Below are 71,840 nucleotides of genomic sequence, written 5' to 3'. Positions count from 1 at the left end.
GAGGGATGAAGATTTGAGTATAATAGATTGTTCTTGGCTGGAATATGAGTATTTCTTGGATGAATTTCGAGATTGAGAGTGAGAGAAAGAATAGAGAAGGTTTAAGTGGTGAAGAGAATAATGTGTTGGGAGAAAAAGGAAATGAAAGTGGATGGGAGGTGTGAGTGGGAGACCATGGGAATAATCTTTTTGCTTTTGGTGGTCTTCATAATTTCCCACTAACACAAGCATCTTTTACATAATTAATATAAGAGTTTTATAAAATTTAATGTAAAGTTTATAAAAATAGAGTTTTATAAAATTTAATGTAAAGTTTATAAAAATGGAGTTTTATAAAAGATGAGTTATTATTTGATTATAACAATCTACTTTGATTTGAAGTTTAATTATAGCATTCAAGTTTGATTCTTTTAAATTTAATTAGAGCATTATACTTTGATTTGATTTTAATATCGTATCATAATTTAATTTGATTATAGTTATAACGTTGTACTATACTATGTTGCTATTAACGTCAATTTATATCGTAGTGTATGAGTTTTGATCCTATTAGCGTCAAGTAATCTTGAGTAGGGTTTGAATGAGATTGAGAGAGGTTTCGTTTGTGATCTTTTTGAGTGTCCGGCTTCGCAACGCAAGGTCCATAGACCCCGTTAAGCCATGATTTAGTGTCCTACACAATCCCGATGATTGTGCAATAGTGTTTTATCGCTTTGGTCCGTTGTTTAGCACTGTTAAGGCTAAGGAATATCAAACACATGAACTTTCCAAATGATGTTTTCTCATTAAAATAGCGAATTGTACAGTGATTACATAACGTAAACCCTAACATACAAGGGTTAATGGAGTTGACCGGTTTAACTTGTTGACTTTGTTTGACTTTGACTTGACCGAAATTTGATGGTTGTCACATCATCCCCCCGTTAGAGGGAATTTCGTCCCGAAATTTACATTTTGACTGGGACTTCAAGAGTTTGGAAAAAGATGTGGAAAACGTTTCGTAGTACAAGAAATTAATTTTGGTGATGAACAACCCGCCTGATGTCACATAACGACCTTGGAAATTTCTTATTGTAACTTGAACTGAGTCGATTTAAAAGGAGTTTATTGTTTTGGGATGATAGAGTATTCTATGTGTGCTTTTATACTCCCTGTTTTATCCTTGGTATTACCACTATGAATATTTTATAACGTAGTTAGCGAGTTCCATCATTACTTATGTTTCAACAAATTTTGACGAAATTTGCATTATAAGTCCTACCAGTTCTTTTATAGTAGCTTGGCGTAAACTAGTCGTATATCATTAAGATTGCAAGGGCATTCAGATGGGTGACCCCGCCTTAAGCCCACAACCAAACAAGGAACAGGGAATGAGGCGGAATCACACATTCTAAGTCCATAGAATCTTAATGATATATGACCATAATGTTTACACTAGCCATCATAGATTCCAGGGGCGTAGTATTATTGGGGCCAGGAGGGGCAGTGGCCCCCTCCTGATTTTTGGGCTAGAAGTAGGAATTGTAGTTCAAAATAAAATAGTTATAAGCCTGCTATCTTCAAACTTGGGCTTTGGCCCCTCCCGATTCCTAATCAGAATTGTCAAATACTCCAAATTCTCCAAGCGACCAAGCGGTATCAAGAAATCAAAATCGATTCATCCCCATTTGCCCAATTCGCTGCCTATCTCGCCTGCTGTTCGTTTGTCGTTGTCTCGCCAAGTCAGTCGCCTGGTCTCACTCTCGCCAATCGCCATCGCCAAGTGCCCAAGTCCCCATTCTCACTTCACAAAAATCAGGTATGTAATCCCGAGACCCAAATCCTGTTCAACTGTTCTTTCTTTTCTGATTGTAAGATTGTTGATTGTTGGTGTTGGCGTATTGCAGTGCTGCTGCTGTTTTCTGTCAATCTGTTGCCTATTTATGCGTTACTACTGTCTTACTGAGTTTCTTTTTAATTTGGTTGTCATTTGCGATTTGGCGATTTGCCAATTTGATTTATAAGTTATGAACTTATAGATTTGGTTATTGTTGGTGTTGGGTCTTGTACTGTTGCTGTTGTTTTTAGTTTGATTTTTTTTATTTTTAGATTTCGTTATTGATTTGGTTATGCTTAACAGCTAGGCAGCTTCAAACAAAACTGAAAAGTGAAAACAAAGATTGATTTGGTTATTGTTAAATGAGTTATTGGTTATTGTTCAAATTTTGATTTTTGATTTTTTTGATTGAATCAATTGTTCCTTCATTTTGATTTTTCTAGATATAATCATGGGAAAGATGAAAACATTGAAAGAGAAATTGTTGTCTGCTTACTAATATATCATTCATAATCTGTTTTTAAAGACATTAAAGGTCGTCGGGCTGAGTTGTAATTCTTTTTCTAAGTGTTTTTGGTGTTTATTTGTTGAAAACAATATGTTATTATTATTATTATTTTTTTGTTAATTTCAGTTTATAATATTTTTGCCCCCCCCCCCCCCCCCCCAAGTTAATTGTTCAAGCTCCGCCACTGATAGATTTACTAGTAAAAACCCTGAGTTTTTTTTTTTACATAGATGATAAGACTTATTTGGGTTTTGCCGTGTTCTCAAGATTCATGGTTTATATACTTGAATCGATGCTAGTTTTAGTAATAAAAAGAAATTTAGAATTTAAACGTCGAGGTTAGAAGCTTGTACTGATATTTAAGGGGTTAAAAAATAAAGTTTTATTAGTTACCTGTAGCGACACACAAGTCATAATTTGCATGTGTGAAGACTTGGAGTACTTTCTAATTGGTTCGTGTGTGAAGACTTGGAGTACTTTCTAACTGGTTCATGTGTGAAGACTTGGAGTACTTTCTAATGAAAAGTGTGCTATTGGGGAAATTTGAAACTGGTACGTAGCTTCAAAGTCAAGAATATGCAGTAGGCATGTGATGTATTAAATGCATGACGCACATAAGTCATAATTTGCGGCAACATATACGTATATGTGTGTGAATTGAAGAAGAAGGTTACAGTTCAAAGACCATATATATTCATTTCCTCTTTATTTGTTATTAATTACTTCTCCCACTTCACTTATATAAATCATCATATTCTTACCGCAACTTTTAACTTCTCCCTCACAAATGGATCCACCTGCAGATCATCAAAACCCCATAGATGACCTCGATTGGTTTCAGTACTTTGATCATCAAGATCTTTTCAGGTATATATAAACGTCACTCATTACCCCATCTTTCGCACAGAAAAGTGATTTTGTCTATATTGATCAAAACATGGTTTGGATTTGTAGTGATCAAAAAGAGTCTTTCATCGTGTTGGATTTGATTATCTTGAGTTTTTTTTTTTTTTTTTTGGATTTTTGCAGTGGTGACATGCTCGACCATCATGATTACGAGTTGTCGGAAAAATTGCATGAAGTGCTCGATCAGAACATTTCCACAGTACTTAACAAAGATCAAAACATCATTTCTAGAAATGAGTTTCACGATTTGGATCCCCTTAAAGACATAAGCTTATGGGATTGTTGGGAGGATGGTAATTTACCATTGGTTAGTTTCAGTGAAGACTGTAAATCCGGTGGTGAGGCTACAGGTAGTTCTAGTGCTGCCACCACTGATCACGGTGGCCGAAAGGTGGCAAAGAGATTGAGACCATTGGAGTTTGAAGAGATAGCGAAGTACTTTGAGATGCCGATAATCATGGCGGCAAAGGAACTAGGGATAGGGTTAACATTGTTGAAGAAAAGATGCAGAGAGCTAAACATAAACAGATGGCCTCATAGAAAACTTACGAGCCTACAATCCCTCATTCAAAATGCCAAGGTAAATTACGATAATAACCTTCTATACATTACTCATGCATGCATGTCTGCACTTGGTAACCAAAGTAGTTTTGGTATTTTCTAAAATTTTAATTATTAATTTCTTTATAACATAAACAATGGCCCTAGGCATATTCCACATCAATTCAATTGATTTACTACGATTTCCTGATTTATATTTATATAAACTTAACTCATTGTAAATTTTGTGAACTCACACGAAAAATATATTGCATCTAACTTTTTTTTTTAAAAAAAAACTAGGAGTTGGGATTAAAGGAGGAGATAGAGACGTTAGAAGGGCACAAGAAGATGATGGAGAAATTGCCAGGTATGGAATTGACAGAAAGAACAAAGAAGCTTAGGCAAGCTTGCTTCAAAGCTATTTATAAGAAGAGAGGACTTAACAATCCTTAGTCCTTACCTTTTCTTTTAGCCATTTTGTTATAATTAGTGGATTTTAATCTACATTGTATGTGTTTTTCTCTTGATAGTTTGATACCCTTTTTAGTTTCATTGTGTTTGTTTGTCTATTGACTTTTTTATGCAGAAAATTTTGTATAATTTAGGTATTATAGTTTGTATTATGTATTTAGCCATATTCTAGATTGTCGACACGACTACGTCAACGACTCTATACTAGAGGTCTATATAAATAGACTTATGAATTTAGTAGGAATAACTTGATTATAATCTTGTGATTTGTTCCATGTCTGATCCACTCCTAAGATTCACTCGACATGCCCCCAGTTACGTGTAATTAAAATTTTATTAGACTGTTGATCCTAATGAGTCTACCCTAAGTCCACAACCAAACAAGGAACAAGTCAACTACGAGAAACACGCATATGGACTTGTGAGTTATTTGTAAATTGATTATGGAAATAAAGTTTTTAGACATTGTTGGGTAAAATAATTGTAAAACACTTGTTGGGCCATGGTTAGGAGTGTTGGGCACCTTTTGGGCTTTCCATGGTTACTAAATGTGAAACATGTAGCACTTGCGTGGGCCCCCACAAAACTAAGTTTTCACATTTCTTTCCCACTTCTAGGCCCATTAGGGAACTTAATAGTCCAATGAGTTGGCCATTTTGGAGTGTATCCTTTCGGATACGTTTGATAAGGTCGGGTATTTTGATGGCTCAAAAGTAATGTGAATGACGCGCTTTGGCCTATAGGTTTGGGAACTCTCGCCTTTGGTCCCCAGATAAGCAAACTGGTCCCTCGGTTGATTGGGATGTATACGAATGCTTACCTAGTCAGGACTTTCGGGCTACCGGCACCTCCCCCTTCCAGTTACTACGCGTTCATTACTATGATCCTACCCAACTAGAGTGGATGACTTTGAATTTCCTATGAGCTCTAAGGAATACATATATGTATATACATTTTGTTAAACAACTTGAGTATGTGTGTGATTTTCAGAGAAAGTGGAGAATATTCACAAGTGTATGCACACATATAAGTGTCAGGAGTAATACGTATGCACATAAGGGAGCAATTAACACACAAAGGTATTCCTAGGATTTTCTAAGTGTGAATTGCATGCAGTTGTGTGTGCATTTTATAAACTAGCATACGAGAGGACCCTAGAGGCTATAGACTAGGTCAAGGCAATTAACCTAATTCCCTATAGTCAAGGGCTCTGATACCAATCTGTCACACCCCGATCCTTGTCGGAATCGATCGAGGCGTGATATATTGTTCAAAGTCTCATGACAACTATGTTATAATATGATTAGATTCAATTAAGTACTAAGTATGCAAACAAGATCCACAACATACAAATACAAATCCAAATACGAACAACATTTATTACATCAAATTTAAATAGTCTTGTGGATTTCTAAGGCACAACCTATTTTTCATCAACTTCATTCTTCAAATCTGCATCATGGGTAAAAACAGGTCAACTACGAGAGTTGGTGAGTAATCTAATTTTAGTAGAGAAAATTGTGAAGTTGAAACCTTTATAATTGGAAATTTGTTTTCTTTTGAAGTCGGCAAACAATTGTATTTGAGATAACGGTTTATAAATCAAAAATTGATTAACAAATGATAACAACAACAATAAGTCCTCACCCTATATATACATATGTATATATATATATATATATAAATATATATAGGATGGAGCATCTAATCATCATACACACTCAACCACGTGCGATCAATCACCTTAGCGTCCCAAGGCGGGGTGGTCAACCCAATAGCGCTATTATTGTCCATAACGTACCTCAAGAATACGGGCATAGTCATGGAGATTAGACTAAAAATGGTAATGCACTACAAGTACATGTAGCGTAAACAAACAATAGTTATACAATTAATGACTCACGTATAAATGTCCCAACAATGTCTCAATTGTGATAAAACAATAAAATGAAGTTGGAATATATTAGAACCACATGATACACCCCAAAAGTATTGAAAATTATAAAGTATGGGGTAGATTACTCACATTAGTCCCAAAACGAAATGTGTGTGTCGTACGATAGACGGTTCGGGTCAAAATGGCGTAGAACCTTGATGAATGCTTCAAGAGGGATGAAGATTTGAGTATAATAGATTGTTCTTGGCTGGAATATGAGTATTTCTTGGATGAATTTCGAGATTGAGAGTGAGAGAAAGAATAGAGAAGGTTTAAGTGGTGAAGAGAATAATGTGTTGGGAGAAAAAGGAAAGGAAAGTGGATGGGAGGTGTGAGTGGGAGACCATGGGAATAATCTTTTTGCTTTTGGTGGTCTTCATAATTTCCCACTAACACAAGCATCTTTTACATAATTAATATAAGAGTTTTATAAAATTTAATGTAAAGTTTATAAAAATAGAGTTTTATAAAATTTAATGTAAAGTTTATAAAAATGGAGTTTTATAAAAGATGAGTTATTATTTGATTATAACAATCTACTTTGATTTGAAGTTTAATTATAGCATTCAAGTTTGATTCTTTTAAATTTAATTAGAGCATTATACTTTGATTTGATTTTAATATCGTATCATAATTTAATTTGATTATAGTTATAACGTTGTACTATACTATGTTGCTATTAACGTCAATTTATATCGTAGTGTATGAGTTTTGATCCTATTAGCGTCAAGTAATCTTGAGTAGGGTTTGAATGAGATTGAGAGAGGTTTCGTTTGTGATCTTTTTGAGTGTCCGGCTTCGCAACGCAAGGTCCATAGACCCCGTTAAGCCATGATTTAGTGTCCTACACAATCCCGATGATTGTGCAATAGTGTTTTATCGCTTTGGTCCGTTGTTTAGCACTGTTAAGGCTAAGGAATATCAAACACATGAACTTTCCAAATGATGTTTTCTCATTAAAATAGCGAATTGTACAGTGATTACATAACGTAAACCCTAACATACAAGGGTTAATGGAGTTGACCGGTTTAACTTGTTGACTTTGTTTGACTTTGACTTGACCGAAATTTGATGGTTGTCACACGCCTCACGACAGTTAAAGCCACGTGAGGCGAATTACCCCAGTCATGATCTGGAACTGGGGGCAGTGGTATTTGCCCTCAAGATTTGGAGGCATTATTTGTACGGAGTACGGTGTACCATTTACACCGACCACAAGAGTCTGAAGTATTTGATGGACCAACAGAGCCTCAATATGCGATAAAGAAGGTGGTTGGACGTGCTAAAAGACTATGATTGTGAGATTCTATATCACCCAGGGAAGGCCAATGTAGTGGTCGATGCTGTGAGCCGTAAGAGGGCAGGTTCCCCGATCGGGAGTGTGTCTTTGAGGATGACGGTGATCTCTCCATTGTTGGAGATGATCAAAGAGGCTCAGGTTGAGGGAGTGAAGAAAGAGAATTGGAAGGTAGAGAGGATCCGAGGACAATATCCTCTGTTTGTTAAGGATAGTCATGGTCTCTTGACGCAGTCTGGCCGGGTGTGGGTACCGGTGACCGGGGGAGTGAGACAGAAGATATTAGAGGATGCACATAAGTCCAAGTTCTCTATACATCCAGGAGCAACGAAAATGTATAGGGACTTGAGGCTGAGTTACTGGTGGCCATGCATGAAGCGGGAAATTGCTTGGTTTGTAGAGCGGTGCTTGACTTGCAGGAAGGTCAAGGCCGAGCATCAGCGGCCTCATGGTAAGGTCCATCCGCTACCCATTCCCATGTGGAAGTGGGAGGAGATCACAATGGACTTCATTACGAAGTTGCCAAGGATGGCGAGGGGTGTGGATGTCATATGGGTGATTGTGGATAGACTGACGAAGAGTGCCCATTTCATTCCGATATCCGAAAGTATATCCGCAGAGAAGTTGGCAGATATTTACGTGCGTGAGGTGGTGGCTAGACACGGGGTGCCTGTGTCGGTAGTTTCTGACCGCGATGTTCGGTTTACATCTAGGTTATGGAAGAAATTCCACGAGGAGCTGGGCACTCAGCTACATTTTAGCACGTCGTACCACCCCCAGACCGACGGTCAGAGTGAGAGAATGATCTAGACACTGGAGGATATGCTACGGGCATGCGTGTTGGATTTTGGAGGGAGCTGGGATACGTATCTTCCACTGGTAGAGTTTTCGTACAATAACAGTTATCACGCCAGTATCGATCGAGCTCCGTTTGAGCTGTTATATGGTCGAAGGTGTAGGACCCCAGTTTGTTGGGATGAGGTTGGACACCGGGTCATGGGAAGCACTGAAGTGGTGCTCAAGACCACCGGATTAATTCAGCAGGTGCGTGACCGGTTGCGGGTCGCGCAAAGCCGTCAGAAAAGCTATGCTGATCGGCGGCGAACAGATCTTGAGTTTCAGGTGGGTGATTTCGTGTTGCTGAAAGTGTCGCCCTGGAAGGGGATCATTAGGTTTCGGAAGAGGGGCAAGCTAGGTCCCCGATATATAGGACCGTTCCGGATTATTGACCGGTTAGGTAAGGTAGCCTACCGCTTGGAGTTGCCGGCAGAGCTTAGCCAGATTTACAACACATTCCATGTGTCACAACTTACGAAGTGTGTCACAGACAAGACTGCGGTTGTCTCGTTGGGTGATATCCAGGTGGATGAGAGCTTGAACTACATCGAGAAGCCCTTTGCCATTTTGGATAGGAAGACGAAGGCTCTTCGGAATAAGGAAGTAAGACTGGTGAAAGTGCAATGGCAACATCGGAAGGGCTCCGAATGGACTTGGGAACCGGAAGAGGAGATGCAAAATCATTACCCCAATTTGTTTGAGTCAGCAGACTTCGAGGATGAAGTCGAGTTCAAGTGGGGGATACTTGTAACACCTGGTTTGAATTGGAAAGCATTTATGCATGGACTCGGCGAGTTGGGAGGTCAACTCGTCGAGTAGGGTCGTGAGATCATGAAACGTGGAACGAGACCGACTCGGCGAGTCGAAGGTCGACTCGGCGAGTCCGAGCTGTTTAAAGAAAACCCTAAATTTTGGGTTTGCCCCTATATAAACGTCATTATCCGCCCCAGTAGCCTCCCTTAGCACCATAGAAGAACGTTTACGGCCGCAAACCCTCTTGTGTGTGAAGTAAGATCAATTGGGAGCTTATCCTTGAGATTTTGGGGAGGATTCCAAGTTTGAAGAGGAAGTATCAAGGGATAAGTGTTAGAGCAAGCATCTATTTCGTCTTATGCATTGAATTGAGGTATGCATCTGTTACCTTGTGCCTAGATTCTATTTGAGAGTTGTGACCAACTTTGAGGAAATAGAAGCAATCTTAGATCTGGACCTATCACAAGGATATGTTTCCAGATCTGGACTTTCTTAGGTCCCAAATATCATAAAGTTGCACCTTTTATTAACCCCATTCCCTCTCCATGCATGAAAACCTTGTTTGAAGGTTAGTTTTGGTGCTATGGCCATGTGAGGCTATGCATGCATGTAAAGTTTGCAACGTTACGTGACATCTTCACTAGGAGAGTATCGATCTGAAGTTTGAAACCTTAAATTCCCCTGGAAATAACCGAATACATGAGAACTCGTCGAGTCCCTCTGGTGACTCAACGAGTCGATAGGGTTTTCTCGTTTACGGCCAAGGGTTCACGGCCAAGGGTTCACGACCAAGGGTTTACGGCCAAGGGTTTACGGTCAAGGGTGTACGGTTGGTGGTTTACGGCCGTAAACATCAAGGAACTCGACGAGTCCCTCGGGCGACTTGGCGAGTCGATGAGTTAAGCAGGGAACCCGACGAGTGAATGATTGTACTCGACGAGGCAAGGTCAATATGGATTGTTGACCTTGACTATAGACTTTGACTTTGACTAGGGTTGACCCTGGGGGTATTTATGGGATTATGTTGAGTTATTTACTCACTGATTATAAACAGTTTGGGAAGCGCACCACAGGACATACCTGAATTCAGTTTGCCAGTTCAACCTTTGAGAGGTGAGTTTTCTCACCATACCAATGGGTCTAAGGCACCAAGGCCGGCCCATCTTGTGATATTTGGTTTACATGTTACGTAGAGGTGTGATATGTATGTGTGCATGACATATGGTAGAGATAGCCTTCGTGGCTAACGGTAGAGATAGCCTTATGGCTAATGGTAGAGATGGCCTTAGGGCTAATGGTAGAGACAACCTTTATGGCTGATGGTAGAGATAGCCTTTGTGGCTAACGGTAGAGATAGCTTCATGGCTAATTGACATGTGATATGTGGTAGAGGTAGTTTTATAGCTAATGTGATATGTGGTAGAGGTAGCTTTATAGCTAATGTGATATGTGGTTTGTGTGGGGTATGCTCTGGGGGACTCACTAAGCTTTCAGCTTACCATCTGTGGATTTGTTTCAGGTACTTCGGAGCCCAAGGGCAAAGGCAAGGTGTGATGATGCGGTGTGCACTTTATCTCTCTTTTCCGATCTGGTTTAGGGGACACTCTAATGTTTTGAAAATAATAATGTTGTAATGTTGATGGTTTTGAAAACAATTATTGGAATCTTTATGTTTTATGAAAAATGGTTGACAAATAAAAAAAATGAAAATTTTCTTTGTAAAATTTGGGTCGTTACAACATGGTTCCATTAAAATCTCATTGTTTTATCCTAGTTTACGAATAAGTCTTAAACTAAAATTTAATGATGATTTGACATTTTTCTCCATTTAATACATATTTTATCAGTTTCATTGCTGACCTAGACGTCTAATCATTAAAGGAGCTGATAAGATGGACACAATGTGTTATATAATGCTACATTTACCGTAAAATTTGAGATCAATCTTATCGGCTAATTTATGACTATGTATCCAAGTCAGCAATGAAAATGGTAAAATATGTGTTTCTAGGAAAAAAAAGGGTGAGAAATTAGTTGATGTCTAATGCGGTTGTCACACCCCCAAACAGGAACGGCGGAAACGTTCGGGGGTGGAGGACGTCATGTGTAGTATCACAACAATTGTATCATAGCAATCAAAGTAAACACAACCATTACATTGAATACGTAAATGAAAAAGGTTTACATCTGTTTAATTTGTTTCCATACATCAAAAGTGATAGCAAAGTAAAAGACATGACTCTATACTCTTCGTCTTCTCAAAACTCCAGAAAATACCTGTCTACTGATTTCCTGAGAATACAAGCAGTTTTGAAAGAGTATCAGCATAAAGCTGGTGAGTTCATAAGCTATGTTTTGTAGTGAAAACTTGTTGATGTATCTTGTAAAATGTTCATATGTTTCCAAGAAAATCCAATATTTTCTTTAGTAAAAGCATGATGTTACCAGTTCCTTCTATGAAAGTTAGTTACGGTCGCCTTTGTAGTATAAAACATATCAATTTGTATGCTTGGTTACTACCAATATGTATAGTATGATGAATTCTGTAAGAAAACCTCTGTGTATGGAATGTTCAGTTTGAAAACCCTGGCTACCACCAGTATGTATTGTATGTTCTGTTTGAAAACCCTGGCTACCACCAGTATGTATAGTAGTTTTATTATTTAAAATAAAACCACTTGTTGTATCCCTGGAATCCTCCAGTGTAATGTATAATAGTTCTATTAATTAAAATAAAACTAATGAAGAATGAAATCTCGTAAACAAATGTTAGTTTATACTTATTGTGAGTCGTATAACCATGCTTGATATGACCTAGTAATCTCTACGACGTTCTTCAGGCGTCGGATGTTATGACATTTGTCACCCCAGGCATGCCTGCCTAACTGTAGCTAGCAGTTCAGGTGTGGGATTATCAGTCTCAAATAGATCTATTCACAAATCTCACGCTCTCCCTCCAGGAGACTATGGTTATACTATGTTTGGTGATCAGTGAGATAGATATGTTTGATGATTGTATATGCCAGTATATGTTAGTTATGCGTACATGATTAGTAGCTTGTTGCTTGGGTTGAGGCGGTCCTGCTCTGTGCTGAAGGCCAACACACCCTATGAGCGGTCCGGGGAGACTGTAGGCCCACGTGGCGGTCCAGTCATGCCGAAGGCTCGGTATAGATTTAGTTGGACTGTAGGCCCTGGAGGGCGGTCCAGTCAGGCCGATGGCCCAGTATACATGTTGATTGATTGATTATTACGGATATGGTATTATCAGTGTGGTATTTGTATTTTGGGGGTAGCTCACTAAGCCCTCGGGCTTACAGTTTTCAGTTTATTGTTTCAGGTACTTCAGGAGTTCATGGCAAGGCGAAGGCGTGACCGTACCACTCCTCATCCTTATGATCTGGCTTTTGGGACACTCTGATTGAATAATGAATTGAAAACACTTTCGTAAACAATTGCTATTTGGTTTTATTTATGCTTGAAAAGTTTAAATTTGGCGTAAAATTTATGGATGTTACAAGTTGGTATCAGAGCCTTGGTTTGAGTGAATTGGAGGAACACTCGTGTGAATCCAGTCTCAAATCAAGGAGGTTTTCGGAAAGTAAAATTTTTAAATTGGTTTTCAAAATAAAGGATGGAGGATGCAGAGGGTACGATCAGCCGGAGCCTGTAAGTAAACCCCAAAATACCATACAGTTATTTGATATTCTGATATGTTAGAACAGCATGCTAGTGCTAGGCTAGGGATCTTCAGGAATCGCATGATAGACTTGCCTGAATATATGATGCCCATTAGCCTAGGGTTCCTTGTATGTGGAATTGACATCATAACTGTTGATGATTAGTGTATGCATCACGGCTGTGCATAATAAAGACCTCATAGCCTGAGAATGTTGATTCGGCCTTCGGGTAGGATGGGACATTCGAAAGTCTATTGGGTCCAGCGTTATGTGCAGTTAGCATACACTAGCGCTGCAGTGGATGATGAAAGTTTCATGGAGGTGTGAGTTGTGAGAGGCGGTAAGACCAGTTGCGAGATAGTTGATATTCCTCTAGGGATGAGGGTTGAGCGCATTTTATGTCGATGCTAGTGTTAGGGTGTTGTGGTGATACTTGAGACAAATATGGGTAGGTGTGGAAGGTAGTATGGGCCCGTACTACTAAAAGCACAGGACCCATACGCGTAGCAAGGAAGTCACAACCCCTAGGGTTTGTGGGTTTTGGCCTCCCGATATTATGTTATTTATCTGATGTTTAAGTATATCTTTCAGTATGGTGGTGACGAGACATTTTGCTGCTAGGCCCGGATCAGGATCAGGGTCCGGATCGGGGTCAGGGTCGGGAGACGGAGGTTCGAAGGTGCCGGTAGCACCTGAACCCGTGGTACAGATAGGGACCGAGGAGTTGGATGCCAGGATCCGGGAGATTATGCACGACAAGATTGCTGCAGCGTTCCGAGCGCAGCTGCCAGAGATGTTTGGGTCGATTAAGACCGCGATGGTCGAGTACTTTGATGAGCGATATGCAGCTCTAGCAGAGACAGCTGCCGCTGCAGCCACTTCGGCTGTAACCGCGGCAGGGGTTGGAGGAGGGGCCAGCAGGGCTTTCCAGTACCGGGACTTCGATAATACGAAGCCCCCGACGTTTGATGGTACACAGGATGCGATCAGAGCTATGAGGTGGTTATCTGACGTGGAGGGATGTTTCTTCACGTATTCATGTCCAGCTGACCAGAAGGTCAGGTGTGCCCTGAACCTGCTAAGGCTCGGGTCAAAGGACTGGTGGAGATTGACGACAGGGTCGTACACGGATGATCAGCGAGCTGATGTTACTTGGGAGCAGTTCCGGGATATGTTCCGCACCCGCTACGTTCCACGTGTTGATCGGGAGCGGCTTACTCAGGAGTTTTTGACATTGAGACAGGATGGGGAGTCAGTGATGGAGATTACCCGTATGTTCACAGAGATGGCTATGTTTTGCCCGGAGTTTGCTTCAGAGCAGTCTCAAATGACTTGTTATCTGAGTATGCTCAAGACTGATATTCGACAGTTTGTGTCTACACAACGATGTGATACCCTCCTGGATCTTCAGGAAGCTGCGAGGCGGCGTGAGTTGGAGATAGAGCTGTAGTTGAAGGAGCAGCGTCAGGCATCGACACAGTCTCAGCCGGCGCCTAAGCGATCTAAGACCGCTGATACTCGGACTGGTAGTCAGCAGAGCCGCACTTGTGGAAAGTGTGGCAGGGGTCATTCGGGGGTGTGTCGAGCAGGAGGTGGATGCCACAAATGTGGCAAGGAGGGGCACTATGCCAGGGACTGCCGTCAGTCCGCCCCTCCAGTAGATATGAGGATTTGTTACCATTGTCATCAGGTTGGTCATGTGAAGACCAAGTGTCCGCAGCTCGCCGCCAAGCCGACGCAGGGTCCCGCATTAGCTACTGTGAGGATTGGGGATGGGAGGCCAGTCAAGGTGGAGCCTCCGAAGGCTCAGGGTCGCGCCTTCCAGCTCACGGCCGAGGAGGCCAAGGCAGCACCGGAAGTGGTTGCTGGTACGTTTCTTTTCTCTATCTCAGTTATTGTATTTGTGTTATGCTCATTGGTTGTACCTGTGAATAGGTACGTTTTTAGTGAATTCTTTGTCTGCTTTGGTTTTATTTGACTCGGGGGCGAGTCGGTCGTTCGTATCTCATACTTTCAGTAGAGGGTTTAGTGTGCCGGTAGATGAGCTTGAGTGTCCGTTGCGAGTTTCGATTGCCAACGAGCACGGGGTTTCTGCTTCTTCGGTCTACCGGGGATGCGAGTTGGAGATTTTTGGGGTGCTCTTCCCGATAGATTTGATTCCTATTCCCATGGGGGAAGTGTGCGTGATCGTAGGGATGGATTGGCTCAGTCGATTTGGCGCCATGATCGACTGTGAGGGACATCGAGTGGTAGTTCGAACCCCAAGTGGGGGAGAACTGGTGGTATATGGCGAGGGCACCAGGATGGGATCAGGGTTTTCTTCGGCGGCCAGGGATCGACAGTATATTCAGCGCGGGTGTGCCGGTTATTTAGTGTATGTGGTAGATACGCGGGTTAGGGATCAGCCCTCGGTTTCGGAGGTCCCAGTAGTTAGAGAGTTTGCTGACGTGTTTCCGGAGGAGTTACCCGGAGTGCCTCCGGAGAGGCAGGTTGAGTTTAGGATTGATCTAGTGCCGGGGGCGGCACCTATCGCTAAGGCTCTGTACCGACTGGCACCGCCAGAGATGCATGTTGTCATCTCAGTTGCAGGAGCTGCTGGGTAAGCAGTTTATTCGTCCGAGTAGTTCCCCATGGGGAGCACCGATCCTTTTCTTCAGGAAGAAGGACGGTTCGCACAGGATGTGCATTGATTATAGGGAGTTGAATAAGTTAACGGTGAAGAACCGTTATCCACTCCCGAGGATAGATGATCTTTTCGATCAACTGCGGGGTACATCTTGATTTTCCAAGATCGATTTGAGGTCCGGATATCACCAGGTCAGGGTGATGGAGGAAGACGTGGAGAAGACCGCGTTTCGGACTCGTTATGGTCATTACGAGTTCGTGGTGATGCCATTTGGGCTCACCAACGCGCCGACAGTGTTCATGGATTTAATGAACCGGGTCTGCAGACCGATGATCGATCGCTCGGTCATTGTGTTCATAGACGATATATTGGTGTATTCCAAGACGCGAGAGCAGCACGAGGAGCACCTCAAGGAGCTGCTGGAGGTTCTGCGACGAGAACGACTGTATGCCAAGTTCTCAAAGTGTGAGTTTTGGTTACGAGAGGTCCAGTTCCTCGGGCATCTCGTTAACCAGGAGGGGATTTTGGTCGACCCAGCCAAAGTTGAGGCCGTTATGCAGTGGGAGATTCCAAAATCTCCCTCCGACATCAGGAGTTTCTTGGGATTATCAGGGTACTACCGGAGATTTATTCGAGATTTTTCCAAGGTTGCAGTACCCCTCACTCGTCTAACGAGGAAGGGGGTGGATTTCCGGTGGGGCCCTGAGCAGCAGAGGGCGTTTGAGACCCTCCGGCGATGTTTGTGTGAGGCGCCAGTGTTGACGCTCCCCGAGGGAGTCGAGGATTTTGTGGTATTTTGTGATGCATCCATCACAGGTCTGGGGGCGGTCCTCATGCAGAGGGGACGGGTGATAGCCTATGCAACGCGGCAGCTGAAGCCGCATGAGACGAGATACCCTACACACGATCTTGAGTTGGGAGAGGTGGTTTTCGCTCTCAAGATTTGGAGGCATTATCTGTACGGGGTCCGATGTACTATATACACGGATCACAAGAGTTTGAGGCACATTATGGATCAGCCGAACCTGAATATGAGGCAGCGCAGGTGGCTGGATGTAGTCATGGACTATGATTGTGAGATCCTTTACCATCCTGGTAAAGCGAATGTGGTTGCGGACGCTTTGAGCCGCAAGTCAGCTGGGTCTTCTACCCCGGCAAGGTGTATGAGGATAGCGGTGGATTCCCCGCTTGTGAGCTTGATTAGGGATGCTCAGGTCGAGGGCATGAGACCAGAGAACTGGAAGATGGAGCGGATTAAGGGCGAGAACGCCCGGTTTGTTCAGGATAGCCGCGGATTATTGACCCGACACGGTTGGGTTTGGGTTCCGATGACCGGAGGGATCCGGCAGACAGTGATGGAGGAGGCTCATAAGTCTCACTTTTCTATACACCCGGGGGCCACCAAGATGTATCGGGATTTGAGTTTGAGCTACTGGTGGCCGTGCATGAAGCGAGAAATCGCTGGGTATGTTGAGAGGTGCTTGACCTGTAGGATGGTCAAGGCCGAGCATCAGAGGCCGCATGGCAAGCTGCAGCCTCTGGAGATTCCCATGTGGAAATGGGAGCAGATCACGATGGATTTCATTAAAAAGTTGCCGAGGACGGCGAAGGGGTTTGATGCTATATGGGTCATCGTGGATCGGTTGACCAAAAGTGCCCATTTCTTGGCCATACGGGAGAGTTCGTCGGCTGAGAAATTGGCCGACATGTATGTCAGCGAGATTGTCTCTCGCCATGGGGTTCCAGTTTCTATCGTTTCTGATAGGGATGTCAGGTTTACTTCCCGTTTTTTGGCAGAAGTTCCATGAGGAACTGGGTACGCGACTTCATTTTAGTACAGCTTTCCATCCGCAAACAGATGGGCAGAGTGAGCGGACCATCCAGACCCTCGAGGATATGTTGAGGGCGTGCGTTATTGATTTTGGTGGGAGTTGGGATTCCCACCTACCGCTTGCAGAGTTCGCCTACAACAACAGCTATCATTCCAGTATTGGCGCCCCGCCTTTCGAGTTGTTGTATGGTCGGAAGTGTAGAACCCCAGTCTGCTGGGGTGAGATTGGGCACAGGGTTATGAGGCGGACAGAGGTAGTTCTGCAGACTACCGAAAAGATACAGCAGGTTAGACAGCGTTTGCAGACTGCTCAGAGTCGGCAGAAGAGCTATGCCGACAGACGCCGATCTGAGTTGGAATTGCAGGTGGGTGACATGGTACTCCTGAAAGTCTCACCCTGGAAGTGTGTGATCCGTTTCAGGAAGAGGGGAAAACTGGGTCCCCGTTTTATTGGGCCGTTCAGGATCGTTGCCAGGGTTGGCAAGGTGGCGTATAGGCTGGAGCTTCCGGAAGAGCTTAGCCGGATTCATAGCACGTTCCATGTTTCGCAATTGCGGAGGTGTATCATGGACCAGGAGGCAGTAGTATCACTGGACGACATTCAGGTCGATGAGCGCCTGAATTATGTGGAGAGGCCGGTGGCCATTTTGGAAAGGAAGAAGAAGATCCTTCGGAACAAGGAAATACCTTTGGTGAAGGTGCAGTGGGAACATCGGAGGGGATCCGAGTGGACATGGGAGCCGGAGGCGGAGATGCGTGAGCATTACCCGACATTGTTTATCCCAAGGGACTTCGAGGACGAAGTCTAGTTCAAGTGGGGGAGAATTGTAACGCCCTGATTCTCAGGTATGGATTAAATAAAAGGTTATTTGGTTTTATGTCCTACTCGACGAGTTGGTTGCCCTACTCGTCGAGTAGCAGCGGGGTGGGATCGCGTGTTTAGTGACCTACTCGTCGAGTCCATGAAGGGACTCGACGAGTAGGAGCTGGCAGATGAAACCCTAAATCTCGGGGTTTTGCACCCTATTTAAAAGAACCACAGCCTCCTTTGGCCTCTTTACGGTCTTTGAGAGCTCAGTGAAACCCTAATTCGTGTGGTACTCTTCTTGGTGTGATTTAAGCCTTGGAAAGAAGGTTGGCTAGGAGGGAAAAACTTGAAGAGCAAAGAAGTTGAAGCAAGGAAGGTGTGGGAAGCATAACTTACCCCAGCTAGCATCTTCTGGAGGTATCAAGTTGCAATCTTTACTTCCCTTTCCTTATACATCTCTTTTCTTTTGGTTGAATTTTAGGGTTTTATGGATTTTGAGTTGATATGGCAAGCTATGGGCTAGATCTAAAGTTGTAACTTCAGATCTGAACCCTCCCTATATACTAGAATCATAAAGTTTCGGGTTTGGGGGTGATGGAGGTCCTCCTTGTGCATAAAACCCCATTAAGAGCTTAGAATTTCCATTAAGAGCCTTTTTAGTCATGCATACACGTAAAGTTTGCAACTTTACATGAAAAGCATGCTCTAGAAGCTTGGATTTGTAGTTTGGAGCCATTGCATGGCTTAAATAAGTCTGTATGGCTTAAGGACTGAAGGAACTCGGCGAGTCACAAGGTTGATTCGGCGATTCGTATGAAGATGACCTTGAACTCGACGAGTTGGATGAGCAACTCGGCGAGTCCGATGAAGATTGCCATAGACTCGGCGAGTCGGATGAGTTTTCTCCAGGACATGTATGTGTGTGTATCCGTCGTGTTGTAAGAGGGAAATTCGACGGGTGGCCTTAGAATTGGATCAAGAATCGGAGGAACTCGACGAGTCACCTCGATGACTCGGCGAGTTGGAAAGTGCTTCAAGGAACTCGGCGAGTAGCCGAGGGTACTCGGCGAGTTAAGGTCAACATGGACTGTTGACCTTGACTGAGGACTTTGACTTTGACCAGGGGTTGACTAGTGGGTTATGGAGTACCTTATAAGGTTAAGGACTTATGGGTATATTGTGCTATGGTAATAGGTGGTGGAGCTTGTGTCAAGTGATTCGAGAGTTGGGATCTATCTACCGAGTCGACATCTGTGAGGTGAGTTATCCTCACTATATCGATAGGGTCTAAGGCACCAAGGTCGGCCCTTTTAAGTGTTAACGTTATGGTATGCTATATGTGGATATGATCTGTTAGATCGGAATCATGATAGACAGTATGTTATGCTCTTATGATCCGTAGGGACTAATATGTTAGTGACCTGTTAGGTTAGTGCTCTAGTTATGAGTGATTGCCATGTTTGGTGATCAGTGAGATAGATATGTTTGATGATTGTATATGCCAGTATATGTTAGTTATGCGTACATGATTAGTAGCTTGTTGCTTGGGTTGAGGCGGTCCTGCTCTGTGCTGAAGGCCAACACACCCTATGAGCGGTCCGGGGAGACTGTAGGCCCACGTGGCGGTCCAGTCATGCCGAAGGCTCGGTATAGATTCAGTTGGACTATAGGCCCTGGAGGGCGGTCCAGTCAGGCCGATGGCCCAGTATACATGTTGATTGATTGATTATTACGGCGATGGTATTATCAGTGTGGTATTGGTATTTTGGGGGTAGCTCACTAAGCCCTCGGGCTTACAGTTTTCAGTTTATTGTTTCAGGTACTTCAGGAGTTCATGGCAAGGCGAATGCGTGACTGTACCGCTCCTCATCCTTATGATCTGGCTTTTGGGACACTCTGATTGAATAATGAATTGAAAACACTTTTGTAAACAATTGCTATTTAGTTTTATTTATGCTTGAAAAGTTTAAATTTGGCGTAAAATTTATGGATGTTACATTTTTTATTTGCATCTCATTGGAAATACACAGTCAAATATATGTTTTATAGAATGGTTTTTTAATCAAATCACAAAGTTGTGTTTGATGGGTATTAATGTTTAGATTGTATATTCTGTAATCATACTCTTGGTTGCAGTTTGATGGGTATTATGTTTCTGAATTGAAGATAAAAAAATATTGAATGACCTGCTGCAAAAATAAGAATAAAGGACATAATGGTCTTTTCCTTGTTATTATCAAGTGGGACTAGGTTATTCTAGATTGCATGAAGCATCGAGACTTTGGATGGCCGGAAGAAAGGAGTTGGTTGATGGTTTAAAGGCTGTGCAAGAAAATTTTTAAGGGGTATTTTGGTCTTCTTTTTGGAATTTTACATAAAAAGGCTTTTTTTAATGTGATCCATGTAAACATACATTTCAGTTTGTTTTCATAGCCTATTGTAAGCTTGTTTTTGTAAAGGTGAAGACATGAAATAGCAATGTACTTTTATATATTTCTTTATTATAGTATCATACTTTCACCTCTTCCTATTAGAGCATAATATTTTGTATGGTGTTTATATATTTTTTTATAATTATTTAAGGAGTTTGGTTCGGTTATTTTACAAATAGAAACATTGAATTCAACGAAAAATAAGATGGAAGGGTAAAATGGTCATTTTTATAATTCAGCACAACAATTCAGAGGTTCCAACCAGACAACATGTTAAAAATTCAGATCTTAAAAATTCAGACCCTCTTAGAAATTCAGAGGTTCCAACCAAACAACATGTTAAAAATTCAGATCTTAAAAATTCAGACCCTCTTAGAAATTCAGACCTCTTAAAAATTCAGATCTTAAAAATTCAGATCCTGCCAAACAGCCCCTAAGTCCTTTTGAGCTTTAAGAGCTTCATTTAGCCATGCATGTACATCTGTCACACCCCCAAACCAAGGATGGCGGAAACGTCCGGGGGTGGAGGACTTCATGTATAGTATCATAACAGCAATTGTAATAGTAATTCAAGCAAACACAACCAACATATATATAATAAAAAAAAAATTACATCATTGTATGAATTACATGTTTACGAATCAATTACAATATGTTGATAAAATATGAAATAGTAGACGCCTTAGCGTCCCATCCTCAAAAGCACTTGATTACCTGTTTAATGATTTCCTGAGAATACAAGTTGTTTGAAAAAGTGTCAACACAAAGGTTGGTGAGTTCATAAGCTTTTCGTTTGTAAAAGTAGTATTTGTGTTAGAAAAATCCAATATTTTCCTTAATGTGTAAATGTAGTCTTAAAACCCAAAGACCGAAATGTACAAGTAATTTATCATATTTATAGTAAAATAATGCAAGTTTAAATCGACATAAACTCGTTAAATTTTAATGAAGTCCCCGTAAATTCCAATGTTTGTTAATACTTTATGTGAGTTTATTATAACCATACTATGACCAAGGTTGCCTAAAACGACGTTCTTCAGGCGTCGGAAATGTTATGACATTTGTCACCCCAGACCTATCGGTCTAACTGTTGCATGCAGTTTAGGTGTGGGTTTGTCAAACCCAATATAGATCTATACACAAGTATCACGCTCTCCCTCAAGGAGACTCTGGTTACAATACAGGACTTAATGGTAATTTGAAGTAAATGTCTCACAAAGTCATTAACGGAATTACGTGTTATGAAAACTTGGTACCGTATGACCGTACCTTGCTTAATGAAAATATCATTTGTATAAATGTACCCTTTTTAAATGTATGTGTTATGTAATGTATCATAAACTATACCTATTATAGTTTATCAACCAAGGGTAGTACGTGGTAATGTATGCAAACTATATTCATAATAGTTTATTTAATGTTTGAATGTATCGATTGTACTTTGATTATAATCACTTGTTATTCTTTATATTTTATATGACCAAATCCATTTGTAAACTGATGTGTGTCTAAATATTAAGATAAAATGTCATATATTGCAATAACATATAATCACATAAAGATATACACCTTGCTCAACATGTTACAAGGTGAAATGAAATTAACAGCAACTTTCCTTTGAAAACAGTTTCTGTTACTGTTCTTAGGAAATTTATAGAAAAATCATCAAAGCCCTAAATCCAAATCCGCAAATTTTGAGAGTTTGGAATATGAGTCTAGTTTGTTCGTAAATTTTATCATGATTTTTAGTGATCTCTAACAGACGTGAAAATGTTCATAATCACAGACTGGTCCGGGTTTGCCTCTGAAATGACAGGCAGTTTTGTAAAAATCACTATAAATTGTAGAAAAATCATATGGAGATGTGCAAGTAGCCATTTTAAAGCTAAGAGTTTTAACTACTTGCACCTGGAACAGTTTTGAAAACTAAAATATTTAAGTTGACCAAAACAGTCCGTGATTAACGTCCATCTTTTCTGATGTAATCTGTTAGAAAAAGTTTAATTGTGTTTTTGATGATTTTACTTGTATTCCCCCCTTAAAACTTAAGAAAAACATGTAAATGTAGGGGTATGAACTCACCCTTGAAGCGTGAGTTCGATTGGTACGGCATTTGCATTCCTTTGAGAAACGAAAAACATTCCGAGTGAACCGCAAATTCAAAATCCTTGAACCTTGAAGTATTACCGGGACCGTTTTGTAACAGGTTTACAGTATATGGATTGTTTGTAAATTATTTTAACCAAAGTGGGACTGATTGGGTAAAAATAATTTCAAAGGAGGGGTTATTATCAACAATTGGAATCAAAGATTGGGGTTTGGACTGAAATTGCAAGGTATTTGTCAAAGGAGGTTAAGTTTTGATAATTTAAAAGGAGGTTTGATTTATGTTTGACCTTTGACTGGGTCAAACCCGGAACCCGTTTTCTTTTCTGGTTGAAGCTCCATACCCGACTACTGGATCCATCTAAAGGAGATTAGGGTCTTTAAACCCGTTCCATTTATTTTGATCGGGTAAGAAGATAAAGGGGATACCATCGTTCAAACTTCAAAGAAGTCTCGAGGAACACAGATGAACGGGAGGAAGACGAAGGCGACGTCTCAGCGGTGGTTGATTGGTGATGCAAGGGGGGAGGTCGCAACTATCTTCGGTCGACCCTTGTGGCTTTCTACTCGTCGACGGCAGCAGAGAGGACCAAAGGAAAGATCCCCTCACGTTCGTCTTCGTCTGATCGAGATGGGGAAGACGAATGGGTCGAAGCAAATCGAAGGCAGAGGGTCCGCTCTCCGGTGACGATCGTGTTAATCCCCGGTAAGGGCGCCGATCGATGGGGATTTTGCAGTTCCGATTTGTGGGAGGAAAGGAAAAGGAAGTTGGGTTCGGGTGGTGCTTCATCTACCGGAGGGGAGAAGAGGCTCCGAAGGCCAATCAGATTTCTCCTTCGTCTGAATCTGGTATGAATCCTTTTTCTTTCTTGGCTTGTTTTGACCGATTTTAATTCAGTATCAAGAGGGTCGAATCGGATAGATATTAACTGCACTTAACTCGGCCGGAGAAGGGAGAAGGTCGGCGGAGGAGTTACCGATCGATCCCAACAGCAAGGAAAGAAAGAAAGCAATTGTTTTGAGGTGAGCAATTTGGTTCATCATTAGCTTGAGTAATAGCTTGTGAGCTTTGTATAATATGTAGTGTGTGGTTTTGGGTAAGGTGAGGTGCAGAAGAAACGGCAATTTTCTTTGTCTGTGTTTGTGATTTTGATTGCAAATCATGGAGTTTGATCAACAGGTTTTCGATAGTTGATTGTGTTTGATTGCTTGACAGAATTTAACAGGGAATGAAAGAGAATTCAATGGTGTTTGGGACCTGTTTTTCTCATCAAAACAACAGGAATTAAGCTGGAATGAAAGGGGGCAACAACCTCCCGTTTTGGTTTCTAAGAGAAGGAATGGGGACAGATAGATTGAAATGAGTGGGTTTTGTTTGATGGTTTGCAGGAAACCAGGAGAAAGGAATTGAGTAAGCAGGAATCACGGAAGAAGATTTACAGTTGCCTCAATTTGACAGCTCACATAATTGCTATATATTTGAATACTTGTAAATTTGTTAAATATTTGTTAGTGTATAATGATAATGGTTATATATTTGAATAATTGTAAATGGTTATATATTTGAATAATTGTAACTTGTTATATATTTGTTAGTGTATAATTTATTTCGAATATATATACATCATATATCATACTTGTATTTAGATATTTTGCAAAAGTAATTAACACACATATATATATATATATATATATATATATATATATATATATAATGAGGACGTAACATTTATTAATTCGTTAAATCTCGGTTGGTTAAATTAGAAATACAAACACATATACTTAATAGACCCCAATTTACGTGCCATTGGTCTTTATTGCATAACGGCTCACGGGGGTTTGATCGTCGAATTCTGACTGAATTTTACCGGTTTTTACATTATCCCCCTGTTGAAGGGAATTTCGTCCCGAAATTTAAGAAAGGAGTACCTTAAGAGAAAAGTTGTGGGTTTTCGGTACCAGTTTTAATTCATTACGATATTAGATACATATGTTTGGACTAGTTTTGTGAAAATTTGCCCCATTGGGTTTGCTCATTATTTTCAAACTATAGGACGAGTAATATAAAATTTACAAATATGTATAGGTTCAAAAGGATTTTATCAGATTTGAGGAATTATTTCAACCAAATGAGTTGTGTAAATTAAACTTAGCTTTGCTAATTTTATCGGTGAAATTAAAATTCTTAGTTTACTATACGAAAGATGTTGATTGATCATCATCCGTCATAACCATTTAGGATGTTAATGATGTATACCGTCGTGGTGAACATACGATGCTTTGATTAGGGATAATCGACTACAAGATAAGTTTTGTATGGATGAAAAATATATATGGACTTGTTTATGGTTTACAATATTGTTAGGTTTTCACATTTAGTGGAATGAAGTTGTTTGATAGCGATGAGAATGATTGATTTATTCTACTTTGCTGATATGGGAATTAAGGGTTCAATCATTTCTTCGTAAATTTAAAATGCTAAAGCATGACAATGTTAGAATTATAACAGAGAAGGGAACTGAATACAAAACATGTTTCTCTTCCAGATGTTATATATGTATGATAAAACTAGATTGTCCTTATACGGTTGAGGTCTTCCTTAATGAATCTGCAACTCACTAAACCTAATTCTTACTCAAACATAAATTTAAAATTCTGAAACACAAAAGAAATTTACATAAATATTGGTAGTAATGTCAAAGTATGATGTTTACAAAGAAGTTATATGAGACGTAACTACTAATGATGTCAAGTTTATTTTATTACAATGACTTGTTGTTATCATGAGAGATGAAGTATGTTGCCCAAATGAGATGCAACTTTCATATTCTCAGGGGAAACAAAGTTTGTTGCTAAAACGTGATACAAGATTTGTTGCTAACATGAGATACACGATTTGTTGCTAGAATGAGATACCATATTTGTTGCTAAAATGAGTATACAAGATTTGTTGATAAAACGTGATGTAAGACTCGTAGATGTACCAAGTCCCCATTCATGAGTTCATAACCCCAGCCTAATGACCGAATTGTGTCCCAGTGACTACTATGTGTATCAAAAACATAGTGTATAAAATGGTAAAATGCACTCAAGCGAATCGTGCAAGTGAGGAGTTGTCTACTTCTGGCTAGCGTTATCCATGATGACCATATACTCAAATGAGTTAATGATTAGTGTGAACTGGTTCCAGGGACTTAAATGTGATAAGACCTCATGAATTGACTCTAGCATACACATACAAAGCAACTTATAGCAACCAAGTTTATACGAGTCAAATAATTATAACGAACGTAAGTAGTTTAGCTACAACAAGTCATGTTTTCTTTTGCATGATTGAAGACTTGTAGTATGCAGTGAAAATAATTTAATCTGAGGTATATGGGAACTGATACGTCGCTTCAAAGTCAAGAATATGCAGTAGGCATGTGATGCATTAAATGCATGAGGCACACAAGTCATAATTTGCAGCAACATATCCGTATATGTGTGTGAATTGAAGAAGAAGGTTACGGCTCAAAGAATATATATATATTCATTTTCTCTTCATTTGTTAGATACACAATAACCATAACATCATAGACTATATATATATTCCATTTCATTTGTAATTTTCACTAGTTTATATTCCGCGAGTGTTACTGAAATCATTTATCAATTTTTCAGAAGTGCTTAACTTGTTTTGTTGCATTCCCAACAATTTGCTTATTAATTACTTCTCCCACTTTACTTATATAAATCATCACATTCTTACCACGACTTTTAACTTCTCCCTCACAAATGGATCCACCTGCAGGTCATCAAAACCCCATAGATGACCTCGATTGGTTTCAGTACTTTGATCATCAAGATCTTTTCAGGTATATATAAACGTCACTTATTACACCATCTTACGCACATAAAAGTGATTTTGTCGACATTGATCAAAACATGGTTTGGATTTGTAGTGATTAAAAAGAGTCTTTCATCGTGTTGGATTTGATTATCTTGAGTTTTTTTTTTTTTTTTTTTTTGCAGTGGAGACATGCTCAACCATCATGATTACGAGTTGTCGGAAAAATTGCCTGAAGTGCTCGATCAGAACGTTTCCACAGTACTTAACAAAGATCAAAACATCATTTCTAGAAATGAGTTTCACGATCTTGATCCCCTTGAAGATATAAGCTTATGGGATTGTTGGGAGGATGGTAATTTACCATTGGTTAGTTTCAGTGAAGACTATAAATCCGGTGGTGAGGCTACATGTAGTTCTAGTGCTGCCACCACTGATCACGGTGGCCGGAAGGTGGCAAAGAGATTGAGACCATTGGAGTTTGAAGAGATAGAGAAGTATTTTGGGATGCCGATAATCATGGCAGCAAAGGAACTAGGGATAAGTTTAACAGTGTTGAAGAAAAGATGCAGAGAGCTAAACATAAACAGATGGCCTCATAGAAAACTTAAGAGCCTTCAATCCCTCATTGAAAATGCCAAGGTAAATTATGATAATAACCTTCTATACATTACTCATGCACTTGGTAACCAAAGTAGTTTTGGTATTTTCTAAAATTTTAATCGTTAGCTTCTTTATAACTAAACATAGGTCCTAGGCATATGCCACATCAAATCAATTGATTTACTACGATCTCCTGATTTATATTTATATAAACTTAACTCATTGTAAATTTTGTGAACTCACATGAAAAATATATTGTATCTACCTTTAAAAAAAAAAATTAGGAGTTGGGATTAAAGGAGGAGATAGAGACGTTAGAATGGCACAAGAAGATGATGGAGAAATTGCCAGGTATGGAATTGACAGAAAGAACAAAGAAGCTTAGGCAAGCTTGCTTCAAAGCTATTTATAAGAAGAGAGGACTTAACAATCCCTAGCCATTTTGTTATCATTAGTGGATTTTAATCTACATTGTATGTGTTTTTCTCTTGATAGTTTGATACCCTTTTTAGTTTCATTTTATGTATTTGTCTACTGATTTTTAATGCAGAAAAATTTGTATAATTTGGGTATTATAGTTTGTATTATGTATTTAGCCATATTCTAGATTGCCGACACGACTACGCCGACGACTCTATACCAGAGGTCTATATAAATAGACTTATGAATTTAGTAGGAATAACTTGATTATAATCTTGTGATTTGTTCCATGTCTGATCCACCCCTAAGATTCACTTGACATGCCCCCAGTTATGTGTAATTAAAATTTTATTAGACTGTTGATCCTAATGAGTCTACCCTAAGTCCACAACCAAACAAGGAACAGGTCCTAAGGCGGACTCACCATTTCTAGGTCAATCATTCCTTAATTACACATAACTTCGAGGTACACCTAAAAAAATCTTAGAGTTACCAGTTGTAAATTGTTTGTAATACCAAGTAGTGAGATTCAATGAAATAAAATGCATGCCTATTTCATTGATAAACCTTTTAGTAAATATCCTTACCATTTATATACACATGTATAATTTTGCACTTTAGTGAACTATTCTTGGTGTTTCTGTTAACGTCTTGGAGACGGAGTTATGGTAGTGGGTAGAAGTAGGTTTTGTACAGGCGTTAAAATTTACACATCATGTTGCTCGTGCGAGAATAGGGGTAGAAGAGATAATTAATAGACGCCTAATCCTATAATTACTTATAGGGGTGATCCTTATTAGTTACGTCTATAATCACGTAGTGCATATCAGTTATACATAATTTGAGATAGAATAGACTTTCGAATAAATGACTCTACTCTAAGTCCACAACCAAACAAGGAACAGGAAGTAGAGCAATAGTCATAGATTCTGAGTCTATAATATCTTTAATTATGTATAACCTTGGCGTATGCACTCAGTTATCATAGGCCTACTAATAGAGGTCTTTAGTTTTCACATAAGTTGGTTATAGTATCACCAAATACTCCTATAGTATTTTTAGCTGTTTAGATTCGATTCTTAAAGTATTCTCTGTAGGGTGTAGTTAGGTTGATAGATTTGTTGCCCATTATGACTATCCCCCAGTATATGCAAGTCACTCCTCGGACAGATATAGTTGATCAGGCTATATCCTTCCCAGACTTGATTTACATATACCAAGGCATACCCATAATGTACAACTCCTCTTCTTTTATTTTATGTTCTTCTAGTTATGACACTATATGAGCATGTATGCATGTATTTATACTTTTAATAAAAAATCATTTATTTTCTAAAAGTATATTTATTTGAAAAATGCACAAATCAGAGACTATTAGTCCCAATTGTGTTTATAGTTTGTATATCTTATGTGGTTTGATATACTTAATTCACTATAAACTGTGCTCTGATACCAATCTGTCACACCCCCAAACCAAGGATGGCGGAAACGTTCGGGGGTGGAGGACTTCATGTATAGTATCATAACAGCAAATGTAATAGTAATTCAAGCAAACACAACCAACATATATATAATAAAAAAAAATTACATCATTGTATGAATTACATGTTTACGAATCAATTACAATATGTTGATAAAATATGAAATAGTAGACGCCTTAGCGTCCCATCCTCAAAAGCACTTGATTACCTGTTTAATGATTTCCTGAGAATACAAGTTGTTTGAAAAAGTGTCAACACAAAGGTTGGTGAGTTCATAAGCTTTTCGTTTGTAAAAGTAGTATTTGTGTTAGAAAAATCCAATATTTTCCTTAATGTGTAAATGTAGTCTTAAAACCCAAAGACCGAAATGTACAAGTAATTTATCATATTTATAGTAAAATAATGCAAGTTTAAATCGACATAAACTCGTTAAATTTTAATGAAGTCCCCGTAAATTCCAATGTTTGTTAATACTTTATGTGAGTTTATTATAACCATACTATGACCAAGGTTGCCTAAAACGACGTTCTTCAGGCGTCGGAAATGTTATGACATTTGTCACCCCAGACCTATCGGTCTAACTGTTGCATGCAGTTTAGGTGTGGGTTTGTCAAACCCAATATAGATCTATACACAAGTATCACGCTCTCCCTCAAGGAGACTCTAGTTACAATACAGGACTTAATGGTAATTTGAAGTAAATGTCTCACAAAGTCATTAACGGAATTACGTGTTATGAAAACTTGGTACCGTATGACCGTACCTTGCTTAATGAAAATATCATTTGTATAAATGTACCCTTTTTAAATGTATGTGTTATGTAATGTATCATAAACTATACCTATTATAGTTTATCAACCAAGGGTAGTACGTGGTAATGTATGCAAACTATATTCAAAATAGTTTATTTAATGTTTGAATGTATCGATTGTACTTTGATTATAATCACTTGTTATTCTTTATATTTTATATGACCAAATCCATTTGTAAACTGATGTGTGTCTAAATATTAAGATAAAATGTCATATATTGCAATAACATATAATCACATAAAGATATACACCTTGCTCAACATGTTACAAGGTGAAATGAAATTAACAGCAACTTTCCTTTGAAAACAGTTTCTGTTACTGTTCTTAGAAAATTTATAGAAAAATCATCAAAGCCCTAAATCCAAATCCGCAAATTTTGAGAGTTTGGAATATGAGTCTAGTTTGTTCGTAAATTTTATCATGATTTTTAGTGATCTCTAACAGACGTGAAAATGTTCATAATCACAGACTGGTCCGGGTTTGCCTCTGAAATGACAGGCAGTTTTGTAAAAATCACTATAAATTGTAGAAAAATCATATGGAGATGTGCAAGTAGCCATTTTAAAGCTAAGAGTTTGAACTACTTGCACCTGGAACAGTTTTGAAAACTAAAATATTTAAGTTGACCAAAACAGTCTGTGATTAACGTCCATCTTTTCTGATGTAATCTGTTAGAAAAAGTTTAATTGTGTTTTTGATGATTTTACTTGTATTCCCCCCTTAAAACTTAAGAAAAACATGTAAATGTAGGGGTATGAACTCACCCTTGAAGCGTGAGTTCGATTGGTACGACATTTGCATTCCTTTGAGAAACGAAAAACATTCCGAGTGAACCGCAAATTCAAAATCCTTGAACCTTGAAGTATTACCGGGACCGTTTTGTAACAGGTTTACAGTATATGGATTGTTTGTAAATTATTTTAACCAAAGTGGGACTGATTGGGTAAAAATAATTTCAAAGGAGGGGTTATTATCAACAATTGGAATCAAAGATTGGGGTTTGGACTGAAATTGCAAGGTATTTGTCAAAGGAGGTTAAGTTTTGATAATTTAAAAGGAGGTTTGATTTATGTTTGACCTTTGACTGGGTCAAACCCGGAACCCGTTTTCTTTTCTGGTTGAAGCTCCATACCCGACTACTGGATCCATCTAAAGGAGATTAGGGTCTTTAAACCCGTTCCATTTATTTTGATCGGGTAAGAAGATAAAGGGGATACCATCGTTCAAACTTCAAAGAAGTCTCGAGGAACACAGATGAACGGGAGGAAGACGAAGGCGACGTCTCAGCGGTGGTTGATTGGTGATGCAAGGGGGGAGGTCGCAACTATCTTCGGTCGACCCTTGTGGCTTTCTACTCGTCGACGGCAGCAGAGAGGACCAAAGGAAAGATCCCCTCACGTTCGTCTTCGTCTGATCGAGATGGGGAAGACGAATGGGTCGAAGCAAATCGAAGGCAGAGGGTCCGCTCTCCGGTGACGATCGTGTTAATCCCCGGTAAGGGCGCCGATCGATGGGGATTTTGCAGTTCCAATTTGTGGGAGGAAAGGAAAAGGAAGTTGGGTTCGGGTGGTGCTTCATCTACCGGAGGGGAGAAGAGGCTCCGAAGGCCAATCAGATTTCTCCTTCGTCTGAATCTGGTATGAATCCTTTTTCTTTCTTGGCTTGTTTTGACCGATTTTAATTCAGTATCAAGAGGGTCGAATCGGATAGATATTAACTGCACTTAACTCGGCCGGAGAAGGGAGAAGGTCGGCGGAGGAGTTACCGATCGATCCCAACAGCAAGGAAAGAAAGAAAGCAATTGTTTTGAGGTGAGCAATTTGGTTAATCATTAGCTTGAGTAATAGCTTGTGAGCTTTGTATAATATGTAGTGTGTGGTTTTGGGTAAGGTGAGGTGCAGAAGAAACGGCAATTTTCTTTGTCTGTGTTTGTGATTTTGATTGCAAATCATGGAGTTTGATCAACAGGTTTTCGATAGGTGATTGTGTTTGATTGCTTGACAGAATTTAACAGGGAATGAAAGAGAATTCAATGGTGTTTGGGACCTGTTTTTCTCATCAAAACAACAGGAATTAAGCTGGAATGAAAGGGGGCAACAACCTCCCGTTTTGGTTTCTAAGAGAAGGAATGGGGACAGATAGATTGAAATGAGTGGGTTTTGTTTGATGGTTTGCAGGAAACCAGGAGAAAGGAATTGAGTAAGCAGGAATCACGGAAGAAGATTTACAGTTGCCTCAATTTGACAGCTCACATAATTGCTATATATTTGAATACTTGTAAATTTGTTAAATATTTGTTAGTGTATAATGATAATGGTTATATATTTGAATAATTGTAAATGGTTATATATTTGAATAATTGTAACTTGTTATATATTTGTTAGTGTATAATTTATTTCGAATATATATACATCATATATCATACTTGTATTTAGATATTTTGCAAAAGTAATTAACACACACATATATATATATATATATATATATATATATATATATATATATATATATATATATATATATATATATAATGAGGACGTAACATTTATTAATTCGTTAAATCTCGGTTGGTTAAATTAGAAATACAAACACATATACTTAATAGACCCCAATTTACGTGCCATTGGTCTTTATTGCATAACGGCTCACGGGGGTTTGATCGTCGAATTCTGACTGAATTTTACCGGTTTTTACAGTAAAGTTAGCAACTTTACGTGGTTAACCAGCTCAAGGAAGTCATATCTACATTTTGGAGCAATTTCTTAATGGATTAAGGGTTAAAAGTGGAAGTTGGCTAAATAGGGAAGTACGATGGGCGTACAAGCCTGTACGCGCCACGTACAAGCCTTAAAGCGTGTACGCTTAGCGTACAGCTGAGTACGCCCCACGTACTCAGCAGGATTGGACTTTGGTGTTTGGGCTTTGGTTTGGGCCATCTTTTGGGCTTAGTTGTTTTGGGCTCTGTTGGGCCATCAGGTTTTGGGCTGATAATTATTTTGAGAGGGCCCACAATGGGATTTGGGCCTAATTTGGAAAATTGAGCCATGAATTGGGCCTTGGGTGGCTGATTAGGATTTGGGCCTTAATCTTGGACCAAACTAGGTAAGGGGTAAAATGGTCTTTTTACCCTAATTGTGGTCTGATAGTTATGGATGGAATTCAAATTATTAATTGGATGTTATTTAGTATTGTTAGCCCGGGGATTTATTGGACCAACAGCCAGAGATCTGTTAGTGTGATTCAGCAGTTCGAGGTGAGTTTCCTCACTGTGTTTTGCGGGTCGAAGGCACCAATGCCGACCCATGATTATGCTATGTTAGTATGCTAGTTATCTGCATGACTCTTGCATGTGTTATGTACTTGTATGCTTACCGGGCGGGGCCCGATGACCATCTTGTATGCTATGTATCTTTGTGATTATTGCATGTGTATGTGTTTATTTGATATATGTTATATGTATGTTGGGCGGGGCCCAATCTGTATATCGAGCGGGGCTCGATGACGGGCATGGCCCATTGTGTGTTTATTATGTATGGTATGTGGTATTTTGGGGAACTCACTAAGCTTTGTACTTACGGTTCTCAGTTTATGTTTTAGGTACTTCCAGTTCCAAAGGGAATGGCTCGGGATGATTGCAAAGCACACACCACCTCGTTCCGCGCTTTGTGATTGCTCTGATTTGATATGATGTTTGCTACACTTGTTTTACCTGGATTGTATTGATGATATTTTTGGAATATTGTTTTTATTAAATTAAAAATGAAATTTTTGGGTCTTATTTTCGGGACGTTACAAATAGACTAGATCTAAAGTTTTGGGTTTAGATCTGTAATGGTTAAGCACTTAATGAAAAATATGGCATTATGTCAGTATCCACGACGTGGCCAAGGGATTTCCACGACGTGGCACGGTCCTACATGCCGACTGTTTTGTCCTGAAATGGCCACAACATGGCCAATAGGTCTCCACGTCGTGGTAAGCGCTGACTTGGTTGACCATTGACTTTTGTTGATCGTTGACTGTTGACTTTTGACCAGTTTGACATTGGGTCAAACTTGAAGGACTTGGGTTATTGATTAAGGATCTATCTTGTTTGGTGCTAGTTGGTTCGTGGGGGCGATCGGTGCAGTAAATGAGGGCGTTGTTGTGTTTCCTTGGGTCTTTGATTCAGGTGATTTTCATCACTATACTATGTGTTACAGTATATAAAAGTGTAACAAAAATTCCTTGCTTATTATCAATTCGAGTTTTGGAGTGAATAACCAATGAAATCCAAAGCCAATACAGAAAATCAAAATCTTAAAGAACCCAAAATCGAAACCAAACTTAAAAAATATCATCTTAGGGCCATAAAACATAATTTGACTTAGGGTTCTTACCTGGTACTACCGGGCAAGGGTATATTGTCGTTGGTTCAACCAACATCACCTACAAAACATTCTACAAACCAAATAATCAAAGGAATAAGGTACCGAAGGAGAGAGAGAGAGAGAGAGAGAGAGAGAGAGAGAGAGAGAGAGAGAGAGAGAGAAGTCTTTAAATGGAAACCAAGTCTCAGGTCGAAGAGAAAGAAAGAAGAAGGAGAGTGGTAGTGGTGGTGGTTTCCTTAACTGATGATGGAAATGGTTTCGATTGTTCGAACGATGGCTGATAAAGGTGATGAAGTTTATATTAGCAGTGTTCGATTTAGGGTTTCAAGAGAGAAAATGAGATAAATATGTTAAGAGATATTGAGTGTGGCTGAAGAGATATGGTAAAAAGAATGAGTGTTGCAGTTCTTGAAATCAGCAGAAGAGAGATATAGGGGAAGTCGGGCCTAACTTGAGAGATCTTTGCCGAGATTTGATTATTCAACATGGACTTCAGATTAATAGGCTGAAAGTGAGGAATACTAATTCAAAGGCCCGTCTTGACTTTTGTTGACAAATATGATTTCAATGCACAAAACGTTTGTATTTTTTCCTTTAAAATTTGTACCTCTTAAAATTCAGCATTTGAGGCTAAATGCTTATTAAGGTGTGTATGTGTGTGTGTTCCATATTTCCGATTAATCGCTTGTGTTAACTATTTTTTTCATAGTTGTTGGAACAAACAATTATCACCATTAAATTATGCGGTTTTATGTTGAAGAGCTTACAACCATTGGAGTGTCACAAATACCTTTAAGGATATGAATTACATTTGTACCGTCATCTCCGATCAAAAAGTCGATATCATCAAGTTGATTTTACATTTTTTGTTCCGTCTTTTAAATTCGTCCAATAATCGTACATGCTCCTCTCTACCTTTCTTATAACCAATTTGATCACTTAGGATCAAACCGGTTCTCGACGAAACTCGGTGATAATAATAATAATTGTGTTTAATGTTTATTATTCATAACAAACTGATGATTAATCCTCAATATTAATTATTATTCTTTTCTATGTACTATTTGCAATAGTACGATATTTAATACTCAATATTAATATGTCGGTTAGTTCATGTTTATCGTAACAACTAATAATTAATTCACAACATTAGTTATATGCTCGTTTGTTTCATACTTTTAACGTTTTGGTAATTATTTCACAATATTTATTATCAGATCGTTTATTGTTATATCTGGAAATTCAACGCTTTATATACATAAATATTTTGTATAAAGCATTCGACTTATAAACACTCAAGTTTACAAATATGTTTAATCCTATTCATTTTGGCGATAAACTTGTATTCTTTACTATTGGTTTACGTCCTTAGAGGCATATATATCAGTCTTGACATCTTGTGATGATAACTATGGTGTCTTTTCATTATTCAAGTCATTTTGCGTCATTGCCATTTGTCTTTTCTTCTTTCTTTTAAATAGGATGATTCCAATAGTATTTGACAAAAAGCACAAATACATAAAGACGAAAATGGTGATTATGTACCAATTTCAACTCGTATAGATTTTCATGCATAAATATTTGTATATAATCCTCTTCATATAAATATGTAACTTCATAATCCATAAATCCCAATCCATATCCATGTAAAAAAAGGTAATTACCCAAATTAACATCAAGAAAACACACACAAACACTCAAATACACACACTGAAGTACTCAAACGTAAAGATTCTGTAGCATCTAGACGTTCAATGGGCCTAGTCTCCTTATCGAACTATTGATGCTATTACTTCTTATAGGTGGCTGAGGGACATAAAAATCGGAGTACATATCTGTGAAAAATTTATCCACAAGATCTTGATAAATCGGGCTAGTGAGAAGAGAATAATAATGAAGAACCTCTTCAATATCCAACACCTGTTCTTCATCCTTCATATCCATCATCTCCAATTCTTTCATTTTTTGCTCCAAAACATGGATTTGACTTCCTTCGTTTGAGCATCCACCATCTTTCTTATCTTCAAGACTACTGCTAATTACTACTGATTTCTGATCTTGCGTCATGTTTGTTCCTTTGTTGTTGTTGTTTGAAACCTCGATTACACTTCCATTTGATTCAATGTCTCCTTTGAGATTTGGGTTTGCATTATTGGCATCAGAATCCCACTGCTCACAGAATTCTTTGTAGAAATTGTCGAGTTGTTGCATTTTTGGGTTGTTGAAAAGCTTCAAAGATGGGGCTTTGGATAACTTTTTATACCCTCCAAAGATGAAGGATTTGAAGTTTTGAAGGGTTTTGTTGAGAAAGTTTTTTGTTCTGCGTATGGTTTTTCTGAGCAGCATTTGTACCTCTCTTGCTCTTCTCTCAAGATTTTGTTTTCTTCTCAAGGGCCTTGTTTACAACTCCTCAAACATGAGAGAGAGAGAGAGAATGATATTTAAAGTGATAACCTACTCTATGGGTACCCAAAATGTGTTAAGATATAAAGTACTTATCCATAAAGATATTAACATTACTATTATGGGTAAAAGAATATAAATGTGTTGCTATTAAGGATAAAAAAAATATCGGTATATTACTCTTGGTAAAAAAAAATACAAATATGTTGTTATTATGGGTAAAACATAAAGTACATTGCTATTATCAGTAAATAAATATAAATACGTTGCAATTAAAGGTAAAAACGATAGAGTAAGTTGTATATATTGGTAGCGAAAGTAAATAAAGTACATCGCTTTTTATAAAGTAGGATGGTTGATGCTAAAAAACTAAACCATCAATGTCGAATCTAGTTTTAAAATGTGTCCGGCTTGAAATTTCAAATGAGATTAAAAATCTTTATTGGGGCAGGAGAAATTTTTTAATTTCTTTTTGTTTGCACACTAATAAAAAGTAGTGTGTAATGGAATATGTTTTCAAGTAGAAAAAAAAGGAGGTGTAATGATAATGAATAAACAAATAAATAAATAAATAAATTTGAACGTATGTTGTCAAAAGTGCATTGCCACTGATTAAGGAGCAAAAGTAAAGGTGATTGGTAGGTGAAAGCTCACTTAAATATTCCAAAATTTATATCTAATACGTCACATAAAATCCATATATTTTTCATACTTTTAACCTCTTTTACTCTTTTGTTTTTGGTTAAAATAAAAGACATAATATTGATACAAATAAAGAAAGTAACTTTCTTTTTTCACTGATTGCATTTATTTGGCGCTTAGCTGTATACACACCCTAATCAATCTTGAAAAAAAGTGGTACCACAGTGTTGGTGAAAAGGAGGATATTTTAACAAATTGCATTAAAATCAAGACATATGGCATATGGGGCTCTGAATTTTAAAATAATATAACAAACAGTCCAGTCATTTTCTAATGACTAATTTGAGTCTGAAACATGCACACTAGCCTTCATAAAAGGGAACATACTTTAAATAGACCAAAAATCACACATGTCACCAAAATTGAAACCCACCCAATCAGAAAACAACACCTGTTATAAATCATAATTTTTTGTGAAATTTGAAGAATTGATGAAGCAATCTGTGTACTTCCCCATAATTCTTTCTGTTGCAATTGAGACGATCTTTAATCCAATTTGGAAGCTTGTTTGTTGGATGTGACAAATTCTTTTTTATAGAATCCGTTGTATATCGCGTGTCCACTAATAAAATCGCTGCATAATCATTAATATGCCTAATTGCTCTTCCTGTAAACAAGAATTCAAAAAAAGTTTTTATTTGTTTAAAATTTATAAAAAAGTTTTAAATAACATTACCTATGGATTGATTTACAGCTTTCATGCAAAGATTTTCATAATACTCTCTTCCTCTATTCTTACAACTTCTCAAAATCTCGAATCCAGCTTGAGCATCACCATTAAAGCGAGTAAAATTATAATCTTTTTTTGTCATGTCTTCAAGAGAATCGATATATTTTACTCTTTCCATTAATTCAATATCAGAAGGACTAGGGTAAGGCAACCCCACCATAACTATGCAACGACCCATTCCATCACTAAAATTAATCCCTTCTGATATCTTCCCTCCAACAACCGCAAAAAACACAGCACCATTTTCAACCGATTCCTTGTATTCTTTCAACACATTTTCAACTTCCATGCTTTTTCTTGGCTCTCTAAACACCCGTTTCTTTTTCATTATTCTTCCTAGGATTCCGGAAGCTTCCCATGACGTGTACACACATTCTTCATAGTCAAACGAAGAAAAGAAGACCACAATACCTTGTGGAATCACACTCACCAGATTACAAATTAGTAGCCCTAGCTCCCCAACCTATGGAAAAAAAAAAAAAAAAAAAAAGTCAACAAGTTATGTTGTTTGTTTTTGAAGAGGTAAAATGTCTGCGGTTTTTTTCCAGACCAAAAGTCTGCAGTCTGCAAGAAAAAGACTGTTTGTTTTTTAAAGTCTGCAGGCTGCATAAATGATACCAAACTAACCATGGTTGATGTACTTCTAGAATTATAGCTGAAGTCCATGGGTTGACCCGTGGGCCCGTGTGAAACGGATATGGGTAAAATATTGTCGGGTGGGATTATATGACCACAAGAGAAAAAATTAAGCTGATGTGGCGGTAGCCATGGAAAGAGTCTTGCGCGTGTTTCTTCTATAGGTTGGAGGGTCCCGCCAGCTAATACACACGCATGGGCTTCATCAACAATCTACAAAGAATAACAATGTACTTTACTTATATATTTTTTTTTATCCATAATAGCAACATATTTTAATATTTAAAGAATTTTATAAAAGTTTTAGCAAACCTCATGAAAGATCTTCTCCCCAGTTAGCATAACGTATTTTAAATATCCTCCTTGTTGTCCAGAGTCTTTTGGTTTTTTCCTTGAGAGTATTATCCTCCCATCACTATCATGATTTGTCAATGAGAGTAATAATCCAGCTAATGCGCGAAAGCTTGATAAAATGCTACCCTCAAGGAGGGCAATATTGTCATTTTGTAAGCTAATTATCCTATCTCCATACCCACTGACCTGAGATTCAAACAAAAAAGAGCCATGAGCAACTTTGCAAAGTTAATATGTAATCACGAAAAAACAAGAAACTCACCTTGTGAATCATGTTGCTGTCTTTGATATATTGAAGAAGTTTGACTAAGTTTATGTTGTCAATGTTGAGAGAAAACACAAATTCGTTAACGCGCAAAGAGCATTCAGATCCATTAGGAAGCTCTTCTAGAATGGAAGAATCAACAAAATTGGTGTCATCTTTGTTGCATAAAGTTTGGATAAAAGCACGAGTGAGAATCATTAATGTTTGAATGTGTCTTCGATTCCCTGGTCCTAAAAGATTGCGAAATCGTTCAAAATAGCCCTCTAAACTTGAATTAACACGTTCCAACTGTAGTGATTTGGAAAGATTCAGTTCCATGAAGAAAGAAAAATCCAAGAATGATTTGTAGAGGGAGATAAGAATAACAGGGATGAAGTAATTACCTGGGACAAAGTGATTTTGGAGTCATACATGCTGATGAGAGAGTCAGCAAGATTGTGAGCTTCATCTATAATAACGACACTGTTCTTCAAGCTTAATCCAAGTGATTCACGTGAAGATTTAGAGAGAAGAGATTGATAAGGAAGAACAACAAGATCTGCTGAAGGAACCATGCTTCTGGAACCATAATAAGGACAAGTTCCTAAATTGCCCCCAAGGCGAACAAGATCTTCAATGTCTAAGGGTCCTTGATCATTCATCTTGTTTTTGAACTGCTTTTGTAGCTTATGTTTGCTAAGCATTGGGCATCCACTTGAGGCCTTTGTCTTGCGTACTTTTCCCCCAACTTCCTTCTTTCTAGACACTAGGGTTTTCTTATTCTTCTGAAGATCCAAACATCGTTCGTTAATCAAGGTGGAATTCCCAAGCTTCAACACTTCTGCAAATTAGTTTCGTTTCAGAATTCAGATAGATTGATCATGTCATCATTGAAGATGTACAGATGAAAAACAATGATTTACCTTCATTTATGCAGAAGTTCTTCCTGGAGCCCAAGCATGCAACCTTTAGGTCACTAGCAAAAGCGGTTTTCCTCAATTCTTTTACAAATTGCGAGAGCTGTGAATGAGTTCTGCTACAAAAATAGATCTTAAAATCAGCTTCTTCCTCTTCATCGCTTGATTCATTGCCTTCTTTTTCACTGTCACTCGAAGATGAGCCACAACAAGCTCCATTTTTTCTCTTTGATAGCGCACTCTTCTCATCTTCACTTTCGTATTCTTCTACCAAGAACTCTTTATCATCTAGCTTCTCTCCATCACTTTTCACTATCGATTTATTGTGTTCTCTACCATATACATTGTAATCAGCTTCGATCTCTCTAAAATGATTAAATAAATCGTTGAAACTCTCCTCAAGTCCAGTTTTATCGCTTTTTTTACTTCTAAATCCGTGTCTTTTCTTTAGCTTAACCTTCTTCTTGGGGCTTTCCGCCTTTATATTCTTTATCCAATCAGGTTCATCATCTGGCCCAGAATGATCTCCAGTTGTTCCATTAAGATGCGTATCGACTGAATTGTCATTATTTTTGCGTTGCTTTCGATCGACAAGCCATTGCAGAGCGCTACATATTATACTTAGGGTTTTTCCTGTCCCTGTTTAGCAACAATAGCCAATAGATGTTCATATTTCATATCATTAACATTCTTTTACTCCCACAATTCAACACACACACACACAGAACGAACGGTAGTAAAAGCAAGATTACCAGTAGGGCTTTCGAGCATTGCGATTCCTCCTTTGTCAAGAGAATCATAGAGAGCATTCATAAAATCAATCTGAATGGAGTAGGGTTTGAACGGAAAAGCCCCAAATTTCTGTCCTGTTTCTTCCATTTCACCGTTTTCTTCCACCGGAGATGCTACCAACATTTTCCCGCGCGATTTGCCGGTGACAATATATAGTTGACCACTTGACCTCGGGTCGGGTCTTCATACGATTAATGAACTTGGGCTTACAAAAAAAGAACAATTTTATGTATACGAAGAAAATAATTCAAAAAATTTGGTTTAGCAAAAATAGCCATTCGGAATGAATATTCTTAAGAAAAAGTCCGAAATTCAATTAACAATATTAACTACGATATTTGAAAATCAAATCCGAAATGAAACATTCTTTGAAAAACAAAAAGAACTCTTGGTTTGTTTAGTAACATCCTCGAATATGAGACCTCCTCCTAAACTTCGCATTATCGAAAAACCGCACTGGACATAGGAGAGCATTTTTTTAGTTTCGATTTTGGAATAGTGGTCACATTTAAAATCAGGTTTTTGGCACTGTACCACGACGGAGTTTGGCCCATTTACCCATTCAGTCACTCAAGTTTTTTTGTGCACATTTAATCACTAAAGTTACAATTTACGTGTCAATTATACCATTTTGTTCCCTGATACCGAAATAACCGGTAAATTTACTGATGTGACATTTTAATATTAAAACACATTAAAAGTTATGAAGGCCACGTACACTTCCTTCTCCTTCTAGTGGGCACTGTACTCCCTTCTCTAACATTCGCCAAATGTTAGTTTACTGTTTATAAGGTCAATTCATAGCAACATGCCTTATACTTATAGTGTGGGATTGAACAGAGATTAACAGGTACGCCAATTTCCTCTAAGATTCAAACGAGACCCCATATCACCTTAAACAACTCCTGCTTTCTCTTTCTTTTGCAATTTATGTCCACTTACAACCCATATTTTAGGGTTTTGTGTTACATCTGTCATTGCTCGATCTATAAAGCAATACAAACACCACCAACTCAAACACCTCCACCACCTCAACCTGGTGTTTTCACCACCACCGTGGCTCTCTCTCTCTCTGTATATATATATATATATATATATATATATATATATATATATATATATATATATATATATATATATATATATCTTTCTCCGTCTTCTCTGACCTTCTACGTACATATCTCTCTATCTATTGCATAAGAGGGATGCCTACATACTCATAGTTGCAAATTCTCTCTTCTCTCAAATTGTTTGCGAGAGGCTCATTTTCATACACATAATAAAAAATCCAGCCATGACCATCTTTCTACACACATAATTCTAGCACTACCAACGAAAACCTAAGAGTGGGGGAGGTTTAATGGCAAGAAATGATTGGATAAAAGTTATCTTTTGATGAGTCTGATCTACATTGCTCTTGGGTTAAAGTAAGTCTGATTCATTGATTTTTGATTAATCAGTATGTGTGTAAGTCTATGATTGTCTATTGTCATGTCATGTACTCATGTTTTTTTAACTTTGTGTGGAAGAATCGAATCGAATAGAGTTGAATTGAATCGACGAATCGCCATAGGGATTCCAATCATCGACGAAATTGAATGACCGATCTAGAAGCACTGATCGACGCCGAGAGAGTCAAGGATTTGGAGAAGGTCGTCGACTCCACACAAACTGATCTGTAACATCCTAAATTTCACGTCCAAAAATTTCATTTTTAAATCAATACTTTGGAAAACATTTGTGAATAAACATCGTTTGATCATATCATTTCATAAACATATTTCGTGTCTAAAAACCAAAACATAAAAACAACCATAATGTCAGAGTACAAAATCCCAGAATAACTCATGGTGCAGAAAACATTGTGCGTGTATGATGTGCCGCTACCGCGCCAACTCCTTCCCCTTCGATGAAGAGGTACCTGAAAACAAAACTGTAACTGTAAGCACGAAGCTTAGTGAGTTCCCCCATTGTACCACATACCATACAAACACATAGCATACATACTGTCGGGCAATTCTGGGGTGCTCGACCTACCCGATACGACCATTCTGGGGTGCCGACCTACCCGTGTCAAGCCATTCTGGGGTGCTGACATACCCATGTCAAGCCATTATGGGGTGCTGACCTACCCATGTCAAGCCATTCTGGGGTGTTGACCTACCCGTTGGTCCTAACAACCAAACTTGGGGTTGTTCCCCTCCTACTACCACTATCACATATAACATAGCATGTCGGCATATAAACATATCATCACATGCTGTCAGACATATCTGGGGTGTCTGATCTACCCTTCGGTCCTAACAACCGAACTCTACTACTATCACTTATAACATATCATGCCAGCATATAACATATAAGGTAGTAGCAAAACTAGATGATATCACAAAGACAATCACCTAACATACAACTCCTACTGGTGGGCCGGCATTGTGGCCGTAGACCCACCGCTACTGGAAGGTAACTCACCTCGTAGTAGCTGCTGATCTGTGTAAGGAAAATCCTCTGACTGCTACTGCTGCTGCTCCGGAAATCCTCCGGCTATAATTCCCACAAAACACTTAGTCATACACTGCCAACTGCTTTTATGGTAAAATGACCATTTTACCCCTGACCAAGTCAAAGTCAAAGTCAAAGTCAACTTCCAGTTGACCTGACTCGCCGAGTTGGTTCGCCAACTCGCCGAGTCCCTATCCTTCTATTTGACCTTATACTCGTCTCTACTCGTCGAGTTAGGCGATGACTCGACGAGTTTTCCTTCTAATTGAACATCTACTGAATCTTCATCCGACTCGCCGAGTTGTATGAACAAATCGTCGAGTTCATCTTCAAATGATGAACAGGTCTTGTCCTTGACTCGCCGAGTTGTATGAACAACTCGTCGAGTTCATATTCAATCTTAAGAAGATTGCCTTGGACTCGCCGAGTCTGTTCATGCACTCGCCGAGTCCCATGAATTCCAGAACCATGGCTTAGTCCAGAACGTTGGGTCACTCCCCGGGACCTCCCTGAAACCTTTCCACACTCAACTGGGTCCTTGACCCAAAACAGAAAAAGGAGTCAAGCCTCGGACTCGCCGAGTCCCAAGAACGACTCGCCGAGTCGAGTATGTCCAAGTCTCATTTTCTCGATTTCTGGTGTACAACACTTGCCCAAAAGGTAGATCTAGGCTCCTAGGACCGTTCTAGCACGTAAAGTTATGAACTTTACGTGCATGCATGGGACTTTTGAGCCTAAAGGCCCTAAAATGGCTCCTACAATGCATGGGGCCTTCCTTGAGTGCCAAAAGCCACTCCTTTCTGCCTTGTAACCCCTCCAAGGACCTAGATCTGAAACTTCAACCCCTAACCATGCTTGCAATCATGGTTGGTGACCAAAATGGCTTAGAAAAGCCCTAAAATTTCACAAAATGGGATCTATCAAATGGAAGAGCAAGGTACAGACTTTTTACCTTCAATGAGCTGAAAATGGTGCACAACTCGGATCCCTTTAGCCTCCTCTTGTTCCTTCAAGCTTTTCCTTCCCTCCTTGGATCACAAAAGCACCAAAGTCACTCCAAATGCCTTAGATTGCTTCAATAACGGATAAGGTTTGCTATGGGGGTCTTCTGGGAGCAAATGGGACGAAGGAGGTCGAGTTAAAGTGTTTAAATAGGGTGCAAACCCTCGGATTAGGGTTTTTTTGTCCAGACAGGGTCTACTCGCCGAGTCCGGGACCCGACTCGCCGAGTCCATCTCTTAAGTCTCGCGTCCCCTCTCGCTTCTACTCAGCGAGTTGGTCCTTCAACTCGCCGAGTCCAAGGCCAAAAATGCAAAATATTTAAAGAACTACTAAAAAGAATACGTACCAAGAACCAGGTGCTACAAATCTCCCCCACTTATTTTAGACTTCGTCCTTAAAGTCTGCTGCTCGTTCCTGAAACAACTCGGGGTAATGCTCCATCATCTCGTCCATCGGCTCCCAAGTCCACTCTGACCCCTTCCAGTGCTGCCATTGCACCTTCACGAGTTCCACTCTTTTGTTCCTCAGATCCTTCGACTTCCGGTCAAGGATCGCTACAGGCCGCTCGATGTAATTCGGGCTGTCATCAACCTGAATGTCCTCCAAGGGTACCACTGATGAGTCGTCCACCAGGCACTTCCGCAGCTGGGAGACGTGGAAAGTGCTGTGGATCTGACTGAGTTCGGCTGGCAGATCCAGCCTGTACGCCACCTTGCCCACCCGGGCTACGACCCTGAACGGTCCAATGTACCTTGGGCCCAACTTGCCCCGCTTCCTGAATCGAATGACGCCTTTCCAAGGCGACACTTTCAGGAGAACCATATCCCCGACCTAGAACTCCAGGTCTGATCGACGCTTATCGGCATATCTTTTCTGCCGACTCTGAGCAGTCTGAAGCCTGCTCCGGACCTGCTGAATCTTCTCTGTCGTCTTGAGCACCACTTCGGTGCTACCCATGACCCTTTGGTCAACCTCACCCCAGCATATCGGGGTCCTGCACCTCCTCCCGTATAACATCTCAAAGGGAGGACGATCAATACTCGCGTGGTAGCTGTTGTTGTAGGAGAACTCAGCCAATGGAAGGTAGGTATCCCAACTACCTCCGAAGTCTAACACGCATGCTCGCAGCATATCCTCCAGAGTCTGGATGGTCCGCTCGCTCTGACCATCTGTCTGCGGGTGAAAGGCGGTGCTCAAATGCAGACGAGTACCCAACTCGTCGTGGAATTTCTTCCAAAATCTGGAAGTGAACCGAACATCCCTGTCAGAAATCACGGAGACCGGCACCCCGTGACGAGCCACCACCTCTCTAATATAAATATCGGCCAGCTTTTTGGCCGATATGCTCTCCTGGATCGGTATAAAATGGGCACTCTTGGTCAACCGATCCACGATGACCCATATGGAATCCACTCCCCGCGCGGTCCTGGGAAGCTTGGTGATGAAATCCATAGTAATATCTTCCCACTTCCACAGGGGAATATCCAACGGTTGCATCTTGCCGTGTGGCCTCTGGTGCTCGGCCTTGACCTTCCTGCAGGTCAGGCACCGTTCCACATACCATGCTACATCTCGCTTCATGCAGGGCCACCAATAATCAAGACGAATATCCCTATACATCTTCGTCTCCCCGGGATGAATGGAGAATCGGGATTTGTGCGCCTCCTCCATCAGAACCTGGCGCACGCCTCCGAGGTATGGAACCTACACCCTGCGGTGTAATGTTAATAATCCCCTGTTGTCATAGTCGAAGGAGGAAACCTGACCCACTATACGCTCACTCTTCCGATGTTCCTCCTTCATAGCCTCCTGCTGGGCCTCTCGGATCTGCTCTAATAACGGGGTCACTACTGTCATCCGCATGCATATATCTCTGATCGGCGCCGCCTTGCGGCTAAGCGCATCGGCCACCATGTTGGCCTTCCCTGGGTGGTAGAGGATCTCGCAATCATAATCCTTCACCACGTCCAACCACCGACGCTGCCTCATGTCCAGATTTGGCTGATCCATGAGATACCTCAGGCTCTTGTGGTCCGTGTAAATGGTACAACGAACCCCATAAAGGTAATGACGCCAAATCTTGAGGGCGAATACAACGGCCCCCAACTCCAAATCATGTGTCTGGTAATTCGCCTCGTGAGGCTTCAGCTGCCTCGAAGCATAGGCAATAACGTGCCCTCTCTGCATCAAAACCGCGCCTAAACCCGAAATAGACGTGTCGCAGTATACCACAAAATCCTCTACGCCCTCTGGCAGGGCCAAGATCGACGCCTCGCATAACCTCTGCCTCAGTGTCTCAAACGTTGCCTGCTGTTCAGGCCCCCAACGAAAGACTACGGCCTTCTTCGTAAGCCGAGTCAAGGGCACGACTATCTTAGAGAAATCCTAAATGAATCTCTGATAGTAGCCGGCTAATCTCATGAAACTCTGAATCTCAGATGGAGACTTCGGAACCTCCCACCTCATCACGGCCTCCACCATGGCCGGGTCGACCAGAATCCCGTTCTGATTGACAAGGTGCCCAAGAAACTGCACCTCGCGCAACCAGAACTCACACTCGGAGAACTTGGCGTACAAGCTCTCTCTCCTCAGAGTATCCAAAACCTCTCGCAGATGCTCCTCATGCTGCTCCTGCGTCTTGGAATAGACCAAGATGTCGTCAATAAATACTATCACGGACCGATCCAGCATCGGTCTACATACGCGGTTCATGAGATCCATGAACGCGGCAGGAGCATTGGTGAGCCCGAAGGGCATCACCACGAACTCGTAATGACCATAGCGAGTCCGAAACGTCGTCTTCTGCACATCCTCCTCTCTGACCCTCATCTGATGGTAACCTGAGCGCAAATCAATCTTGGAAAACCAAGATGCTCCCTGCAGCTGGTCAAAGAGGTCGTCAATCCTCGGGAGTGGGTAACGGTTCTTCACCGTTACCTTGTTCAGCTCCCGGTAGTCTATGCACATACGATGCGACCCATCCTTCTTTTTGACAAACAGGATCGGGGCTCCCCAAGGTGAACTACTCGGCCTGATAAATCCCTTGTCTAGCAGCTCCTGCAGCTGCGTAGACAACTCTTGCATCTCGGGAGGAGCCAACCGGTACGGCGCCTTGGCAATCGGGGCCGCACCAGGAACTAAATCGATCCTGAACTCCACCTGACGCTCCGGTGGAATCCCAGGAAGCTCCTTCGGGAACACATCTGCGTAGTCTCGCACTACCGGAACATCGCTCACTGACGTCTTACCCGCCTCTCGGGTGTCCATGACATAGGCGACATATCCTGCGCAACCCTGCTGAAGGTAACGCCTAGCCCTCGCCGCCGAACATAAAGTTGGTCCTCGCTTTGGCCTCTCGCCCTGAATCACCAGCTCTCCCCCACTTGGGGTCTTGATCCGCACTAACTGCTGCGCGCAGTCGATCACCGCCCCATTGGGGCTTAGCCAATCCATACCGATAATCACCTTGTTCCCTCTCAACGGAATGTGAACCAAGTCTACCAAGTAGCGCTCCTCGAATAACCGCAACACACAATCTCGGAATACCGCCGATGTTCGCACCGATCGGTCATCAGCAATCTCTACCTCTAAAGGGCAATCCAACATGCCCGAAGGCTCAGGAAACTTCTTGCTAAGCGCAAGAGAGACAAATGATCGGGTAGCACCCGAATCAAACAATACCTGCACTGGGATCCCGTTCACATGGAACGATCCTAAATAGGGCACATTCATCACATAACCAAAATCACAGCAGCGAATCATAAAACATAAATAAGAAGTCATACCTGTCACCACATCGTGTGCAGCGCGTGCCTCCTCGGCAGTCAACTGAAATGCCCGACTCCTCACCACTGGAGCCTCTGCCTTGCCCTTCCGGCCATCTGTAATCCGCAGGGTCGCTGGAGCTGGCGCCTTCACTGGCGCTGCTGCTGCTGTCAATTGGGGGCAATTGGCCTTCTTGTGGCCCCTCTGGTTGCAGTGGAAACACAACAACTCTGATGTCTGAAAAGTGGGTGCAGGGGCGGTACAATCCCTGCTGAAATGCCCCGTCTTGCCGCATTTGTAGCAGCCCGACGATCCCATCCTACATGCTCCCTCGTGCGGCCTGCCGCATTTCCTGCAGCGGCCCTGTCCTGACTGGCCTTTCGGCCTACCATCTGATCCCTTGGGCTTCTTCCCCGAAGCCCCAGTCACCTGCCCCTCCTCTACCTTCCTCTTCCGGATGTGCTCCAGATCAATCTCCCTCTCCCTTGCCCTGGCAATCATGGAATCTAGGGTAGGGCAAGCTGAAAAACTAACATGCTCCCGAATGTCAGATCGCATCATGTCATGGTAGTGGGTCCTCCTCATGTCCTCATCTCCCGCATACTGGGGCACTAGCAACGCCCTCTCCCGGAACTTGGCGGTGATCTCCGCCACAGTCTCAGTAGTCTGTCTCATATCTAAGAACTCCCTCGCCAACTGCTGGAGCTCCAATGCTGGTGCAAACTCTGCTCTGAACCGAGTCACAAAGTCCGACCATGTCATAGCCTCAACCGCCGAGGCTCCCAGAGAGTCACCAACTGACTCCCACCAATCTCTGGCCCGGTCCCTCAGACATCCTGCTGCAAATCGTACCTTCGACCCCTCAGGGCAGAAGCTAGTCAACTGTGCAGACTCAATGTCTGCAATCCATCGTCTGGCAGCAATGGGGTCCTTCGCCCCATGGAAATCTGGCGCACCACTGCCCCTGAAGTCCTTAAAGGACAGCGTGCGAGATCCTGACTGGCCAGATGCCATGTCACTCCTGAACGCCCTGAGGCGGTCCTCCATCAGCTCAACTATCCCTTCCTTGATCGACCCGAAAATGATGGGGGTCGACTCAAGGATGCCTCTGGTGATCTCTGACGCGATGAACTCGCGTAGCCTCTCATCTACTGGCTCGGAACCTGATCCCGAACCCGATCCCTCTCCTGAACTGCCAACTGCTAGCCTCGGACGTAGTACCACCATTCTGCAATACATACAGACAACCATTAGTGATACTGATACCTCTAAAGGGATCACATCTACTACAAGTTCCCTGGTCTTGCCTTAGCCTTCCTCGATTCAAGTACGGATCCTCTGCTTTCAGTAGTACGGGCCCATACTACCTTCCACATCTATCCGTACTTTCCTCAAGAATCGCCTCGACTCCACCAAGTCCCTTCTACTACTACTGCTGATCTCATGCTAATCTCATCCTAGGCTTGCCCTAGGTAATCACCAACCCACTCTCCGCCATCAGCTGCATAAGAAGTCCCTGCTTTCTTCCCCTAACTAGCTCGCGAATACTATTACATATTACTCAGACTAGATAATTCTTCGAATGAGAGGTCCTACCCTACAACGGTTGGACTCAAACAAGAGCTGCGAAATAGAGCTAGACCCAACCTTCTGAAATTATTTAGTCCTTGCAATATGTAACTTAACATATTCGTTTACTAGTTAGTGAAAGACAACTAGAACTTCTAAAAGCACAAAGCAAGCAGCATTCGGGCATTGAGTACACATAATCAAGTATATACTACTCTGGCTATCATACCGACTAATCTGTAATAGCATGCAGTTCTCAATAAGCTGGTACACATATAGCAGGCACATAAGGCATCCTTCCTAGATCCTTAGCCCTAAGCTAGCATGCAGTTCTACTGAAACTGAGACTGGTAATCATATCATAAACTTGTATGGGTACTTTGGGGAATACTTACTTGAGCTCGGCCGGTTGCGCACATCACACACTTCGCTCTTTTCCAAACTCTTTATCTTAACTTTTAGAAAATCATTTTCTTTTGTAAAAATCCCTTTAGTCCCTCGATTTGAGTCCAGACACTCCCGAAGGTGCGTCCGAATCCCTCAAACCAGGGCTCTGATACCAACTTGTAACATCCCAAATTTCACGTCCAAAAATTTCATTTTTAAATCAATACTTTGGAAAACATTTGTGAATAAACATCGTTTGATCATATCATTTCATAAACATATTTCGTGTCTGAAAACCAAAACATAAAAACAACCATAATGTCAGAGTACAAAATCCCAGAATAACTCATGGTGCGGAAAACATTGTGCGTGTATGATGTGCCGCTACCGCGCCAGCTCCTTCCCCTTCGATGAAGAGGATCCTGAAAACAAAACTGTAACTGTAAGCACGAAGCTTAGTGAGTTCCCCCATTGTACCACATACCATACAAACACATAACATACATACTGCAGGACAATTCTGGGGTGCCCGACCTACCCGATACGGCCATTCTGGGGTGCCGACCTACCCGTGTCAAGCCATTCTGGGGTGCTAACCTACCCATGTCAAGCCATTCTGGGGTGCTGACCTACCCATGTCAAGCCATTCTGGGGTGCTGACTTACCCATGTCAAGCCATTCTGGGGTGCTGAGCTACCCGTTGGTCCTAACAACCGAACTTGGGGCTATTCCCCTCCTACTACCACTATCACATATAACATAGCATGCCGACATATAAACATATCATCACATGCTGTCAGACATATCTGGGGTGTCTGATCTACCCTTCGGTCCTAACAACCGAACTCTACTACTATCACTTATAACATATCATGCCAGCATATAACATATCAGGTAGTAGCAAAACTAGATGATATCACAAAGACAATCACCTAACATACAACTCCTACTGGTGGGCCGACATTGTGGCCGTAGACCCACCGCTACTGGAAGGTAACTCACCTCGTAGTAGCTGCTGATTTGTGCGGGAAAATCCTCTGACTGCTACTGCTGCTGCTCCGGAAATCCTCCGGCTATAATTCCCACAAAACACTTAGTCATACACTGCCAACTGCTTTTATGGTAAAATTACCATTTTACCCCTGACCAAGTCAAAGTCAAAGTCAAAGTCAACTTCCAGTTGACCTGACTCGCCGAGTTGGTTCGCCAACTCGCCGAGTCCCTATCCTTCTATTTGACCTTATACTCGTCTCTACTCGTCGAGTTAGGCGATGACTCGACGAGTTTTCCTTCTAATTGAACATCTACTGAATCTTCATCCGACTCGCCGAGTTGTATGAACAACTCGTCAAGTTCATCTTCAACTGATGAACAGGTCTTGTCCTTGACTCGCCGAGTTGTATGAACAACTCGTCGAGTTCATATTCAATCTTAAGAAGATTGCCTTGGACTCGCCGAGTCTGTTCATGCACTCGCCGAGTCCCATGAATTCCAGAACCATGGCTTAGTCCAGAACGTTGGGTCACTCCCTGGGACCTCCCTGAAACCTTTCCACACTCAACTGGGTCCTTGACCCAAAACAGAAAAGGGAGTCAAGCCTCGGACTCGCCGAGTCCCAAGAACGACTCGCCGAGTGGAGTATGTCCAAGTCTCATTTTCTCGATTTCTGGTGTACAACACTTGCCCAAAAGGTAGATCTAGGCTCCTAGGACCGTTCTAGCACGTAAAGTTATGAACTTTACGTGCATGCATGGGACTTTTGAGCCTAAAGGCCCTAAAATGGCTCCTACAATGCATGGGGCCTTCCTTGAGTGCCAAAAGCCACTCCTTTCTGCCTTGTAACCCCTCTAAGGACCTAGATCTGAAACTTCAACCCCTAACCATGCTTGCAATCATGGTTGGTGACCAAAATGGCTTAGAAAAGCCCTAAAATTTCACAAAATGGGATCTATCAAATGGAAGAGCAAGGTACAGACTTTTTACCTTCAATGAGCTGAAAATGGTGCACAAACTCGGATCCCTTTAGCCTCCTCTTGTTCCTTCAAGCTTTTCCTTCCCTCCTTGGATCACAAAAGCACCAAAGTCACTCCAAATGCCTTAGATTGCTTCAATAACGGATAGGGTTTGCTATGGGGGTCTTCTGGGAGCAAATGGGACGAAGGAGGTCGAGTTAAAGTGTTTAAATAGGGTGCAAACCCTCGGATTAGGGTTTTTTTGTCCAGACAGGGTCTACTCGCCGAGTCCGGGACCCGACTCGCCGAGTCCATCGCTTAAGTCTCGCGTCCCCTCTCGCTTCTACTCGGCGAGTTGGTCCTTCAACTCGCCGAGTCCAAGGCCAAAAATGCAAAATATTTAAAGAACTACTAAAAAGAATACGTACCAAGAACCAGGTGCTACATGATCGGTGTCGGAGATAGTGAAGAGGGAGGAGGAGAAGTATGTATCACTGTTTTGTTTGTCCTGTGGAAAAGAAAAAGTTATTTAGGGCTGGTGACTTGGTGGGGGAATTGGGATGAGCCTTTTATTTATTTATTATCGGAGGTGAACTAATTTGTCACGTAGGATGCTATTAACCTAGAAACATGTTAGTTTTGGGGGTCAAACCCCTATTTAACAGGTAAAATTAAACTTTATGGATCTGTTGTTAAAAAAAAAAAAAAAAAAAAAAAACTTGAATGATTAAATGTGTAAATTAACCAAACTTTGTTGTTCTACAATACCAAAAACCCTTCAAAATCAACCATCTTAATCATGTTTTATTCACTTTGTCCTTATTAACATAGTAATATAGTGCGTTTTAGTTGAGCATTGTATTTCCTTTATTATGATAACTTTGTATATTTTCATTATGACATAATGGATGAAGTAAATAACGGGATCAAGCTCAACTATTCAAAATGCATACATTTTCTTCTTCTTATTTTGGTTAGATTAAATGGTCTATAAACATTGTTTTTTAATGTTTTAAATTTCTGTGAATATATTATTATAATGGTATTATATAATATTTTAATAAAAAAAAAAGATCCAAGTTAGCCCATTCAAATATACAAAGCCCAGTTTATCGAAAGGCTAACAAAACCCTAGTTTGGACGATCAATCATCAGAGTATACAATTACAACCGCCTCCCCCTTCAACGTGGTAGAAGGATCAGCGTATCTAGCACCTTGTAACAATGGTAATCTCTTTCTTTCTTCACAGTTATCTACTCTATTTCCAAATTCCGCATATATGTGTATGTAATATGTATATGATTGGTTAATCGGAACAACAGGGAAAAGGAACAGGGAGTTTTGGTAAAAGAAGGAACAAAACACACACTCTATGTGTGCGCTGTGGTCGTCGCAGCTTCCATCTCCAAAAGAGCCGATGCTCTGCTTGTGCTTACCCTGCTGCTCGCGTCAGGAAATGTTAGTCAACAATAACTTTCTCTTTATAATTGTTTTTATCAATTGTAGTTGGGATATATGAAGGAACTTGATTATATGATAAATTCAGATAACTGGAGTGTGAAAGCGATTCGTAGGAAGACAACCGGAACTGGACGTATGAGGTATCTCCGTAATGTGCCTCGCCGATTCAAGAGCAACTTCAGAGAAGGTGATTTGTTCTTTTTGTTTATTGGTCGTTTGATCTTGTGGATTGTGTTTTTGAGTATACAATCTTGTTGATTTTGTTATTCAGGTACTCAAGCTGCTCCGAGGAAGATTGGTGCTGCATCATCAGCTTAACTTTCAAATTTAGTTCGTGATCAAGTTTTGTGGAACATCATTAGATGTGCTTAATATATTGACTTTCAGTTGTAATTTTTCAAGTCTGTTTAGAAATTTGTGTTTTTTAATCAATGATTAAATGATACATACACTCGCATTGTTTTTAATCTTACGGTTTTAGTGACAAATTAGTCTATATTAGAACTTCCATGAAAACACACCAAAAGTATATTCTGTTTTTGTAACAAGATCATACTCTAAAAACGAAACAATGTCTGATATGTATTAAATCACATGTAAATTTGTAACAAGATCATACTTTAAATCTTCCAAAAATCCCAACTCAAAACATATTTACAATTGTAATCTATATTGCAAACCCTAACCAACTTTCCACCATTTCTCGAGAAGAAGAAAAAAAATGGGCTCTTTCGTGGGCAATAGAAGAAGCAAAAATGCATCGCCCTTAGAACATCTTTGGAACACAGAATAAAATAACAGGGAAACGCCATCACATCACATCACATGAATAAAATAAGGGGATGATGATATTGCTAGTGTTCAAGATCTCCAAACTTTTGCTTTTCTTCATGCAATTGTTGGAACACAGAATCCAGTTCTGGAAATGCTGACATCAGCAGCAGCTCAATAAGGTCATACGCTAATAGCTTTAAGCAAACAGATGACTGAAAAAAAAACATTAGAAACTTAAGTTTAGCAACAATGGCTACAAATATAAAAATTTATAGAAAGAAAAAAGTTGACCTGAATAAAGTAATAGACATCTTTTGCACACTGCTCATACTCCTTTCGCCCAAAAACACTTACAACCGCTGCTGGCGCCTTATCTATTTACAAATTTTCAAATCATAAAATTATAAATTAATCCGCATCCAATAATAAACTAAATTCATAAAAAAAATTAAAAAAATTAATAATTACCAATCATTAGCTCATAAACTAGTTTAGAACGTCTCTGAGCTTCCTGTTCTTGAACCTCTTCATGTGTCAGTGTTTGTTCATTGTTGGGTGGTGGTGGTGGTGGAGGTTGGCGGTCAGGTGAGTCCTGGGGTGGCTTTACGGTGGCGGGTGGTGGTTGCTGCCGCCTGGGATGCTTTGTTAAAAATATCCCATCCGGCCAAAGTATCTACACACCCCACATAAAATACATTCTATAAATAAAACCTATGAACATTTAATTTCTTGATTCAAAAATTCATTATCATAATAAAAAAATAAATAAATAAAAACCTGTTCAAGCTTCTTGATTCCTGAAGCAACAATGGAGCCCTTACGTAGGAGTTGAACTTTAGCAATTAGCCAATCATCAAAGGCATCTGACATGCCTAGCTGTAGGACCTGTTTTGCCACCCAAAAAGCCTTCCTCCTACCAAATATTTACTTTTTTTTTTTAAATAACAACTTCTATAATTATAATTATAATTAAATAACATATAAAAATGATGTAGATTTGTAATACCTGATCCAACCACCATCTTGAAGCTGGAACACAACATCAACAAGATCTAATATAGGGACACTTAAATTTGGTGGGACCCACTGCACATCACACCGCAACAAACAAAACAAAATAACAAGTTTTATCAAAATGCAAATCATAACAATAAGAATCTGAATTCATAATTAACTAATTACCTCACTAGGGAATTCTGAATCACCATCATCTGTAAGAATCCCAATCCCAGATGCTGGATTTACAATATTGTCCTCCAATCCCTTTAAAAACTGCTCTTCTGACTTCTTTATTATATGACTTGAAACAACAATTTCATGATCACTATCAGAATCCTCTAATGGTTTTCCAATTACCTTTACTACTTCAGGCTTTGCAACCGAAAAACCTGCATTCTTTTTATATATTTTTGACCCATCATTTATAGAATTATTTTTAATTTCTGATGATGAAGAATTCTTCATTACAGTTACAGCATCTGAAACCAAAACTTCTCTCCTTGAAGGATCTCCTACAAACCTAACATCTCTACTCTTTTCACCTGATAGGGTTTGAATGATGGATATAGAATTTGAGAAACTATATGTCTGCACCCAAAAAACATTTATAAAATTACACTTAATACTCTTTAATTATAACAAATGAAACAACCAAATAAACTACAAAAAATGAAACCTGGGAATCAACACTAAGAAAGTCCCAAACTTCAATAGATCCAGATATAGTTGGAAGCTGCATAAGTCTCTGAGAAAAATAGCAACAGATGAGTTATAATTTAGTGGTTAATAACTTAATTATAGTAAATCTTTCAAGAAAAATTTCACCTTTAAATAAATGTCAAGAAGTTTACAGCGTTCTTGAATAACAGGAACATCAAGTCCAGTTGATAGAAAGTGTTTTGGTGGGAGATGAAGGTTATACTCTGGATACTCCTTCAGACGCCTGTGTAACTCCTCAAAGTGTCGAAATCTGTATATAATTTATAATTTTAGGGTTAAATATGTAACAAACTATCTGTAGTTTTTCTCATTAATGTTCTTGCAGCAGATTTAAGAGGTTTTATGCCAACATGGCATTTTTATGTTTGGTGTTCTACTGAAAACAATTGCAACTTAATGAATAATGAATGAAACAATTTTAAGACTCATGAATTTATATAACAAAGAAAAAGCACCTTCTTTTGATAGACCAACTAACATTGTTCACATCTGTAACTGATATGGGATACACAGCAAATGTTTTAGATCCACTCTTGACAATGTTTGCACCCAAAACCTGTAATAATAGCAAACGATCTAATGTCTATCAAATCTTCCATTTCTATCTAGAAAGAACAAAAAGAATAAAAATCATGTTACCTCACATCTTAGTCTGAAAAATGAATCATCCAATTGTGAATGTTTTTGAGCATTAGTGGATGACATGTTACTTTCAGGAATCGAAGGAAATAAAGATGAAACACTGGTCCCACTATTGGTTCTTGCTAATGACTCTTTATCAGATTCATCACTAGATTCAACAGATTTAGAATACCCTTTTGAGGAACTCAAAACATCCTGCATGTCTCCCAATAAGAAGCTTTTTCTTTCCACTTCATGCCAAATTTCCTCTTTTGGATTACTACTTACTCTTGACCTTTTTCTCCCTGGATTTCTTTTTGGTGAAGAACCTTTTCCTGTTTTTTTTGTCTTTTGGCCTTGAAAACTTTCAAGTGGATGATGAATGTGAGTTACAGTTTGCTTCCTGTTACTTTTTCCATCCCATACTTTAGTCCCTGGTGAATTTAATCCTGTTATATCACCACTTTCTTCATCTTCACTAGAATAAACACTACTATTACTCCTTGTTTCATCTTCCTCATCTTCATCTTCCTCATACAGGAATGATTTGTCACCTTTGGTGGACCCATGAATGACTTCTTGTGAAGTCAATGTCTTTGACTGGTTGACCACATTCGCTGACATGGCTGAAGAACTTTGTTGGATGATCATACCATCTTTTGTTTTGTAGTTTCTGCCTTTAGCCCACATGTTTTCAAAATTTTCAGGAGCTAATGCTTCGGTTTTTTTACGTGTAACAATGTCTAATTTGTCCCCCCATTCACCACTAACATGTTGTTTTCGGGTGTCTACTTTGGTATCGATTGAAAGCAAAGGGTCTTTTATGGTGGGATTGTTAGTGGCAGAATCGTAATTATCTTTCTTTAACAATGTGAGTTCAACACCCTTTGCAGAAGGATCTAAAGACACAGATTGAGTGTAAACTTTAACAGATCCATTTGGCTTTGACTGTGAGTTGACTTGTTCTGTGTTATTAGATACTTTTTCAGACTTTTTTGATGAATTTTGAACCACGTTTTCAATCCTTTCATTAATAAACCTAAATCCAATAAAAGAAAGAAATAAAGAACACTACAAGAAACAAGATTAATAAAAAAAAGGTAAAAAATTAACCGAATTTATAAAAACCTGGGATTTGCTAAATTTATAACGGGTCGTATTACTGCACAAGCAAGCATTTCCCTCACTATGTAACGAAATAAAGAACAATTCAGATCCTCAGGTCTGAATGTTAAAGATATGAAACCATCCATAAGATGCTGTAGAACCTACAAGAAATAAAATAAAACTAAAATTATTTTCATAAACACAAATAATACAAAACTAAAATCAAAAGACGAAGTGGAAGAAAACCTTGTACTCAGCTACAGAAGAAAATAAAGCAGGATGCAACTTATTTTCAGCATAAAGCACAGTTTTTAGTTCTTTGTCTCTTTGTGCAATTGTGAGAGGTTCTTGCTTCATAATCTTGATTTGACATGCACGAAAAAGCTCCAAATGGGTGCATAAAAGTTTGATAATGTCCCTATAATGTTACAAAGTATGTAAGTCGATAAATTAAGATCATTTAATTGAAGAAAAGGTGGAATTTTTAGCACTGAAACCTTGTGAGAAGGTCAATGAGGTTGATATTTCTCATTCGGCTAGAGAATTCCCCAAAAACACCATTGATAATGAGCACTAGTTCATCTGGACCTTGTTTGTCAGGGGTAATACGGGAATACCAAAGATCAGTGACCCATTCTGAAACTATGTGTTTTGTGAATTGATCTATTGCGTCTTCAACAACTGGAGAGTTGACTTTTTTTCTCCAGTCTGACTTTCCTGAGATGGATTTAGGGTCTAGGGGTGGTTTTTTGACAGAAAAAACGTGGGGTGTTGATGGGTTTTTGTTATATGATGCAGCTTTTCTCTTCGTGTCATAATCCAATGTGAAGTAACGAAGAACAATAAGTAAGGATAATGCAGCTGGCAAGTTTATTAACACTGAAGCGCTTGTCACTGAAATAAATTTAAAATCAATGTGTGATCAATGATCATGTCATTAATCAGAAAGATACAAAAATTATCTAAGAGCTTCCAATTAAAAGTTTGATCGTGCTTCCCAGTTAGCTATCCTTCATCAGGAAAAATTCAACCACACTGACACCAGGTTGCAATTGAATTAACGAAAGACAAACAAGAAGGGGATAATGATCTAAATTCGCATTCAAACAACTAACAGCCCTAAATGTATCAATCAACAAGTGAAGAATTTTCAATTTTGTAACAAATTGGGTGAAGAGAGAAGGCACAATCGTGAGAAGAATTCTAAAAAAGGGAACTTACAAGACATGAGATATGAGAGTCCAATAACGCACATGGACAGGAAAACAATCCGTTTCTTGGCCTCATCGATAAGGTCTCGAGCAGTCACCATTTGCCTGCCAGTGCTCATTTTTTGAGACTCTGATCAGATCAATCTTCAACGCTATAAATTCATTACATAAATTCAACAAAATCGCGACCCAATCTTGCAATCTGATAACTTTCTCGAAGCAATTGAACAGTAGATACGATCGTCTAACCAGATGAAGATGATCATAAAAGAGACCAAGAACAGTGATTGAATTATAAATCGGAAAAAGGGGAAATAAAAATAAAAAACCCACTTGAAAAATCGAGGTTTTATGCAATCTGATTGACTGAAGAATTGAAAAAGGCAGTGTTTAGGTTTTGGGAGTGTGCCGTTATTCTCCTTTTTCAACTGCGCTTCGACATTGGCTCAACTCCTGTGTTGCGTTTTTATGAGGGTTTGAAAAGTCCGTTTTCAAGAAACAAGGGGGTATGGAAGTGGAATTGATTTCTAATTATTGTGTTGTCATATCACAAGAATAGATTATAATCCGTGATAATTAGGGTTATAAAATTAATTAAATTTTTATATTAAAAAATTAAAATTATTAATCAATTATTTTAAATAAATTATTACTTAAAAGATATTTTTTTAGTTATATAAAATTATAATCGTTGATTTAAATAAATACGTGAATTTATATCACCTTATAATCTTTATTAATTTAATTTATTTTTTTAATCTAATGTTATTAATTTAATATAATTATAATGAAAAAAATTTAAAATTTAAAATGGAGAATCCATTAATAATTTAATGTAATTAAAGTGAAAAATTTGAAATTGATAATTAATAGGTTGACAAGTAACATGATATATAACATACAATATTAATAAAGAGTTCTAATAGTATGACACTTGACAATAAAAGAATAAACCTATTCATTTATTAAAATATGGATAAAGATTTTTTTATTGTTTATTAAATTTAAATAGTTAGTTTTCACTGATTAAATAAATAATTAAATCATAAAGTAATTTTTTTTACATATATGTGGACACTGTAATTTTATTTGTGTATAAGTGTTCGATAAAAAAAGATTTTAACTTTTAAATGTATAAATTACATAAAAACCAAAAGATAAAAGTTTTTAAAAGCTACTTGAAGTAGCTTTTGGATTATGATTTTTTTTTAAAATAAAAACTAAAAATATATAAATTATATAAAACCAAAATGTAAAAGCTTTTAATATCTACTTCAAGTAACTTTTAGATAATAATTTTTTTTTGTTTAAAAAAAAACTAAAATTTTTTGTTTAAAATAAAACTAAAAGCTCATAATTCTGAACAACTTTTTTATTAAAAAAAACACTAAAAACTATCAAAAACTCTATACCGACACTCGTAGTGTTTGTTTCTTAAATAATTAAAATCTACCAAAAAACTGATCATTGTAATTTATATTATTAGAAGTTACTCAAACACTTTCTTCTACAACATGTTTTATTATGAATGATTCTCTAACTTTGATTAATTAATGCTATATAATTATTTGCAAAACTTACATTCAAGCATCCGCAATTTTCAAGTAAATAGGAAGGGACCTTGTGGAAAAAAAAATGCGTGTACACATTTAGAAAACATCCTTGAAAGAAAAAAAAAATAGTACTCACGACAAGAATGCTTTTTTTCTTTTGTCTTATTTTTTATGTGTGTTGCGTGATTCGAGCTAAAATGGGATGATTTTTTTTTATATGATGAGTTTCTTAAATGCATGATCTTATTTTTTATGTTTAACTTGCTTTTCTTTGGGTTATTGTTTTTGTTTTAAAATGAATAGCTTTTTGTAGTATACACACACTTTATTTCTAATAAATATTAAACGTTTTGTAGTCGTCTCAATGTTAAAAGAATATTTTTCGTTAAAAAATCAACCAAAAGATTAACATCTTTTAAACAATAGATAGTTTTAGGACCATAATCAATGTTATCAATATCTTATAAAAATTGTTATAAACATGTATGTGTGTGTTTTGTACAAAAAATTATTTCACCAAAAAAAAAAAAAAGAGTTGTAGACTTGTAGGCCAACAGAAATATATAATGTTATGTTTTTGTGTAACAAAGTAGTTTTTATAGTAATGGATATTATTTGTATGAATGGAAAATTTAGTGTGTGTTTTCAAGTAATTTCCTTAAAGAAAGGAAGTCATTTGGAGCTTGGAAAAAAAACACAAAAGGTAGTAAAAGTTTCGTGTGCTTGAAGTTTTTGGAGGGAAAATTATCGTTGATTTATCTTTAGAACTTTATATTAAAAGAACTAAAGAAAAAAGAGAGGGTTCATAATTTCTTTCAATAACCACTTTACACTTATCTAAACTATATATATATTTTACATGGACAATAAATGAAAATAAAGGGAAAGAAAGTACCATTTTTTCCCTAATCTCACTCTTGAGTTGGATAAAAAAGAGAAAACATATGTTTTAAACCTTTTTTATGTTTTCAAATATGAGACTAAAAGAAAACCAAGGTCAACTCCAACCATACTGCATAAAAGAAAAAAAAAATTATAATTTTCTAACACCAAATTCAGTTTCAATTTTAACCACACTTTGTTAATAAATCTTTTCTGTTCACACTAAAAAACAATTTATAAAAAAAATTATACATGTGTGACTGTCAATATCCGATAATTTCACTAAATCCTCCCTCCCCCATTTCCGGGGTTTTTAGGAATTTTACCTTTTTACCCTTCAAACACTCTACAATCTCATCCTAATCATATTTTAAAGCTCATCTTTCACCACATGCTGCTCATCACGTGCCTCTTCTTTTAGATATTTGTTAATCAATATCGCCAAATCTTTCACACTAGACTTTGTAGGCAGCTTCATCTTCATAAAAAAAACAACCAACTTTAGCCCAAAAGACAAGTTTTTCAACTTCAAGACTAGAACTAGTGTCAATTAAGCAAATGACTTACGGGTTTTGACTTATTTGCCCCTGGGTAAAACAACAGTGTTGGATAATCATCTATTTGCAATTTTGGATGTTCATTTACAGAGGCATCTATCTTTGCAAAAACAAGATTCTCTAATCCCTTAAAGTGTTTTGCCAGTTTCTCCACTTGCTTGCTTGTAGTTTCACAGGTCAAACACCATGGTGTGTGTATCTTGAATATGATCAATGTGGAAACAAATTAATCAACACCCATTTGATATCAGATTTTTGAATACAAAAAAAAAATGTGTCTTTGATGAAATTGTATAAATGAAGAATGATGGTTTTAAACTTTTAATATGTGTAATAAATGGGATACAGACCTCTAGAATGATGTTCTTGGAGCTGCTTAAAACCAATTCTTCAAATGTCTTTCCAACAACTGTAAGAATGTCTGCATCTTTCTGTGATTTCACAATCAAGAATTCAAGATTGACAATTTTAGGCAAAAGAATTCAATTATAATTGTGAAATGCAAACTTATCCTAAATTTAATTTATATTAACAATGAGATAAGAAAAACTCACATTATCTGGTATTGCTTGGGACTTGTAAAACGGAGGCAGAATACCCTTAAAAAGCTCTGAGCAAAACTCCTACAGAAAAAATCATATAATAATAAGAAAAAAAAAATAACAATAATCAACTTTCACATATGCATAGAAGTAACATTAAGAAATCAAAGTAATTTAATTGAATTGCTACTTCTATTTTTGCGGGTGTTGGATCCGACTCTAACAAATACTTGGCACCAGTTTTGTAATCAAAAGCCGTTACCTATCAAACACATTTAAAAAAAAATCATAATATCATTAGCAAAATCTTGAAATAATTTGGAGAAAAAAAATGTTAAATTGGGGTTGAAATTGTTCATAATGAAACTAACAAGAGTGTCTTCTGAATCTTCGAGCCCAAATAAAGTTAAAAACGGTTTTGCAAGATTTTCGTCTTTGATGTCTACAAACACAAACATTATCTGCATCCACAACATGAATTTAATAAACATGATAATAATAATAATATGAGTATTAGTCTAAGGGATAAATGCAAGAAATAAAAGTATGTTGCTATTTTTTTGCAGTCTATTTTAATAATTTGTAATGTGTCAACCTTTGATTTGAACTTCCTTGCAGCATCTTGAAATGGCTCTAGTAATTTCTTGAATTCATCAGCTTCTGCAAAGACATAAACCTGGAAAATATAATTTTAAGCCCAATTTTGAATAATCAGTTTCAAAACATTCAAAAATGTCAAAAGAACACAAAAAAGTTTATAACCTGTAGTTTATCGCTGGAGTAAACTTTGACAGAATTTAATTCTGATAAAAATGTGACCAATGGGAACTTATTATCATTCAAAAATTGCAGAATCTTGTCCTTCTTGAAATCACCTTCTGCAATATGAAGTGTATATAAATGGTGTTTTTATAAAATATAAACAAAAGAAACATACATCGCGTTTATAAAATCTTTAGCTTACCATATGAAGTGTATCTTTCTGGTTCACTTTTAACAATTCCGAGAAACAGATTATCAGATTTAAGATCTGGATATAAAATATTGGCAATTTGGTGGCTGTTTGTCTCGACAAATTGTATATCGTTATCAGTAGTTGCCGCTTTTACAAATTCATCATGATCTGATCCCTGGAAATTTAGTAAACAAGAAGACATGATCGATTTGTGTTTCGTTTCTGAGTGATTAAGAAACAAGAACACGAAAACACATACCTCGAATTTATTGAATAAAGCAGCTGCAAATATTGAATGTTTCTTAACAAATTCGTTTGCTTCATCGATGGAGTTGATTCTGATAATGGGCGTACCCGTCTTCTTCCTAACCCAGATCACAATTTCTTCCCTAATTCACAACAAAATTTCTTAATTACAGTCAACGGGTACCAAAATATCGTAAAAAAAACCGAGAATTCAGAAGAAATCTTACGTGGAAAATCCACCAGTGTAAGGTTGAGAGGTGCCATTGACGAAGAGAAGCAAAGTCGGATACCCTTTGATCTCAAGATTCGAAGCTACTTTCGGGTACCTCTCAGCATCAATTTTCGCCATTAAAACAGGGCTCTTTAATTCATTTAAAGAACTAGCAGCTTCCGCAAACCTAGGCATGAGTTCAGCACTTCTTACACACCATGGAGCATAACCCAGAACCAAAACGTACTCATTTCCATCAATAGCCCTTTGAGTATTATCATTATTGAGTTCAAGAACTATTCGTTGGGCCTTAGTCAACACCTCCGCCTCAGATGACGGTTTAGGGTGATGGGTTCCACCGCCGCTTTCTTCTTCTGCTTCGTCTAATGCTATAAGTTCCTCAATGTCATCAGATTCTTCACTGGCAGACACACTAATAAAAAAACTGAATGAAAGAAGAAGAAGTATTGCAAGATATATGAATCTAGAAGGGGGTTTTGGAGCAGACATGATCGAGATTTGTGGGGTTGGGAGAATTTGCAAAGAGAAGCAATGTGAATTGTGATTGAGATCTGTATTGATCTATAACTGGGTCGATCAAGAATCAAGATTTTGTATTGAGGTTTAGTAAGGGTTCTTTGTAGGGAGAGATTTGTTTGTACTTGTAAGATCCTGTGTGAAACTGAAACAAAAGAGTGATATAACTCAAAAAAGACGACGGAGTGGGAAGCAACACTGCTTTTAATCTTTTATCTTCCCGTCGACGTGCAGTGACTAACGGGATTCAGGTTTGGACTGTTCCTTTTTTTTTTTTTTTTTTTTTTTTTTTTTGCTGTGTTAAGCTATTAAAAGCGAGGTGAGCAGGCTAAAAAGAGTGGTAATACTCTTTTAACACTTTGTCATATTTTTTAGCGGGACATCACTTTTTCCTATGATTAACATAATATTTTAACATTTGGTGGTGGTAATACTCTTTTAACACTTTGTCATATTTTTTAGCGGGACATCACTTTTTCCTATGATTAACATAATATTTTAACATTTGGTGGAGAGTGGTAACATTCCTAACACTTCATTTTTTTTATTTTCTTTTTCTAATTTACTTTAATTATTTTATTTTAATAAACAAACATTTTTTTAATATTACACAAACATTTTTTTGATTTAAATAATATGACATAATATTACACAAACATTTATTTGACATTTTAACAAGTTCTTAATGTTTTAATTTTTTACAACAAAAACATATATTTTATTTATATATTTCAAACAAAAAGTGAACTACTAAGAAAATATAAGGGTTTGATTTAGAAACTTCCATCGAAAAGTAAACTATTAAGAAAAGATAAAGGTGTGATTTTGAAACTTCCATCCAAATGGAATAAAAAAAAATTTAAATAACTCACACCTGATTGGTTATGATTTTAAAGAAAAGCCAATAGCCAATAAGATTCAATCAATGTTCTCTCTCTCCTCTCTCGTTATGCCATTGACGACCTTAAAGGTAGCGAGCCCCCTAGCGAGAGCTAGGGGGTGTTCTTTCTTCTTAGCGAGTGCTAACGAGCTCCTTAGCACTTCTATTCCTATCAGCCTTAGAAGTGAGGGAGGGTTAAAAACTAGGTAAGTAAACGGGGGCAAACACAATGGGGAAATTTCTCCATTCCCCCGCCTTCGTCCCCATCTCCGAAATTTCCAACTTTGTTAGGGTGCAAAGTTCTCATTGGATGTGGCTTACCCTCTTGTATGTGTAAATGAGTTGAGTCTTTCCTATAAATAGGAAGTGAGTGACTCCCATTATGTAAGATCTTGTTTTGGAGAGCATTATTTTAGAGAGAGAATTTAGCAAACCCATGTGTACTCTTTCTGATTTAACTAATGAGAGCTTAAAAGAATTATTTACTCATTGTGTTCTTGAGTTTGTATGATGATTCACTAGATCTTTTCTTATTCCGCACATGCCATCATAATCAACACCACTACAATTGGTATCAGAGCGGGTGTTCTTGATTTGATCAAGAATTGATCAATGGTGGCAATCTAGATTTGGTGATTCTTCATGATTTTTTGATCTTCGTGTTTTAGAGAGTTTGGATTCTAGAAATCGAATTCATCTTTGATTCTATTCTTAATTCGATTTTCTTCACTAGAATTCAAGTGATTTTTGCTTTCTCTCTCTAGAAAACCCATTCAAATCATTTTCTCTCTCTAGAAAAACTCAAGATCTTATCAAATTTATCAAAGATGGTGGAAATGGTGTACTTGGATTATGATTCTTAGATTGTGATCGTTAAAGATGTCAAATACAAAGTCGGTTTCGAACAATTCATTGGATTAATATTGAAAGGCGGGATGATTTCATGGGATACTTTGATTTCTTATGGAGGTTTAAAGGTTGATCATGGAGGATTGATTTTTCAACCACTTTCAAAGATTGAATGCTTGATTAAAGCTTGCAATAACTTGATGACTGAGACATATATAAAGAAAGGAAAGGAAAAAGATGTGTTTGATAAGTATTTCATTTCTCTTATTGAAAACCCGAATGATCTTCTTTGTCACACCCCCAAACCGGAACGGCGGAAACGTTCGGGGGCGGAGGACGTCATGTACAGTATCACAACAATTGAATAATAGTAATCAAAGCAACAACAACCATTGCATTAATAGTATAATGTTTACATTGTTTTCGAATCATATACGATTGACTCCAAAAGTAAAAGACAAGTAAAGACTCGAATCTACTATGCTCCATCTTCTTGATTCCAGTGCGTGTACCTGTCTACTAGTGTCCTGAGAATACAAGTAGGTTTTGAAAGAGTATCAACATTAAGCTGGTGAGTTCATAAGCGTTTTGTTTTAGAAAACAGGTTCTTTGTTCTTTGAAAATCATGCTATGTTTCTCCAGAAAACCCTATATTTTCTGTTGTGATGAATGATAAGTAAACTGATTCGTCCCAGTTCCTCCGTTGAGTACTTAGTGTATACAAGTCATATATAATCCAGATCGAACAAACAATCGATTGTGTGGTTCTGCCCCAAGCCCACAACCAAACAAGGAACAGGAAATGAGGCGGAGGCTACACATCCCACTGGTTGTCGGATCCTCATGTATATAACCCTATCGTATTCACTAAGTACTTACAAAGTTAACTGTATTGGTCCTTTGAAATCTATTGATAACGTTCCTCAAGAAAATCCAATATTTTCTTAGTAAAAGCATGATTAAACCCATTTCTTTTATAACTACTTAGTTCATACTAGTTATGTATAAACCAATATCGAACAGACAGTTAATTGTGTGGATCTGCCATAAACCCACAACCAAATAAGGAACAAGGAATGAGGCGGAAACCACACATTCCATAATCTATCGGATATTCTTCATACGTAACCTGGATGCATAAACAAGGAATTATAGAATTAATAATGAATATTCGTTAGTTGAATCATAAACCAATTGTTTATAAAGTACTAATGTTTATCCTAAGTGTAAGTTATTGAATTATCTGTTCCAAAACCGAAGAGTACAAGTATCTACCATACTTATGTTGTTTAAGCATTGTTCTGTTTGAAAACCCTGGCTACCGCCAGTAATGTATAGTACGTTCTGTATGTAAACCTTTGTATGAAAACCCTGGCTACCACCAGTATGTATAGTATGTTCTGTAAACTGGATGTGTTGTTAATACCCTCCTGTGATCACTTAGTACATACGAGTTATAGAAATCTAGATCGAACAGACAGTCGATTGGGTGATTCTGCCCTAAGACCACAACCAAACAAGGAACAGGAAATGAGGCGGAAGTCACACATCCCACTGCATGTCAGATGTTAATTTCATATTACCCTAGTGTGCATACTAAGTCATCACATAGTTACTAACCCTGATGAATGTTTGTTAGGTATATTATTACGTGAACGAGTCGTTGTTTTCCGTGTGAGCTCTTATAACCATGCTAATGGAAGATAAACACTACGACGTACTTCGGACATCGTAAACTGAAATGACGTTTGTCACCCCCGGTTGACTATAGCTAATAGTCAGGGTGCGGGATTGTCACTCCCGTATAGATCTATACACAAACTCACGCTCTCCCTCTAGGAGACTCTGGTTACAAGGGGTAGACTTCCCAGAAGACGTGTCTCACGATTTGGTTCGCTCAACGAATTCACGAATAATATTATGAAAACCCCGTTTTTTTATTAACATGTATTCTTATGAAAATAGTACCTCTATTCATGGTTCCTATTTAGTAAGTTTTGTGTTCAAACGTGTGCTAAAGATAAGGAAATATAATAATTAAATTATATTTTTAAACACCGATTACTTGTGCTTTTACTTGTATCCCCCCCTTTAAAACATTAAAAACCTTGAAAAATGTGGGGGTGTGAACTCACCGTTGTTTATGTGCACGTGCTTGACAACAAGACGGGAAGGATGATCATCAAGTTGTTGTACGCGAAGTTTAACGGAATCCTAATAATAATTAAACACATATTTGTATTTAAATTAGTGAATCCATTAGTTAGAGTGTTAGAAAAACACTTGTTTTTGGTTGAGAAATGTTACCGAGACTCGATCAAAGTGGGAAAAGTGGGTTTGCAGCCAAGGTTCACGATGTGGGCTTATTGCGGCCGTGTAGAGTTTACGGCCGTGAACTTTTCTCTGCCGTGAACAGTTTACTGCCTTTGAAGGGTTTACGGCCTTTGAAGGTTTAAAGGGTTCACGACATGTTCTTGAAGATTTGAAGGGTTCACGGCCGTGAAATCAAGAACATAAATGTTTGACTCGATGAAAAACAGATGTTTTGATACTCCAAAACGAGTTCCAAGACGGATAGAGTGGTAGATGAAGAGAAATTTTGTGTTTTCGGGTGAAGATTTTTAGAGAGAGAAAGGGTGTCCGCGGCCAGGAAAGTGTAAATGAGGTGTAGGAGCTCGTATATATAGGAGGGGTTCATGGTTGGTGGTGGGGTCCACCTGTCAGACCGGGTTCACGGCCGTGATCGGTTTATGGCCGTGATCGGGTTCACGGCCGTGAACACCAGTCAGACCGGATTTTGCTGATTTTCGAAAGAAAACTCGTGTTTTCGCGGATTTTGGTTCCAACTCTTATATAAAATCTATTTATATAAATTAATGATTTTCCAAGCTATAAGAATTTTGACGGAACAAAATGAAATTGTGACAACCGTCAATTTCTGGTTAAATCAAAGTCAACAAGTCAAACCGGTAAACTCAGTTAGTGCTTGTATGTCAGGACTTACTCTATGTTTACTAATATACAACTCTCTATCTTAATATGAAGTATCACTTAGAGGTTTCCAATGTTCAGAAAATATAAATCCTAAGAGGAGTAAGTGATGTAATAACTCGATAAAACACTTTTAAGTACCCTTCGGGGGCGTCTAACACTCATAACGAGGCATAACGGGGTTTTCAAACCTTGCATTACGAGGCTAAACACTAACAAAGGTCACAAATGGAATCTATCTCTCAATCTATCTCGTCCTATCTCTCTCTTTCTCTCCCAAATCTCTCTCAGAGACATCAACCCATCTCTTCCTTTGTCGAAAAAGGCTCAAAACAGATGGAGAAAACCCAAAAGAACAAGCTCATTTCGGAATACACTATTTATTTTCGGAGCCTCTCCTCTTGGTCCAGGAACACTCCTGATCCTGAACATTCCTAGACTTCGGAACTTCTGACTCCGGAATGTGGGTTGACTTCGGAACCATCCTTGAGCTTCAGAACTTTGTATGGTCCGGACTCCTTCACACCTCAAAAGACCAGCCTACTCCGTAAATCCTGACTCCGGAATATAATTGACCTCGGACCTTCTAAGTAGAACCGGGGAATCGCCATGCTCCGGGAACCCTTCCAGCTCCGGAAGATCTCGCTCCGAAAAGATTCGTACGCCGGAAGCTTCGCATCTCGGAAGTGTCAGACGACTCCGGGAGCTGTTGACTCCGCACCTCCACTACGGAACCAAGGATGGGCTTCGGAAGTTACATAATTGACTCCGGAAGTGGCTAATTGACTCCAAAAGTGGAGAATTGACTCCGGAAGTGGCTAAGTGACTCCGAAACCCTCGCAGAATCTGAACCCCATTTTGGGTTTTGTCAATTTCGGACTTTTTGGCGATTCTAAGTGATTTTGACTCCGAAAATCTCCTTAGACTTGCAATTTTCATGACTTAAACACTCCAAACTCCTACTTTATGTCAACCTTGAAGAGTTAGAACACCTTTTATTACAAAATGTCTAAGACTCAGGACTTTATTCAAGAGGTAATCACCCACTCTATGACAACTTTATGTCACTATTTCCAAAGTACCTAGTCAAATCCATATCTTTCTTCCAACACTCCACCAGATTTTCTTACTCAAATCCACTCATTAGATCTTCAACCTTCACCTATAAAACCTCACCCATATCCTCCAAAAGAACACTTTTTCTCCTTCCACTTTTCTCTCTAGAATTCGAGATTTTTCCCAGGAAGCAATTGTTCCTACTTCACTCTTGGTAAGTTCTTCACCATTACTCTTGAATATTCTTCACTTCTACATTCAGATCTCGGATTTCTTATTCAAATGTCGTCATAATGGTTCTTAGGATCTTCAAGTCCTCAAGCTTTCTCCAAGTGTTCTTGACTTGGAAACCTCATTCCTCCAACATCCATCTCAGGGAACCACTGAAGCTGAGTTCATACCCCTACATTTTCATGTTTTCTTCAAGTTTTAGGGGGGGGGGATACAAGTTAAATCACCTTAACTCAACTCAAACTCATACTTCAGCTTTTCACAGAAAAGTTGAGTTCTATTCACGGACTGTTTTGACCACCTTAAACTTAATTTCTTTCAAAACTGTTTAATATGGAAGTATTTCAGGTTTATACCTTTCTAATGACTACTTGCACATCTCCCTACGATTTCCTACAATTTATGGCGATTTTTACAAAACTGCCTATCATTTCAGAAACGAATTCGGACCAGTATGTGAATATGAACATTTTCACACGAGTTAGAGAACACTAAAAATCATAAAAAAAATTATGAACAAACTAGACTCAATTTCTAAACTCTCAGAATTTACGGATTCAGTTTTTAACCTAGTATGATTTTTCTGTGATTTTTCTAAAGCAGTGGAGAAAATGTTAAAAACTAGTTTAACAGTTTACAATATGAACAACACTTTGTAACATGTTGAGAAAAGTGTATAACAATAAATTTCTAAATGTTGAATGTATTTCTTGTTAGTTTAACATCATAAAAAGAAATTAGTCATTCATGATAAGGGTTTTCATTCACATCGAACACATACAATAAACTATAATAGGTATAGTTTATGGATTTTACATTACAAACATACTAAAAAAAGGGGATTTACTTCCGCCTCAGAAAAGATTTTACATCCAAACCACACGTAAACTCGTTAACGTAAATTGTGAGACAATTCTTCATTATACTCATAGAGTACGGGTTAAAATTCCTATAAGTTATAACCAGAGTCTCTTGTAGGGAGAGCGTGATAATTGTATATAGATCTATATTGGGATTGACACAGCCACACCTTGCTACTAGCTACAGTGGGACCTGCAGGTCTACGGGTGACAAATGTCATAACATTCTGACGTCTGAAAAACGTTGTAGCAGGTTCATCTAGTCATAGTATGGTTATAGCGACTCACATAGGGAGTTAACACCACATATAGTTTACGGGAATTTCTACTTTAAAAAGGGGTTTTATCTTATTTAAAACTGTATATATCATTACAAGTACGAAACACACACATACATTCGGTCTTGGGATTTAAGACTACATAACATTTTATAAGGAAAATATTGGATTTTCCTTGAGTATACATCACATTTTCAAACAAAGGCTTTCAAACTCTACATCCAAAAGCTTATGAACTCACCAACTTAATTGTTGACACTTTTTCAAAACTACTTGTATTATCAGGAAATCAGTGAAACAT

General features: G+C 38.8%; 5 protein-coding genes across 5 annotated transcripts; 1 reads left to right on the top strand and 4 right to left on the bottom strand.

The window, feature by feature from the left end:
- Positions 1-35,683: 35,683 nt before the first annotated feature.
- Positions 35,684-36,536, bottom strand: LOC145108096 (uncharacterized). The gene has a single exon (XM_079045090.1). The coding sequence runs from the start codon at positions 36,409-36,411 to the stop codon at positions 35,809-35,811; it is 603 nt and encodes a 200-aa protein (XP_078901216.1). The 5' UTR covers positions 36,412-36,536; the 3' UTR covers positions 35,684-35,808.
- Positions 36,537-37,393: 857 nt separating this feature from the next.
- Positions 37,394-40,950, bottom strand: LOC145108094 (RAD3-like DNA-binding helicase protein). Its single transcript, XM_079045089.1, has 8 exons — positions 40,804-40,950; positions 40,058-40,690; positions 39,539-39,975; positions 39,153-39,443; positions 38,849-39,076; positions 38,528-38,749; positions 37,847-38,363; positions 37,394-37,777 (listed from the first exon to the last, which is right to left on the bottom strand). The coding sequence occupies exons 1-8, from the start codon at positions 40,928-40,930 to the stop codon at positions 37,572-37,574; spliced, it is 2,661 nt and encodes an 886-aa protein (XP_078901215.1). The 5' UTR covers positions 40,931-40,950; the 3' UTR covers positions 37,394-37,571.
- Positions 40,951-53,118: 12,168 nt separating this feature from the next.
- On the top strand, positions 53,119-53,946 carry LOC145108093 (large ribosomal subunit protein eL37x-like). Its single transcript, XM_079045088.1, has 4 exons — positions 53,119-53,244; positions 53,341-53,476; positions 53,565-53,666; positions 53,751-53,946. Exons 1-4 carry the CDS (start codon positions 53,242-53,244, stop codon positions 53,795-53,797), a joined length of 288 nt encoding a protein of 95 aa, XP_078901214.1. The 5' UTR covers positions 53,119-53,241; the 3' UTR covers positions 53,798-53,946.
- A 91-nt stretch (positions 53,947-54,037) lies between these two features.
- LOC145108092 (phox (PX) domain-containing protein) lies at positions 54,038-59,413 on the bottom strand. The gene is made up of 14 exons (XM_079045087.1): positions 58,922-59,413; positions 58,198-58,594; positions 57,947-58,118; positions 57,722-57,861; positions 56,612-57,632; positions 56,428-56,528; positions 56,078-56,222; positions 55,929-55,997; positions 55,436-55,840; positions 55,260-55,339; positions 55,031-55,166; positions 54,722-54,926; positions 54,545-54,627; positions 54,038-54,465 (listed from the first exon to the last, which is right to left on the bottom strand). Exons 1-14 carry the CDS (start codon positions 59,028-59,030, stop codon positions 54,334-54,336), a joined length of 3,195 nt encoding a protein of 1,064 aa, XP_078901213.1. The 5' UTR covers positions 59,031-59,413; the 3' UTR covers positions 54,038-54,333.
- A 2,105-nt stretch (positions 59,414-61,518) lies between these two features.
- Positions 61,519-64,653, bottom strand: PDIL1-6 (PDI-like 1-6). Its single transcript, XM_079045086.1, has 11 exons — positions 63,874-64,653; positions 63,660-63,789; positions 63,410-63,575; positions 63,208-63,323; positions 63,041-63,121; positions 62,817-62,906; positions 62,636-62,707; positions 62,458-62,526; positions 62,254-62,334; positions 61,914-62,102; positions 61,519-61,824 (listed from the first exon to the last, which is right to left on the bottom strand). Exons 1-11 carry the CDS (start codon positions 64,365-64,367, stop codon positions 61,717-61,719), a joined length of 1,596 nt encoding a protein of 531 aa, XP_078901212.1. The 5' UTR covers positions 64,368-64,653; the 3' UTR covers positions 61,519-61,716.
- Positions 64,654-71,840: the final 7,187 nt, after the last annotated feature.

Source organism: Lactuca virosa, chromosome 4 (genome assembly GCF_052849685.1).
Source record: "Lactuca virosa cultivar CGN04683 chromosome 4, Lactuca_virosa_CGN04683_v6, whole genome shotgun sequence".
Lineage (NCBI taxonomy): Eukaryota > Viridiplantae > Streptophyta > Magnoliopsida > Asterales > Asteraceae > Lactuca > Lactuca virosa.
The sequence above is the reverse complement of the archived record's forward strand: the minus strand, read 5'-3'. Positions and strand labels throughout refer to the sequence as shown.

Coding starts and splice junctions, on each gene's coding strand:
- LOC145108093 (XM_079045088.1), top strand. Junction 53,477..53,564: donor TGCTGCTCGCGTCAGGAAAT/GTTAGTCAACAA, acceptor TGATAAATTCAG/ATAACTGGAGTGTGAAAGCG. Junction 53,667..53,750: donor CAAGAGCAACTTCAGAGAAG/GTGATTTGTTCT, acceptor TTTGTTATTCAG/GTACTCAAGCTGCTCCGAGG.
- LOC145108092 (XM_079045087.1), bottom strand. CDS start 59,030: ATGAGCACTGGCAGGCAAATGGTGACTGCTCGAGACCTTATCGATGAG. Junction 55,167..55,259: donor CAAGATGGTGGTTGGATCAG/GTATTACAAATC, acceptor AATATTTGGTAG/GAGGAAGGCTTTTTGGGTGG. Junction 54,628..54,721: donor AGTTTATGAGCTAATGATTG/GTAATTATTAAT, acceptor ATTTGTAAATAG/ATAAGGCGCCAGCAGCGGTT.
- PDIL1-6 (XM_079045086.1), bottom strand. CDS start 64,367: ATGTCTGCTCCAAAACCCCCTTCTAGATTCATATATCTTGCAATACTT. Junction 62,527..62,635: donor CAACACCCGCAAAAATAGAA/GTAGCAATTCAA, acceptor TTTTTTCTGTAG/GAGTTTTGCTCAGAGCTTTT. Junction 62,103..62,253: donor CCAAGAACATCATTCTAGAG/GTCTGTATCCCA, acceptor ATCATATTCAAG/ATACACACACCATGGTGTTT.
- LOC145108094 (XM_079045089.1), bottom strand. CDS start 40,930: ATGGAAGAAACAGGACAGAAATTTGGGGCTTTTCCGTTCAAACCCTAC. Junction 39,077..39,152: donor ACAGCAACATGATTCACAAG/GTGAGTTTCTTG, acceptor TTTGAATCTCAG/GTCAGTGGGTATGGAGATAG. Junction 38,750..38,848: donor GGGAGAAGATCTTTCATGAG/GTTTGCTAAAAC, acceptor TATTCTTTGTAG/ATTGTTGATGAAGCCCATGC.
- LOC145108096 (XM_079045090.1), bottom strand. CDS start 36,411: ATGCTGCTCAGAAAAACCATACGCAGAACAAAAAACTTTCTCAACAAA.